Below are 72089 nucleotides of genomic sequence, written 5' to 3'. Positions count from 1 at the left end.
CAGAGGTCGTTGGCACTTACTCTCTTCGATTACTGTCTGGCATTAGATTAGATTTGAAAGATTATTATTATGTTCCTGTAGCTAGTCAAAATTTAATTTTTGTGTCTGTGCTAGCACAGGAAGATTTTAAAATTTATTTCAATAAAGATTTTTGTTCTATTTATTTACAAAATAAATTGGTTGCATGGGGTCTTTTAATTGATAGTCTTTATCACTTGCATTTGATGCAAATGTGGACCTAAACGAGCAAATAATGAGTGCCATAGGCCAAAAGAGACCCAGAGATGAAATTAACCAGAAGTACTTATGGCACAGACTAGGCCATATTAGAGAGGATAGGATAAACAAACTGGAGAAGGATGGAATCCTTGGTTCTCTTAACCCAAAGCCATATCCAGCTTGTGAATCCTGTCTTTGAGGAAAGATGGCCAAGTTGCCCTTTATAGGACATGGGGAAAAGGCCATAAAGCTACTTTTTCAAGTACACACCGATGTGTGTGGGCCATTTGATGTGCAGGCCAGAGGTGGTTACACCTACTTCATTATCTTTACCGATGATTTGTCTAGGTACGAGTATGTATATCTAATGAAATACAAGTCTGAGGCTTTTGAAAAGTTCAAAAAATTTAAGCATGAAGTAGAGAAGCAGACGGATAAACCCGTTAAGATTTTTTGATCTGATTGAGGAGGTGAATACCTTAGTCGAAAGTTTCTGAGATATCTTAAGAACAACGGCATAGTCTCTCAGTAGATCTCTCCTGGAACACCTCAGCTCAACAGGATATTCGAAAGGAGGAACAGGACCCTATTAGATATGGTCAAGTCCGTGATGAGCTTCACTGATCTATTCTTTTTTCTTTGGGGATATGCCTTGTTAACTGGCATTCACTTGTTGAATAGAGTTCCATCAAAGTCCGTTCCTACCACACCATATAAGATATGGTTCGGTAAGAAGTTGAGTCTGGATTATCTTAAAACTTGGAGATGTTCAACCTATGTCAGAAGACAAATGGTGAAAAAGTTGGAGGATAGATCTATTATAGCTCGCTTTATAGGATATCCAAAAAAATCCATGGGATACTACTTCTACTTTCCATAAGACCACAATGTGATTGTGAGTCAAAATACTGTGTTCCTGAAAAAATAGTTTATCTAGGATGGCAGTAGTGGAAGGTTAGTGAAACTCGAAGAGAAGGTCTCTGAAGAGTCTAGAGCTATAGATCCTCAGAAACCCATAATCCATGAGCCAGTAGTTGTGTTCTTCTGCTATCTCATAGATCTAGCAGGATCTTCCGACCTCCTGAAAGGTACATAGATATGCTTACAGAGGAAGTAAAGAAAATATTCTTTATGAAAGATAGGGGTCATGGTGATGATCCTAATACTTTTGACGAGGTGATGTCTGACATCGATTTTGAGAAATGGTTAGATGCTATGAAGTCAGAAATTGACTCGATGCACTCGAACCAAGTCTAAACTTTAGTGGATCCACCTGAAGGTGTTGTTCCTATTGGATGTAAATGGATCTACAAAAGGAAGATAGATACCGATGGTAAGATAGAGACCTATAAAGCTAGACTTATGGCCAAAGGTTATAGTTAGTGCGAGGGCATTGACTATCAAGAAATTTTTTTATCCGTAGCCATGCTGAAATCTATCTATAGTTTGCTTGCAATTGTAGCTTACTATGATTATGAAATATGACAGATAGATGTAAAAACTACCTTTCTGAATGGATATCTTGAGGAAGATATCTATATGGAGCAGCCTATGGGTTGCAAATTCGGTGATGGTGATCACAGAGTCTGCAAGCTGCAAAGATCCATATACAGATTAAAGCAGCCTTCTCAAAGTTGGAACCATCATTTTGATGAGACAATCAAATTATTTGATTTCATCAAAAATGATGAGAAACTTTGTGTATACAAGAGTCAGTGAGAGTGCAATCACCTTCCTCATACTGTACATGGATGATATTCTCCTTATTGAGAATGATATTTCCATGTTGACCACGGTCAAAAGATAGTTGTCCAAAGAATTCTTCATGAAAGACCTAGGAGAAGCATCCTATATTCTCAAAATAAAGATCTATAGGGATAGATCTACATGGATGTTTGGCCTATCACAAAAGCTATACATAGAGAAGGTGTTGAAGAGGTTCAGCATGAAAAACTCCAAGAGAGGTCTTTTACCTCTTAGGCATGGTATTCATCTCTCCAAGATGATATGTCTGACCACATCTAAGAAGATTCAGTGTATGAGTAGGATTCCTTATGCTTTGATAATAGGAAGCCTCATGTATGCCATGCTATGTACTCAACCTGATATTACTCTTGCTGTGAGTGTCACGAGTAGGTATCAGTTGAATCCAAACGAGGAGCACTGGATAGCTGTGAAGAACATCCTTAAGTACTTAAGAAGGACTAAGGATCTATTCTTAGTCTTTGGAGGTGATTCTGAGTTACGATTCAGGGGTCTATTCTTGTTCGATTTACTAGAAGGGTCCTGAGTAATTGATCAATGGAGGCTGAGTGTGCTATAGATGTGTAGGATGAATTTTGATTTTAATGTTAGTTGTAGAGCTGGATGTCATGCTATGACAGTACTACAAAGACAATGACACCATAGCCCTTGCTTTGGAGCCAAGATCTCATCAGAAGTCCAAACACATAGAGGATCGATATATGCAACTACCTCATATCGAGATGCGAAGAGTAGACTCCATAAAAAATATGGCAGACCCACTGACTAAGTAGTTGAGCCAACCCAAAAATAGAAGTCCACCTTGAAAAGATGGGATTTAGATTTGTGGCCAATTGACTTTAGTCCAAGTGGAACATTGTTAGATATATGTCCTAGAAGTCAATATGGTCGATAAATTGTAATACATCTAGGATATAATTTTATACTTAATATATTGATATGATTAATAAAAGGGAAAAGTTCTTTTTTATTCAAGTGTAATGTATCTTTGAATCATCCATGAAATTAGTTTCGATATATATTCTCAGTGTTGAGAATTAGAGACATGTATTTAATTCCTAAAAGCTCCCGATCATTGAATCATCATGAGGACAATGATAGATCTGGATAGACTGACGCACAAATTACTTCTTTCGAGATAGATGGATCTCTAATCTACTGTGTAGAGACACAGGACAATAAGTGCGGGTGGTTGTTAGAGAACAACTGGCACTGAGCGTGACCATACGAGAGATCACTTGAATTTCTATTCAATCATCAATTATTATCTCGATGCTGTAGTTGTGTGACTGATCTTTTTACTTGAGATGGTACTGCTACTAGCAGTGAGACTGCTAGAGTTTGATTGACACATAAACATGGGTCTCAATGAGCCCTTGTAGTGGATATTGGTGATAGTTGATCCACTGTAGAAGTGGGGTGTACATCAAGATAGGATCTATCAACCTTGATAGAGAGGAGTAGCCCTATGAGATTTGAGAGAATAAGTCTAAGAGTTTGTCGCCATAGCAGTGTAATTGATAAAAAAGAGTTTTCATAGAAGTCAGAATTGGATTTGAGCTAATCAATCTATCGTATGACTGATGTTGAGGTTTGACGATTTATCCATGACCTGTCATCTAGTCGGGACTCATGATAGAGGGACTAAATCACATGTTAACTATATCTAAAGATTCATTTCAGTTCTACTGGGTTGCCACTACATACTGCTAGGTGTCACTGATCGATTGTGAGAGCTCACTAGGATTGTTCTGAATCGATAATTTATGCTGAGTTAGAGTAGAATTATTCTGATCCATTGAAAAGAGTTTCAATGATATAATAATAGAGATCATTGTATATCTCACTATCAGATAAAATTGAACCTATAGGGTCACACAATAAAAAGATTAGGTCTAGAATAAAAAATTAAGCTTATAAAGTATCAATTAGGTTTAGAAAAATCCATTAGGTTAATAGTAACCTTGCTAGCACATGGTTGGACCCAATTCTTCTTTTTGTTGGGATTACTTATTTGATAAGATAATTTTAACTTAATTATCTGCTAATAATTTATATGAATAAGATTCATGAGACTCCAAATTGTTAGGTGTCTAAGGTTATGGATCATATAAATTAAGGGTCCAAGTCTCATATGAACCTCCTTGATAGTTATTATAGGGTGCCACTTTGATTTGATCAATTTGGATGTATCCATTAATTAGAGGACCTTTGATTTTCATATGGCATATCTCTTGGCTGTAAAAGAGGGTGTCTAATTATGGATGTAAGGGCTCTAATAGTTGGCACCTAATGGGCTTCTTAATGTAAGTTGGATAACTTAAGTTAATAGGAATTCTAATGCAAGTAGGACTTATATTATGAGATAGAATAGAATTCAATCCTTATGCCTATTTAAAAGGACCTCTCCTAAGATCCCTAGAGCATCAAAACCAATAGCTCCTCACATCCAAAGGCTCTCCCCATGCCCTCTCTTCCTCTTCCTTTCTATTCTCTTGGGTGTTCTATACACCCCTTCTTTGGGATGCGCGTCCTAAGGAGTTTCATGCCCAGAGGAGTTTGGATGCCTCTTTCTTGCTAGTTTCTAACATTTGGTAGCAGCACATAGCAAGAAGAAATTTTAGAGAAGAGGAGAAAAAGAAGATCAAAGAGAAAAATCAAGTGTTGATCGTGATCCAAGCTTCGTTCAAATTCAGCAGGCTAAATTTTGGAGAATCAAAATTCAAATTATAGACAGCTATTCCAGACTGATCTTGAGTAGATACTCATAGAGGTCGGATACTTGTATGACTAACAGAGAGCCTTATCCTTTTTAGATTCAGTTTTGAAGAAAGAGATTGCGAAACAAGTATGTGATTTTATCACAATATGAATTTCGACATATATCAATTTCAACATATGAAATAGATCCATATGATTTTATACTTTTATGTATGCAAAATTTAGATTAAAAGTATTTTAATCTTATTCTCCACTGTGATGTTTAAAAAATAAAAATTTTGAAACACATATCCTTGCACCAAACCCAGAATTCCAACAATCCACACTTCATCTCCCTCTTTTTTTTGATCTCTCATCATCTCCTACATCCAAAGGTGTTGGGTGGACCATCTGGTGGTATCGATGTGTCGAGTTCCATTTGATATACATGAAGAAACAAGAAGGCTACGATCAGGCCTTGATTAGAACCCTGCCGGAGATCTAATCTATGAGTAGATGAATTGAAGATAGAGAGAGCATCCTAGTCCAAGCCCCAGTAGATACCTATAGAGGCTAGGCATATGCATGGCTCAACAGTGAATCTTGAAAACCCACGGATCATCGAACTGTGGAGTTCATCTGCCCATGCAAGGTGATGATGCAATCATTAATTAATCTCATTTAAAATTACTTTAAATTTTTAATTTTTTAATCTAGATGCATGATCAATCTAGCTACAATTGAGATTGGATCTCAATTTGATCACACATCAGACTAAAAAAAAAATTTGAAGTTCATTGCACCCGATTCTGATCGATCGGGCATGCGGTCAATCCTTCAACTGATATCAGAGTCAGATTGTTGCGATCATGCATCTCAAATTAGGATCAGATGTAAAACAGATTAGATATAAAATAAGTATTTATATCTGAATTAAAATCAATTAGATCTGATTTATTCATGAATTTGAAATTAGATTAGATATAGATTTCAGCTTTTTCATATGATCATCATATTTTAAATTAGATCTGAATTTTATGCTCTTATTAGAACTGATTTTTATGTTTAATCTGAAAGCTATGATTAGATCTGAAACTTAAAATTAAAAGATTAAAAATGTATAAACTAATTAAGTGCATAGAATTTAATATAATTGTTATGTTGCATGAGATGCATAGTTCAACTTTTTGATATGATCAGTATGTTTTAAATTAGATCTATTTTTATACTTTAATTAAGATTGATTTTTATGTTTAACCTGAAAGTTATGATTAGATCTAAAACTTAAGATTAAAATATTAAAAATTAGTGGCCTAATTAAGTGCATAGAATTTAACATAATTGTTATGTTGCATGAGATGCATAGATCTATTGGCATAGTTTAGCTTTTTGATATGATCAGTATGTTTTAAATTAGATCTATTTTTATACTTTAATTAAGATTGTTTTTTATGTTTAATCTAAAAGCTATGATTAGATCTATAACTTAAGATTAAAAGATTAAAAATTAGTGGCCTGATTAAGTGCATAGAATTTAACATAATTGTTATGTTGCATGAGATGCATAGATCTGTTGGAAAATGTGTCCTAAAGTCAATCGTGTGATAATTGTGTTAATTATAAATATATATAAATTGATAAATAATAAAAGTTATTTGATATGTTTTATCACAAGATTATATTTTCTAACGAACTTCTATATTGTAATGAAGTCCTTAGGACTACTTTGATCGATAAAGGAAGATTTATCACGTAGTCCTTAAACAGGTTTATGACCAAACGATACGCTATTACTAGGATGATAGCGATATCAAGTGTAAATCGTTGTGTGCCATATACGCTGATTGTCCTCATAATCAAATGGTATAGCATGCAGGTGAGATGTAAGACTACATCATCACTAAATGTGACCAACTGCGGAGCACTCTACTATCAAGAGTAGCTCGCGAAGGGTATGGGTATAAGTGTCCCTCCGACCTGAGATCACCATGGTGATTTACAAGCAACTCACTGTACTTTGATGTCAGATTAACTGAGTTTTTAATTCAGTGATGAAAGTTTTTTAGATGCAGTCAAGTACTTGTCAAGTTGATGTGTGAGTTAAGATGGGATTGACTCCTCTGAATTAGTAGGAGATATGCATCAGTGTATATCAATTTAGCAAAATTTGGATCTGGATAATCCATGTTATAGATTTAAAAGAGATTAAAATATAATGTGGATGACTTATTTAAAATTGACAGTTAAATTTTAGGTCATTTTCGAGCATTAAGATCTAAGGGATGAATTATACGGTAACCATACGCCAATAGGTTCTTGAATGTTGCTTCACCTTCATTCGACCTATCTGGATGTCGGGTCACCATTGTTAGATGGTTACATCGATTGGTTCAGAAAAATATTTTTATACTACTAACTTAGGTTCGAACCTATGGGATCAACTCAAAAAAAATTTCTGACTGATCATGTGACTGATCAACGATTGAGAATCATTTAAGGGCTTAATCATCAATTCGATTGATAGTTAACCTTACGCAAAAATTATAATAAATTAATTCACCAAGTGTTAGTAAATTAATAAAAAATTAATTAAAAATTAAATTATTAATTAGCTTAATTTGATTGAGTAAAAAGAATTAAATAAAATCTAATTAAATTAGATTCAATTAGGTTTGACTCGATTAGATTATGAGATGATCGAATTGCTAAGGGAGAATTATCCCTAATTTGATCAGGATTTTGGTTCAGTCAATTTTTAATTTGATTAAGATTTGATTAAAAATTTATGAATCTAATTATATTAGATTTCATATATTTTATTTAGATTAAACTAGATGTGATTTGGTTTGAATTCAAATAAGGAAATTAAGAGTCCTTCTTGGAATAGGACTCTTCTCCCTACGCCAACCAAGATTGCATGTCTATATCTCAACACACAAAATTATTTTGTGTGAGATCTTTTGACACCAAAGAGTCCTTTCCCTTATCTATCTCACAGCAAAATTTAATTTATTTTTGATAAAAGAATGATTTTAAAATTAGATTTCAAAATATTCTTTATTAAGAGAATCTGTTCTCATCCAGATCAACCTCTCTATGCCAATAATTTTTTTTCTCCTTATATGTGTGACATTTTGAGGAGATTTTTTATGAGAGATTAGTGGAGAACTGATTTACTATGAAAAAAATATAGAAAGGGGTGTCTCATTTTTTTTGACATATTTTGGGATGTGAAATTGTAAAAAGAGGTGGAATCTTGTAAGAGTCTAGGATCATTAGGACTCTTCACCCCACCTCCTAACATGCCTATAAAAAGAGATTTTATGGTTTATTTTGTATGTGTAAGATACCAAAAGAGAGCTCTTCATGTGGTAGAAATTTGGGCATAGTTCATAGTGTGAAAAATAGAGAGGAGGATCCTCTCTCTTAGGGTGTGCGCAAAAACTTGAATTTCAAATTTTTGATTCTAAGACTTTGGGAAGAGAGAATAAATTAGAAAAAAATTATTTTCTTCTTCATCTTTTTTTCACCTCTTCATATCCTATAGAAGTCTATCTTCAATCTCTGAAAAAATTTTAGAGATTTGAAGAAAGGATCTAGATCAGCCAAGAAGAAGATTTTCGTACGAGCGAGCACTCCCGAGAAGATCGATTAGATTGGGGCTTCGAGTGGATTTTTCGTAGAGATTGGATACATGTGTAGCTATGAGCAACTAGCAAGGATTCTCTCCATTATGTCTCTCAACAACAGAGATTGTCGACCCATGATCAGGTATGGAGTTCTAAACTCAGATTAGAAGTAGACGTGATCTACTGCTCATATGCATGCATGCTGATTTTATCTTCGGATTATTTCAGATTTTATACGCAACATAACATATCATAGATCCTAGAGTAGGTTAATTTGATGATTAGATCATATATATGTTAGATTAATTTGATTAATCTAGTTATCTTTCGCTGTAATTTTTCGAAAAAATTTTGAAATATATCCATGAAATCACCTATGCATCCCAATAGTGGTATCAGAGCCTAGGTTCGTTATGATATGATTTATGTGCATATTAAATCTAAATTTTAATTTTATTTAGATCTGATATATAATATTTTGATCTAAATTTAATTAATGGTTGAACACAAACTGATATAAGGTTGTCCTACTGTAGGGTTTATCCCTTATAATGAAAAGGTTATCCTGATTTGTACTGTTTCTTGATAAAATCTGATTTTATATCATGCATGTGATATTTATGATCTAATTTAGATGTGATCTAAGATTATAATTAGATTTGATATAATTTAGATTTGATCTAAATTAATACATATATGATATGTGATTAGATTAGATGATCCGATTTGCAAGTACTTAGATTGGATTGATTATCAGGCCATCCAGTCATGAAGCAAGAAGGGTTTGAAGGCCTTCTCTTTCCATTCGATGAGGTACTCTTATGGTGTGTAGGGGTGCCATGTGATTAGATCCCATGAAGAAGAAAGCGAAGGGAGAAAACTTACTTTCTTACAAAACCTTAGATCTTAAAACCCTAAGTGTTGTTGTATGTGATGCAAGTTGCGAAGAAGTTAGTTATATCTAATCTTGTTTAATCAAAATTATTTTAATTTAAAATTATAAAAGATTTAGATTTAATCTAAAAGATTTTATGATTTACATGTGAAAATTATTTTCAAAATCTTAACCATGTTGATGCAAAACTTAATTGAGAATTAAGTATAGAATCGATTAGATCTAGAATTATGATTTAAGATCTAATAACATTCGCATAAAATATGGGGGCATGGATTAGCTTAGATCAGGTTCTTTTAATTAGATTAGATCTAAGGTTAGAATCAAAGAGTTAATAGACTAACTAGAGAAATTGATTAAATCTAACCAAATATTGAATTAGATTAAAATCAGAATTTCTCTAGAACCAATACAATAGTTGTAGATGGTCAAGTCCATGTCTTTGATTAGACCAAATAGACCTTGATTATGGCTCAGTGGTTGAACCTGAATCATTAGGTTAGTCAAATCAAAACTAATTAATCAATTGGTGTATAAGGTAAGTTCAGCATTCCGACCAGTAGTTTTTAATTAGGAGCGGCTTATCTAACCATTTCGATGGTATCTAAGGTAAGCTTAGTAGACCCTCCCACTGATCTCACTTATCTGATCAATTTGATGAATTATATCTTGATTAGATCATTAAGTGATTCGAATTGACCTATGCCATTAAGGTTGATCAGTGTGACTGATCAGGTGCCAGTTCAACTAGCATGACCTTAATCCAATTCAATGACTTGATGAAGTCAATGAGAGGATTGTGATTTACTGGTTGATCTCTTCTCATCTCTTCTCTAAATTGATTAAAATCTTCTAATTTATTAGGTTCTTAAAATGAGCTAGTTATGGGGATAACTAGATCATAGCCTCCCATTAAGTTGGGTGATAATGGATCCATTAGTATGATGATCATTGAAGACCCAAAGGCCTGGTGTTCATCTGCTATTGGAATTATCATTCAATAATATGATGACTTAGTCGAGTTTCTTTGTCAAGTGGTCAGGTTAGCAAGCCAAAGTTGGGTCTAATTATTTAATAGTTGGATTTGTAAGTATAATCATGTTAATGGTTGGACCTAATCAGGGCTTGCAGAGAAGATCAAAGTCAACTAAAAAGTTACCTGGGGCTAAATCAATTACTAAAAATTATTTAGTGAAATAAATGGTTAAGAACCTACCCATAGATGTATATGGGTGAGCTGACTAAAATCGGACTCATGTGCAGTCTGTGTGGATTCTAGTACCCACTAAGAAATTAGAGTAATTCTTTGGATTGGAGATAGAGGCTATCAAATAGAATAAAATAGTGGAAGAATTTTTAGACTAAAGTTTAAGTCTTTAGGCTTAATCAATTCATAAATATAGAGATCTTATGTTTTTCTTTCAATTATGGCTAGATGTCCATTGCTCCATTCATTATTTGACAGTAACTTATTTATAGGACCCAACTTCGATAGATAGTATCAGAAGTTGTAAATAGTTCTAAAGCATGAATGAATCCTACATATAATTATGGATCCAGCACCTGAAGTTTTCACATCCAACACATATGATATGATCAAAGACACTTATCAGAAGTGGTCAAATGATCATATCACCGTGTGTTGTTATTGAGAGTAGCAAAGAATATGAATTTAGTTGTAAATTCAATGATGCTCCATGAAAGAAAATTCTTTAAATATTGAAGGAGTTCTTTTCCATCTCCGAAGATGTATCTTCAGTGGGAGAACAATCTTTTGAGAAAGAAAAAGAAGATGCAAGAAAGTCATGCTTGGGCTGAGGAGCCTGAACTGACAAAAGAGTCTAAGGTTAACTTGGTTAGATAAATTTTTTTGATCCGAACAGGAAGAGAAATCAGCAAAGAGTTGCTAAACAAGGTACTTATATAATAACACCTTATGATTTCTTTTGTCTGTGACACTACTACCTAGATATTGGATGTCAAAAGTCCATGCAAATTGTTGCAACAACTTCAAGTTAGTAGAAAATTTAAAAATAGCAAGAAGTTTCTGAATATTGGAGTTGAAAGTTATGTTCTAATTTTGATTTTAGGAATCATCGAGCTTATTTTTAATTTCAATAATGATATTTTAGTGATTGTCACTATTATCTAATGATTTTGTGATATCATTACGAATGATGTCAAAATCATATGAAAAACTAAGAAATAACATTTATGAATAGTCACAGCCTATTAGTGTATTGTACACAATCAAACAAACTCTCTATAGTAGATAATGTCATGAAAGCCTACCTTTGATAATTTAGGCTCAGTCATATAAATAAGAATAGGATCAATAGGAGATAATTCTTGAAATCAATGATTGTGAATCATTGTCAACCTGTTAATTCTATCTCCTTAATAAGATGACCAAGTCATCTTTTACTAGAAATAGTGAACAAGCCAATGATGTTCTAAGTCTGATATATATTGATGTATTGGATCTACAAATATATTTATCATAAATTTAAATTATTTAAAATATTTAAATAATTTCATAATAAAATAGAGAAATAAATTGGAAAGAGTATTAAAATTTTTTGGTCAGACCAAAGAAGAGAATGCCCTTCCGATGAGTTTTTGACAAATCTAAAAGAGAATAAGGATTCTCTATTATTGGAATTGACTTTGTTAGACATGATTCGATCTATGATGGGATTTGCAAGTCTGTCAGTCTCTTTTTGAGGTTATACTCTTAAGACTATTTGTCATGTTCTGAGCTAGATTTCGAACTAATCAGTCGCAAGGACTCTATATGAGATATGGACTATGTTAGATATGTGCTTTAGATGCCAGATTGGCTGACACATTCTTGTACAAATATAAGGGCAAATTTATAATTTTGACTATAAATGAATAAAAGGGTTATTCTACTATCACATTATGTACATTATGTCTGTGATACATCCTTTGAGTTAGTAGGAATATTAATTCATATTTTTAAGAGTTGGAAATTTAAGGCATGAATTTACATAACTAACTCATAAACAGCTCCTGACCATAGGATCATCATGAGGATAGTGATCGATCCGAAAGGTTGGTGTACGATCACTTCCTTAGGATAGATGAGTCTTGAGTCTACGGTGTAGAGACACTAGAGTGAGAGTATAGATATTTATTGAGAACAAGAGTACTGAGCGTGACCACCTCGAGCAGTCATAAGGAAGTCTACCTTCTTATCAATGACTAGCTCGATGCTGCAGCTATGTGTCTAGTTTCTTTGATCTGAGGTACATCGATAGTTTACTTTGAGTGTGTTATAGTTTGACTACACTATAACTCGATCTCCTAGCCATTCAAAATTCTGAGGTGTATGTTGGCTGTAGCATATTCATTATAGGAACCAGATTGCACCAAGATAGGATCTATCAACCTCGATAGATAAGAGGAGTAGTCCTATGATGATCGAAAGATCGAGTCCTTAAGCCCATGGCCATAGTAGAGTGAAATAATAGAAAAGAGTTTTTCATTAAGGTTTCACATCGGACTTGGATTGATCGATTGATTCATATAACTGATGTTGGGTTTGATGAGTTCATCTTAACCCTAATTCAATCGGGACTTATGATAGAAGAACTTAATCACACAGGTAGCTGCACCGAGAGGTTCATCTTCATTTCTGATGGGTTGCCACTATATACTGCTAGATATCATTGGTAGATTTTGGGAGCAATTAGAATGATCTTGATGATCGATCATTCTAATTGTCTGAATCAGAAGGGTTCTGGTCCATCGAAAAGAGTTTCGATGATGTCGATGATGAGATCACGACATATCTCATTACCATATGAAAATGAACTTAACTGGATTACACAAATAAGAGTTAGGATCTGGATGTCATCAATTGAGCTAGCCCAATTCGATTGATTTGGTTAGATCCAATTAGGTTCAAGAAATCATGCTAGCACATGATTGAGCCTAACTTTCTCCTCGTGCAATCTTTTTCATCTCGACTGAGCCAATGTGATTTGACTCACCCAAAAAATATTGAAAAGATTTATCTCAGTCTGACTAGAGTTAGTCCAACTCAAAAAAATCTTCTCTTAATTCATGAGATGAATTTAAGATAACACCTGCCAATTTCTGTCACCTGCCATTTTCATTTTAGGACATCGGTCAAACGTTGACTTGTGGATCTTGAACTGAAGGCCACTTGGCAAGAGGTCATTGGAGAGTTTTTATGGAGTGTCCACCTACTAAATTAGTCCTCAAAGTGGGCACCAAGATCAGATTGGGCGTGCACCCCAAGTGGATAAGGATAGAGTCTCATGAGATGAGGACTCTATGCCTTGATCGACTCAAACTATTGGGTGCCAATCTCACTGTGTTTATCCAGTGTTGGCACCAACAGTAGGAGGATTTGGTGAAATTCTTATCTGATATGATCAGATGATATCACTCCACCAATCAAAATTTTTCCAAAATTAATTAGAACTTTTTGATTGGTCGAATGATGTGGCACTGCATGGCACAGCAGGGTCTATTTAAACCCTATCTGTGCCTAGGGCTTAAAGAATTTGCTCAATACCCAGCAAATGCCTAATATCCCTCCACTTCTCCAACCTCTCTCTGATCCACTCTCTCCCCTCTTCACGTCCAAGAAGTTGGGCATCCATCTGGTGCTTGTCCAAGGCATGGTGGCTCCCTGATCAGAAGGCTGTAGGGATTTGTCGAGAAGCTGCTGCTCCAGCTTTTGAAGATCTTTCAGATTAGATCCAGATCTAATTTTTAGAGCAGAGATTCACAAGGAGAAGATGATCTAGATCCTACTTGAGTGGATACCAATAGAGGCTAGGTGACTGCATGGCTATTTTTGAACCTCGGACATTGCTGCGATCATCTACAGGGTAATCTAGTTACCCTAGAGGTATTTCTCTAATCCTCAAGTTTTAGATTTAATTTTAGATTAAATATCAGATAATAAGAATTAGATGTAATAGATCTTAGATCTGAAATATCATAGGATAATTTTTTTTTAAAATATTCTATCCCAGATCTCATTAGATCTGGAAGATCCTACAAGGAAAAGGTGATTTTTTCTTCAACTGGTATCAGAGCCAGGTTGATGGTTCTATTTCAGATCTATTTTAGATCTGATTTTTATTTTTATTTATTTGATATTAATGGATTTCAAATGTCACATCAGATGTGATTGGATCTAAAATCAAAAAATTTAAAATTAAATCTTAGTAGATCTAACAAGTATGAAATGCATGACTAGACTAGGAATAGTTTAAACTATGAATAGTCTTGAAGTTTTATATTTTAATATGATTAAAATATAAATTAGATCTAATTTATTCTCTAATTTTTTGATATTATAAATATTATATTCAGATCAAAAAATAAAAAATAAAATTTAATTAATTCATAAGATTGATCTGCTGCATGCCTAGACTAGTTGTAGAATTATTCTAGTAACTATCTAGAATAGATTTTATATTGAATAGTTTAATTTAAATCTTATTTTTTAGATGTTACATGTGATGTATCAGATCTGAAAGTATAATAATTAGATCAGATTTTAATACATGAGATGTATGCAAAGTATGTATAAGTTAGATCTGAAATTATATATGTAATATGTAACTTAGATCTAACTAGTTTTGTAGTTAAATTAATATTTTTGATTAAGATATTCCTCATGGCCGTCCGGTCATAAGAACAAAGTAGGGTTTAAGACCCTCTCCTCCCATTCAATGGGGTATTTTTATGGTGTGTAGGGGTGCTGCGCGTTCATCCTTAATCAGAAATCAAACTTATTTTTCTACAAAACTCTAGATTCTGAAATCCTAGGATTTATTTTACATATTTTATTTATGAACCCAAGACTTAATTAATGAATTAAGCTTATGAAATTAAATTAGGTTTAAAATTAAAAATTTCAGATCTAAGTCATTTTCATAAAATTGGGTTCAGGCTTGGGTAGCTCAATTAGATCTAGCGGTTGATCAAACTGAATCAAAAGTTAGTTAGGTGGGATCATGAAAGCTAATAATTGACCAGCATAATAGGATTAAGTCTAGGTCAAGGTTGAATCACATTCACATGTGACTCGATCAAGTTAAGACCTAATTTAGCTCAGTAGTTAGAGCTTGGATTGCAGACTAACCCAATTGATTCTGATTTGACAATTTGGTGTCTTAGGTAAGTTGGGCAGATGCGATCGACTGGTTTTTAATTGGGAGCTACTCGACTCGAATACGTTCTTGTCAAGTTAATGGCTAATCCCTTCCATCAGTCTCACTTACCTGGCCATATGTGCCGATCTAATTCTGATTTGAGGTGGCTAACAATTCGAGCTAGCCCATGTCACTAGGTTAGTCATAATTTTTATGACTATGTCAAGTCAAGTTTAATGAGACCTAAATCAAATCTTCCTAAGAAAATATTAAGTCTAAGATCTTCCACCATTGTGGATGTGCGGGCCCTTCCCGGGGTTGATTGTTCTCGACTGGTTACAGTGGCTCAGTTGCATCGAAAAGATGCAACCATGTCCATTAGGCATTGGATCCTACAAATTAGAGGATGGGTTGTGCTCAATATTTCAGATACGGTGATGGACCAAATCAGGAATCTAATTCGTGCAAATGGTGGGTTTGACTTAACTAAAGATTGGAGCAATATTTCGGGCACGGTGAGCTTCATGAATTAGAGACTAAGTTTTGGGTGCACCATGATTAGAGAATCATTGGACAAGAGTTGTCCACTCATCAGTTGACCCATCACCAATAACTGTTAGGTGAGGTGGTGAGTCAGTCGGTGAGACCGCACCACCCACTAAAAATCACTAATCACGGAGATTTTCACATCTCTACCTAGGGAGTGTAGAGATCTGAGAAAATAGTCTGAGCCTAATTTATTTAAAAATAAAACTCCTAAATAAATTGATTAAGTCTGATTACAAAATCTAACTAGAAACTTTTGACTCTCTACAGAAAACATGTCTGCATCCAACCCCCTGACCAAAATACTAGACACCCACAGATTGACTGGACCTAATTTCAAAGACTGATTGAGGAACTACAGAATTATTCTGAATTTTGAGAAACTGACTCATGTCTTGGATCAGGACCCACCTACCATACCAGCACGTCTGACTACTGAACAGAGAGCATCTTTGAAAAAGTGGACGGATGACGATAACAAAGCCAGATACTACATGTTGGATGCCATGTCTGATGACTTGCAGCGCCAGCATGAGAATATTATGACTACCCGCCAAATGTTGGCTCACCTATAAGAGTTGTTTGGTGAACAAAGTCGCGCAGCCAAGTATCAAGTCTGCCAAAGGCTTTTTAAGGCTAAAATGCATGATGGGCAGTCAGTCCAAGATCATTGTTTGACAATGATCAAGAACCTTGAGGAGCTTGAGAAGCTCGGTGTCATCTTAGATAGGGATTTTTAGATTGATGTGATCCTTCAGTCCTTGTCTGATGCATATGGTCAGTTCATTATGAACTTTCATATGCATAAGATGTAGTATACCTTGACTGAGTTAATGAACATGTTGGTTACGGCTGAGCTTTCTTTGAAGGGTTCAAAAGGCTTAGTCCTTACTGTGAAGCGGACTTCTTTCAAGAGAAAGTCTTTTGAAAAGAAGAAAAAATCTGCGAAGAAGTAGAAGGTGGATGGGAAAAGGAAGAAGATGGAATCGAAGAGGAAGGCTGCTGAAAAGGAAAAATATTTTCACTGCAATTCAGACGGCCATTGGAAATGGAACTATCCTCAGTACCTGGCCACCCTGAAGAACAAGAAGGATGGTCCTTCTGGAGGTATGCTCATTATAGAATCTAATCTTATGGTTTCTTCTGCATCCAGTTGGGTACTTGACTCTGATTCTAGTGCTCATTTGTGCACTTCTATGTAGGGTCTTGAGGAGAGCAAGAGACTGAGGGATGGGAATATGATCCTACACGTTGGGAACGGAGCAAGAGTTGCTGCTGTAGCCGTGGGAACCTACCCTCTGCGATTACCGTTAGGATTAGATTTAGTTCTTAGAGACTGTTATTATGTGCCTGCAGCAAGCAGAAATTTGATTTCTGTTTTATGTTTAGCACCAGAAGGCTATGTGATTAGCTTTTATAAGAACCATTGTAACATATTTTATGAAAATATTAAAGTTGCAAATGGTTTTCTTATTAATGGTCTCTATCAGCTACATATTGATGTATCTGTATTTAATAACGAGCAAAATATGAATGCCATAGGAATAAAAAAGCATAGAGATAGTCTAAATGATAGATATTTGTGGCACCTAAGGCTAGGTCATATAGCGAAAGACAGGGTTAACAAATTGGAGAAATTCGGGCTATTGAGTTCGTTGACTTTTGAGTCATATCCAGTTTGTGAATCATGCCTTCAAGACAAAATAACCAAGCTCCCTTTTACAGGACATAGGGAAAGGGCCATAGACCTACTTGCCCTAGTACATACAGATGTATGCGGCCCATTTGATGTGCCGGCTAGAGGCAACTATGTCTACTTTATTACCTTCATCGATGATATATCTAGGTACGGATATGTGTTTCTAATGAAATACAAATTTAAAGTCTTTGAAAAGTTTAAAGAATTCAGACATGAAGTAGAAAAACAAATAGGAAAGCCCATTAAGGTTCTTCGATCATATCGAGGAGGTGAATACTTTAGTCGGGAGTTTTTAGACTATCTTAAGGATAATGCCATAGTCTCTCAATGGACTTCACCTGAAATGCCACAACTCAATGGGATTTCAGAACGGAGGAATCAGACCCTATTAGATATGGTCCGTTCCATGATAAGCTTCATGGACCTCCCTGAGTTTCTTTGGGAATATTATCTCATGACAGCAATATATGTATTGAATAGGGTTCCCTCTAAATCCATTCCTACCACACCGTATAAGATATGGCATGGTAAGAAGCCAAGTCTGAGTCATCTCAGAATTTGGGGTTATCCGACTCATGTCAAGAGACAGTAGGCAGACAAGTTAGAGTTCAGGTCTTTTAGAGCTCGGTTCATAGGATATCCTAAAGAGTCATTAGGATACTATTTCTATATTCCAGAAGATCACAATGTGATTGTGAATCGACATGCTATTTTTCTTGAAAAATAGTTTATTCAAGATGGTGGCATCAGAAGAATAATTAAGCTCAAGGAGAATGTCTCCCAAGAGCAACGAGCTAAAGAACCTGAGGAACCCAATCAATTAGAACTAGTCCTAACATAACTTCTTCTACCTCATAGATCGATTAGGATTTTTCATCCTCCTAAAAGGTACTTAGGTACTATACAAGAGGAAGTAGAGGAAATGTTCCTCACAGAAAATGGGGCTCATGGTGATGACCCCAAGACCTATGACGAGGCAATATCAGATATCGACTCCGAGAAATGGTTAGAGGCAATGAGATCAGAAATTGACTTGATGCACTCAAACCAAGTCTGGATCTTGGTAGATCCACCTGAAGGTATTGTACCTATTAGGTGTAAATGGATCTTCAAGAGAAAGATAGGTGCAGATGAGAATGTGGAGACATTCAAGGCTAGGCTCATAGCGAAAGGTTCTAGTCAGCGCGAAGGCATTGACTATCAGGATATCTTTTCGCCCGTAGCCATACTAAAATCTATCCATACATTGCTTGCTGTTACAGCCTATTTCGATTATGAAATATGGCAAATGGACGTGAAAACGACGTTCTTAAATGGATATCTTGAGGAAGATATCTATATGAAACAATCGCTTGGTTTCATATCCAGTGATGATGATCACAAGATCTGCAAGCTGCAAAGGTCCATTTATGGACTTAAGCAAACATCTTGGAGCTGGAATACTCGTTTCAATGATGTGATCAAAATATTTGATTTCATCAAGAACGAGGAGGAACCATGTGTGTTCAAGAAGGTTAGTGGGAGTACAGTTGTCTTCCTCGTACTGTACATAGATGACATCCTCCTAATTGGAAATGATATTTTCATGTTGACCTCAGTCAAAATATGGTTGTCTAAGGAGTTTTCTATGAAAAATCTAGGAGAGGCATCCTTTATACTGGGTATTAAGATCTATAGAGATAGACCAAATAGGATGCTGGGATTTTCACAAAAGATGTACATAGAGGAGGTGCTAAAAAGATTTAGCATAGAAAATTCCAAAAGAAGTTTAGTACCTTTTAGACATGGCATTCATCTCTCCAAGAAGATGCCCTAGCACACCTGAGGAGATTGAATGCATGAGCAAGATCCCTTATGCTTCCACAATAGGGAGCCTCATGTATGCCATACTATGTACACGACCTGATATAGCCCATGCTGTGAGTGTCACAAGCAGATATCAGTCGAATCCAGACGAAGAGCACTAGACTTCTATGAAATGTATCCTTAAGTACATGAGAAGGACTAAGGATATGTTTCTAATCTTTGAGAATGGAGAACTCCAGGTTCAAGAATTTACAGACTCAGACTTTATGTCTGATATAGATGATCGAAAGTCGACATCTGGGAGTCTGTTCATTTGCAATGGTGGTGTAGTTAGCTGGAAGAGTTTCAAGCAGACGGTGATTGCTGATTCCACCATGGAGGCAGAGTATATTGCTGCATCGAAAGGTGCGAAGGAGGAATTCTGGTATAAGAAGTTTGCTGCAGAGCTTAGAGTGATGTCATCGGATGCCATCCCTCTTTACTGCGACAATAATGGTGTCATAGCCCAAGCTAAGGAGCCAAAGTCTCACCAGAAGTCCAAGTATATCGAGCAGCGATTCCATCTGATCCGTGATTACCTCAAAAAAGGTTATGTCGAGGTTAAGAGAGTCGACTCCACAGACAATATGGCAGATCCACTGACAAAGCCATTAGGCCAGTAGAAGATCGAAGCCCATCTTGAGAAGATGGGACTTAGATATGTAGCCAATTGGCATTAGGTCAAGTGGGAGTTTGTTAGATGTGTGCCCTAGATGCCAGATTGGCTGACACATTCTTGTACAAATGTAAGGGCAAATTTATAATTTTGACTATAAATGAATAAAATGATTATTCTACTATCACATTATGTACATTATGTCTATGATATATCATTTGAGTTAGTAGGAATGTTAATTCATATTTTCAAGAGTTGAAAATTTAAGGCATGAATTTACATAACTAACTCATAAACAGCTCCTGACCATAGGATCATCATGAGGATGGTGATCGATCTGGAAGGTTGGTGTACGATCACTTTCTTAGGGTAGATGAGTCTTGAGTCTATGGTGTAGAGATACCAAAATGAGAGTACAGATATTTATTGAGAACGAGAGTACTGAGTATGACCACCTCGAGCAGTCATAAGAAAGTCTACCTTCTCGTCGATGACTAGCTCGATGCTGCAGTTGTGTGTCTAGTTCTTTGACCTGAGGTACATCGATAGTTCATCTTGAGTGTGTTATAGTTTGACTACACCATAACTCGGTCTCCTAGCCATTCAGAATCCTGAGGTGTATGTTGGCTGTAGCATATTCATTGTAGGAACCAGATTGCACCAAGATGGAATCTATCAACCTCGATAGATAAGAGGAGTAGTCCTATGATCATAGAAAGATCGAGTCCTTAAGCCCATGGCCATGGCAGAGTGAAATAATGGAAAAGAGTTTTCCATTAAGGTTTCAGATCGGACTTGGATTGATCGATTGATTCATATGACTGATGTTGGGTTTGACGAGTTCACCTTAACTCTAATTCAGTCGGAACTCATGATAGAAGAACTCAATCACACAGGTAGCTGCACCGAGAGGTTCATCTTCATTTCTGATGGGTTGTCATCATATACTGCTAGATGTCACTGGTAGATTTTGGGAGCAATTAGAATGATCTTGATGATCGATCATTCTAATTTTCTGAATCAGAAGAGTTTTGATCCATCGAAAAGAGTTTCGATGATGTCGATGATGAGATCATGACATGTCTCATTACCATACAGAAATGAACCTAACTGGATCACACAAATAAGAGTTAGGGTCTGGATGTCATCAATTGAGCTAGTCCAGTTCGATTGATTTGGATTAGATCCAATTAGGTTCAAGAAAATCGTGCTAGCACACGATTGAGCCTAACTTTTTCCTCATGCAATCTTTTTCATCTCGATTAAGCTAAATATGATTTGACTCACCCAGAGAATCTTGAGAAGATTTTTCTCAATCTGACTGGAGCCAGTCTAGCTCAAAAAAGTCTTGTCTTAATTCATGAGATGAATTTAAGACAACACCTGCCAATTCCTGTTACCTGCCATTTTCGTTTTAGGACATTGGTCAAACGTTGACTTATGGATCTTGAACTGAAGGCCACTTGGCAAGAGGTCATTGAAGAGTTTTTGTGAAGTGTCCACCTACTAAATTAGGCCTCAAAGTGGGTGCCAAGATCAGATTGGGCGTGCGCCCCAAGTGGATAAGGATAGAGTCCCATGAGATGAGGACTCTATGTCTTGATCGACTCAAACTGTTCGACGCCAATCTCACTATGTTTATCCAGTGTTGGCACCAACAGTAGGAAGGTTTGGTGGGGTTCTTATCTGATATAATCAGATGACATCACTCCACCAATCAAAATTTTTTCAGAATTAATTGAAATTTTTTGATTGGTCGAATGATGTGGCACTGCATGGCGTAGTAGGGTTTATTTAAACCTTATCTGCGCCTAGGGCTTAGAGAATTTGCTCAATACCAAGTAAAAGCCTGATATCCCTCCACTTCTCTACACCCCCTCTTGTCCTCTCTCTCCCCTCTTCATGTTCAAGAAGTTGGGCATCCGTCTGGTGCTTGTCCAAGGCGTGGTGGCTCCCTGATCAGAAGGCTGCAGGGATTTGTCGAGAAGCTGCTGCTCCAGCTTCAGAAGATCTTTTGAAGATCTTTCAGATCAAATTCAGATCTAATTTTTGGAGCAGAGATTTACAAGGAGAAGATGATCCAGATCCTCTTGAGTGGATACCGATAGAGGCCAGACATCTGTGTGACTATTTTTGAACCTCGGGCATTGCTGCGATCATCTACAGGGTAATCTAGTTACCCTAGAGGTATTTCTCTAATCGTCAAGTTTTAGATTTAATTTTAGATTAAATATCAGATAATAAGAATCAGATCTAATAGATCATAGATCTAAAATATCATAGGATATATATTTTTTTTTAAATATTTCATCCCAGATCTCATTAGATATGGAAGATCCTATAAGGAAAAAGGCGATTTTTCCTTCAAACTAGGCATAAGTCGATATTCTCTTACCTTAAGATTTGAGAGTGTTCATTTTATGTCAAGCAATTGTAGACTGATTAGCTTGGATCTCGATTCTATATATATTATTCTATAGGGTGACTCCAAATAATCTAGGGGATATAACTTCTACCATGCTAAAGAACAAGAGTTGTTCGGTATTTCTTTCAGAAAAGAAGTACCTTGGTTAAGGTACTGATATCTTTAATATGAAACTTATGATGTTCGACAGATAGAAGAACTGACACAATTTAGTGAACCCATAGAACTGGATTTGATTAGATCAAATCCAGAAACCATTGTAAAAGCACCATCAAGGAAATCTAGTAGAGTACTGCATCCGTCGGATAGGTACTCTGGTATCTAGTTTCGAAACATCATCTTGTTGAACTCGATGAGAACAATAAGAATTTGATCACCGATATGGATGCCATGTAGAGATCTGACTCTGATTAATAGCTTGAAGCCATAGAGTTTGGAATGAAGTCCATAAAGATCAATAGTGTATGGACAGTCGTTGATTCACTCGAATGATAAAGCCTTAGAGTGTAAGTGAATCTTCAATAGGATCAGAGTAGTGCAGACGAGAAGGTGGAGACCTACAAAGCTCATTTGGTTGCCTAAGGATATTGTCAACATTATGGTATTGACCATAATGAGATATTTTTTCTTATGGCAATGCTAAATATTTTAGAGTTGGAACATGTATTTTGATAAGTGATCAAAATGTATGACTTCATTGAGAATGAAGAACCCTGCAAATACAAATGGGTTAATAGTTCTACGAGTGTATTTCTTATTTTGTATATGAATAAAATTTTTTTAATCGAGAATGATATTTCTTATATTATAGAGAATAAAGGTTTCACTATTATTATTATTCTCCATAAAGGATTTGGAAAAAGCATCTCTCATTCTAGAGATGAAGATATATAGAGATAGATCTAAGAGGCTGTTTAAGTTTTTTCAGTCCAACATACATAGAGTGTTTGTGAGTAGAATTTATTCTATCATGTACACCATGTATAAGACTGAATATGGTATACTCATTAGGGTAGTGAGTGGATATCTGCATGATTTGAATGAGAATCACTGGAAGGTCATCCTTAAGTATTTGAGAAATACTAAGGACTAGTGACTTAGTTATGAAAATTTTAACTTAAAACTTATGAAGTATGACTCTAATTTTTAGTTGGATATAATAATAGCAAAAATGTGTTGGAATACATCTTTATCCTAAATAATGGAGCAAATCTACTGGAAAGGTTCCAAGCAGAAAAATATAGCCAAATTCAAATTGTGAGGTAGAATGCATTACAACATTCGATGCTCGCAAAGAAGCTATGCGATTGTATAGGTTTACTGGCAAGTTAGGAGTGGCACCTTTTGATGATGATCCTGGTGTATTGTACAGCACCAGAGTCATAACTCATGCCAAGGAGCTGAAGTCCCATTAGCTTACTAAGCATTTTGCATCGCTACCATCTTATTCAAAAAATCTGTTAAGGCGACGTCAATCTTTAGAAGATCGACAGAATGAAAAACTTGACCAACCCATTTACTAAAGTCTCAATATCTAAGAGTTCTGAGATGATAAATCAAAGATGGGTATATGATACTATACTGATTGACTTTAGTTCAAGTGGGAGTTGTTGGGAAATATGTCCTAAAATCAATCGTCTGACGATTGTGTGTTGGGATGCGTAAGCGATTTCATGCATATATTTTGAAACTTTTTTAAATAATTATCATGGAAGATAACTATATTAGTCAAATTAATCTAACATGTATATGATCTAATCATCAAATCAATCTACTCTAGGATCTATGACATATTATGTTGCATATAAAATCTGAAATAATCTGAAGATAAAATCAGCATGCATGCATATGAGCAGTGGATCACATCTACTTCTAATCTAAGTTCAGAACTCCATACCTGATCATGGGTCGATGATCTCCACTATTGAGAGACATGATAGAGAGGATCTTTGCTTGTTGCTCACAGCTGCACTTGCATCCGACCTCTAAAGAAAATCCACTCGAAGCTCTGATCTGATCAGTCTTCTCGAGAGTGCTAGCTCGCGCGAAGACCTTCTTCTTGGCTGATATAGATCTTTTCTTCAAATCTCTAGAATTTTTTCAAAGGTTGAAGATAGACTTCTAGAGAATATGAAGAGGTAAAGGAAAGATAGAGAAAAAAATAATTTTTTTTAATTTATTTCCTCCTTCCAAACCCTTAAAATCAAAAATCTGAAATTCAAATTTTTGCGCACACCAAAAGAAAGAGGACTCTCCTCTCTATTTCTTATATGATGAACCACATCCAAACATCTAACATGTGAAGAGATCTCTTCTAGTATCTCACACATACAAAAAAAACTATAAAAGTCTCTTTTATAGGCATGTAAGGAGGTAGGGTGAAGAGTCCTAATGATCCTGGACTCTTATAGGATTCTGCTTTCCTTTACAATTCCATATCTCAACACATGCCAAAAGAATATGGGACACCCCTTCCCATATTTTTTTATAGTAAATTAGCTCTCTAGCTAATCTCCCATGAAAACTCTTCTTAAAATATCACATATATAATGAAAAAAAAATTATTGGCATGGAGAGGTTGATCTGGATGAGAACAGATTCTCCTGATAAGAAATATTTTAAAATCTAATTTTAGAATCTTTTTTTTTATCAAAATTAAATTAGATTTGGATGTAACATAAATAAGAGAAACAAGTCTTTGGTGTGAAAAAATTTTATACAAAATAATTTTATGTGTGGAGATATATGGCATACAATCTGGGATGGTACAGGAAGAAGAGTCCTATTCCAATAAGGACTGTGAGTTTCCTTATTTGAATCCAATCTAAATCACATCTGGTTTAACCCAAATAAAATATATAAAATCTAATCTAGTTAGATTTATAAATTTTTAATTAGATCTTAATTAAATAAAAAATTGATTGAACTAAAATCCTGATCAAATCAGAGATAATTCTCCCTTAGTAATTAGATCATCTCATAACCTAATCGGGTCAAATCTAATTGAATCCAATTCAATTAGATTTTATTTAATCCTCTTTTTTTAATTAAATTAAGCTAATTAGTAATTTAATTATTAATTAATTTTTTATTAATTTACTAATATTTGGTGAATTAATTTATTATAACTTTTGCATAAGGTTAACCATCAATCAAATTGATGATTAAGCCCTTGAACGATTCTTAATCGTTGATCAGCCACATGATCAGTCAGAAACTTTTTTTGAGTGTGATCCCATAGGTTTGAACCTAAGCTAATAACACAAAATTACCTTCCTGAATCAATCAATGTAACTATCTAGCAATGATGACCCGACGTCCGGATAGTTTGAATGAAGGCGAAGCAACATTCAAGAACCTACTGGTGTATGGTTACTGTATAATTTATCCCTTTGAACCTAATGCTCAAGGATGACCTAAGATTTAACTATCAATCCTAGATAAGTCATCCACATTATATTTTAATCTTTTTCAGATCCATCACATAGATTATCCGAGCCCAAGTTCTGCTAAATTAAAATATACTGATGCTTATCTCCTACTAATTTAGAGGGGTCTATCCCATCTTGACTCATGCACTGACTTGACAATACTTGACTATATCAAAAAATCTTCCATCACTAAATTAAATACTCAGTTAGTCTAACATGAAAGTATAGTGAGTTGCTTGCAAGTCACTGTGATGATCTTAGGTCGAAGGGACACTTATACCCATACCCTTCGCGAGCTACCCTTGATAGTAGAGTGCTCCATAGTTGGTCACGTTCAGTGATGATTTACATCTCACATATATGCCATACCAGTATTTCAATACCATTTGGTTATGAGAACAACCAACGCATATGACACACAACGACCTACACTTGATTTCGCTATTATCCTAGTAATAGCGTATCGTTTGGTCGCGAACCAATTTAAGAACTACGTGATAAATTTTTTTTTATCGATCAAAGTAGTCTTAAGGACTTCATCACAATATAGAAGTTTATTAGAAGATGTATCCTTGTAATAAAAAATATCAAATAATTTTTATTATTTATCAATTCATATACATTTATAATTAGCACAATCGTCGAACGATTGACTTTAGGACAAAATTCCCAACAACTCCCACTTGGACTAAAGTCAATCAGTATAGTATCATATATCCATCTTCGATTTATCATCTCAGAACTCCTATATACCGAGGCTTTAATAAATAGATTGATCACATTCTCCTTTCTATCGATCTTCTAAGGATTGACGTCACCTTAACAGATTTTTCTGAATAAAGTGGTAGCGATGCAGAATGTCTAGTAAGCTAATGGGATTTTGGCTCTTTGGCATGAGCTATGGCTCCAATGCTATATAATACATTAGGACCATTATCGGAGGGTGCGACTCCTAGCTTGTTAGTGAACCTGTACAATCACATAACTTTCTTGTAAGCATCGAATGCTACAATACATTCTACCTCGCAATTTGAATTTAGCTATATTGCTCTGTTTGGAACCATTCCAGCAAATTGTTCTATTATTTAGGATAAGGATGTATTCTGATATGTTCTTGCTATTATTATGTCCAACTAAAAATTAAAGTCATACTCTATATGTTTTAAGTCAAATTCTTCATAATCGAGTTACCGATCCTTAGTATTTCTCAAATACTTAAGATGACCTTTCAGTGATTCTCACCCGGATCTTGCAAGTATCCACTCACTACCTTAATGAGTATACCATATCCGATCTCATACATGGTGTAATGATAGAACAAATTCTACTTATAAACATCCTATGTATGTTGGAATGGAAAAACCCAAGCAGCCTCTTAGATCTATCTTTATAAATCTTCATCACTAGGATGAGAGATATTTTTCTCAAAATCCTTTATGGAGAGCAATAATAATAGTGAAACCTTTATTTTCTATAATGTAAAAAATATCATTTCTGATTAAAAAAATTTCATTCACATATAGGATAAAAAATATGCTCATAGAACTATTAACCCATTTGTATTTGTAGGGTTCTTCTTCATTCTCAATAAAGCCATACATTTTGATCACTTATCAAAATGCATGTTTCAACTTCAAAATATTTAACATTGCCATAAAAGAAAATATCTTGTTATGGTCAATACCATAATGTTGACAATATCATTAGGTAATCAGGTGAGCTTTTTAGGTCTCCACCTTCTCATCTACGCTACTCTGATCCTATTGAAGATCCATTTTACACTCTATGGGCTTTACCCTTCGAGTGAATCAACGAATGTCCATACACCATTGACCTTCATGGACTCAATTACGGACTCTATGGCTCCAAGCCATTAATCAGAGTTAGACCTCTGTATGGCATCCATGTAGGTGATCAGATCTTTGTTGTTCTCATCGAGTTCAACAAGTTCATATCCTGAATCTAGAAACTCAAGTCTTTATTTGTCGGACGTGGTATTCTATCGGATCTTCTTAATGGTGCCTCTACAATGGATTCTAGGTTTGATCTAATCAACTCTGATTCTATGGGTTCATCAGATTATGTCGGTTCTTCTACCTGTCGAACTTCATAAGTTCTACATTAAAGGCATCAGTACCTTCATCAAGGTATAATTTTTTTAAAAGAAATGCCAAACAACTCTTATTCTTTAGCATGGTAGAAGTTATATCCTCTAGATTCTTTGGGATACCCTACAAAATAATATATATAGGACCAGGATCCAAGCTAATCGGTCTGCAAATGCTCGATATAAAGCAAACACTCTCAAATCCTAATATAAGAAAGTATTGGCTTATACCTAATCCATATCTCATATCGAATCTTTGCAACTGATTAATTTAGAATCCAGTTCAGAATATAACAAGCAGTCTTAAGAGCATAACCTTAAATAGAGACTGACAGACTTTTAAACCCATTATGGATCGAACTATGTCTAACAAAATTGATTTCAATAAAAGAGAATCCTATTCTCTTCTAAGTATATCAAAAAACACATTGAAAATATATTCTTCTCTTTGATCTGATCGAAGAGTTTCAATGCTCTTTCCAGTTCATTTTTTTACCTCATTATAGAATTATTTTAATATTTCAAATAATCCAAATTTATGGCAAATATATTCGTAGATCCAATACATCAATATATATCAGATTCAGAACATCATTGGCTCGTTCACCTTTTTCAACAAAAGATGACTTGTTCATCTTACTAAAGAGATAGGATTGACAGATTGACAATGATTCACAATCATTGACCCCAAAAATTTTTGCCTATTGATCCTATTCTTATTTATATGATTGAGCCTAAATTGCCAAAGATAGGCTTCCATGACATTATCTACTTTAGGGGGTTTGTTTGATTGTGTACAATACACTAACAAATTATGACTATTCATAAATGTCATTTCTTTAGTTGTCTATATGATTTTGACATCATTCATAATGATATCACCAAATCATTAGACAACAATGATAGTTACTGAAACGACAATCTTAGAATTGAAAATAGGCTCGATGATTCTTAAAATCAGGATTTGAACATAACTTCCATCTTTAACATTCAGAAACCTCTTATTGTTTTCAATTTTTCTACTAATCTGAAGTCATTGTAATAATTTGCATAGACTTCTGATATCCAATACCCAAATAGTAGTATCACAGATAGAGAAATCATAAGATGTTACCATATAAGTATCTTGTCCAGTAACTCTTTGCTGATTTCTCTTCCTTTACCTGTTCGGATTAAGAGACTTTACCAGACTAAGTTAATCTTAGACTCTTTTGTCAGTTCGGACTCATTAACCCAAGCATTACTCTTTGCACCTTCTTTTTCTTTTTCTTTCTCAAAAAACTATTGCCCCACTAAAGACAAATCTTCAGATGTGTGAAAGAACTCCTTCAACATTTGAAGAATTTTCTCTCACTGAGCAACATCAAATTTATAACTAAATTCATGTTCTTTACTGCTCTCAAAAACACCACATAGTGATTTGATCATGTGGCCACTTCTGATAAGTGCCCTTGATCACATCACATATTTTAGATGTGAGAATATTAAGTGCTGGATCCATAATCATATTTAGGATCTATTCATGCTTTAGAACTATTTACAACTTTCAATACCATCTATCGAAGTTGGATCCTATAAATAAGTCATTGTCAAACAGTGAATGGAGCAACAGACATCTCGCCATAACTAAAGGAAAAATATATGACCTCTATGTTTATGAATTGATTAAGCCTAAAGACTTGAACTTTAGTCTAAAAGTTCTCCCACTATTTTATATGAATTGGTAGCCTCTACCTCCAATTCAAAAAATTACCTTAATTTTTTAGCGAGTACTAGAATGCACACAGACTGCATACAAGTCTGAAGATGGCTCGATCAACCTATATGCATCTATAGGTATGTTCTCAACCAATTATTTTTTTAAATAATTTTTAGTAATTAATTCTATCTCAAATTTTATTTTAATAGGCGATGGGCCTCCACTAAAAGTTTCGATTAGGTCAAACCATAAACATGAACCTACTCAATATTACTAACTAATGAATGATCAGGTCTGAAAATTATTTGATCAACCCAACCATCATCAGATAGTATAACAGAGTCATCATATTATGAATGATAATTTTATTATTCAGAAAGAACACCAGACGAATGGTGCCTGCAATGTCAATCAAAAATAATGGACCCATTATCATTTATGTTAATGGGAGGCTATGATCTAGTTATCCTCATAACTAGCTCATTTTAAGGATCTAATAATTTAAAAAATTTGATAATTAGTTTCAAGAAGAGATGAAAAAAGATTAATTAGTAAACCACAATCCTCCCACTGACTTCACCAAGTCATTGAATTGGATTAAGGTAATGCTGGTTGAACTGGCACCTAGATCAGTCACACTAATCAACCTTAATGATATGGGTCAACTCGAATCACTTAGTGATCTAATTAAGACATAATCCATCAAATTGATCAGGTAAATCATATCGATGAGAGGGTCTGCTAAGCTTACCTTAGACACCATCAAAATAGTCAGGTAAGCCACTCCCAATTAAAAACCATCAATCGAAATGCTGAACTTATCTTAGACATCAATTGGTTAATTAGTTTTGATTTGACCAATCTAATGATTTGGGTTCAACCACTGAGCCATAATCAATATACATTTGGTCTAATTAAAGACATAGACTTGACCATCTACAACTATTGTATTGGTTCTAGAGAAACTCTGGTTTTAATCTAATTCAATATTTGATTAGATTTAATCAATTTCTTTAGTTAGTCCATTAACTCTTTGATTCTAACCTTGGATCTAACCCAATTAAAAGGATCTGATTTGAGCTAACCCATGCCCCCATATATAATGGGGATGATATTAGATCTTTAATTCATAATTCTAGATCTAATTGATTCTATACTTAATTCTCAATTAAGTTTTGCATCAACAAGGTTAAGATTTTGAAAATAATTTTCATATGTAAATCATAAAATCTTTTAGATCAAATCTAAATTTTTTATGATTTTAAATCAAAATATTTTTGATTAAACAAGATTAGATGTAACTAACTTCTTCACAACTTGCATCACATTCAACAACACCTAAGGTTTCAAGATCTTGAATTTTGTAAGAAAGTAAGTTTTCTCCTTTCACTTTCTTCTTCATGGGATCTAATCACATGGCACCCCAACACGCTATAAGAGCACCCCATCGAATGAAAAGAAAGGGTTTTTAAATCTTTCTTGCTCTTATGATCAGATGGTCTAGTGATCAATCCAATCCAAGTACTTGCTAATCGAATCATCTCAAGGAAACAAGAAGTTCGAGCCCTCAAGTTCGAGCACCGGGAGAAAGCGTCAAACTCAAATGGCCTCGAAAAGATCTACGGTCACAAACAAAAAGGGCAAATCAACACGGTGATGACCCAGAACCTTCAAACAACGTCGACATCGAACAAGACAAAAGATGAAAGAAGCTCGGTAAACAACAACTCAAAGCAAGAATAGACAAGGTAATAAGAAAAATTTCTTTTCATTTCATTAGTAAAGTGTGCATTACAAAGCCTTTGAAGGTCAAGACTCAAGAGACCTCATCTCAACGAGGAAGAAAACCCTTGTCGAAAATCTCCAGTTTCTAAGGACGAATCAACACGGCAACGACCAAGAACCTTCAAACAACGTCAACATTGAATAAGACAAAAGATAAAAGAAGTTCGGTAAACGATAACTTAATGCCAGAATGGACAAGGTAATGAAATTTTTTTTTTCATTTCATTAGTGAAGTATACATTACAAAGCCTTTGAAGGCTAAAAAAGAAAAATGATAAGAAAAGGAAAGAATACATAGAATAAAAGGTAAAGAAGCTCTAAGGAAGCTCGACTTCTTTAGACTTCGAACTCTCAGTTCTAGCCATCATCAAGGATTGCTTTAAGTTTTTGGCTTCTTCTTCTAGTTCTTTCTTTCTTAACAGCATCTCCTGATACATCTGGTGGAACCACCGACTCTCACCCTCCGACTCCCGAAGCCTCTTCCTCAGAACTTCGGACTCCGCCTCGGCATCCTTGACCAACTGCTGCTCGTAGGCCAGTTGAATCTTCAGCCACTGCAGTTCGGCCTTCTCCTGCCCAAGGGCCACAGATAGTTCTTCCATGGTCTCCCTCAAGGAGCGGAGCTCGTTAGAGCCTTGTGTAGAGGTGGACTGGACTCTCTCAGACAACTACCTCTGAAGGCAGACAACTTTGTCGGTTGCCATCTTGAGCTTCCTTCGGTAGTTCTCTACTTGCCCGTACCAGCCGACTCGGTAGGCGTTGTAGTTGGCCTCGGCATCCTGCAGCTGCTTCTGAAGGTCGGAGAACTTCTTTGACCAGTCTCGATCGCGGTCGGCTTGACTTCGATCACTGGCATATTTTCGGAGTTCCTCAATCTTCATCACGAAGTCAGCCTTCCTCCGGGTGTAGTCCATGAGACCCTTTTTGTGGAGGTCCTGAAAGTGAATAGCCTCCGCAGTGACTTTCGAATGGCTCTTCCTCAGTCGGTGAAGTTCGTCATCCAGCTTCTTTGATTTCTTCGTCAAGTGACAAACTTTCCTTTCGAGATCCCGAATCATGGACTTCAAAGGGATCCCCTGCGGTAGGGGAAGAGCTTCGGCAGAGCACTGTTGTTGGGAAACAAGAGTGTCACAACACAAATCAGTGCAAGAAAATAAAAGAGAAGAAAGAAAAGGAGCTCTCTGTAAAGAAGAATCTGATTTCATTGATTAAATAGTTTTTAAGTACAAGAAAATGAAAAAAAGTTGCCACAAAGAAAAAATACAAAATTAGAGGTTTCGGACCTGTAGGACAGAAGTGGAGGGGCTCGGTGCCCCCGAAAGGTCGATCGCGGTAGCCATGGCAGTCGAAGAGGTTCCGACTGGAGGAGGACCGGCAGCGACTTCGGTAGGTCTGGCTTCATCGTTGGATGCCTCATCTAGAAAGCCGAGGTCCAGTTTGGAAAACTTCCCGGCCACCTTCTCTTGGCAGAGCTCGAAGCCCTTGATGAAGGCATCCTGGCCAAACTGGACCTGCAGATCCTCCATCTTGGAGGAGGTCTTGAACTCCACTGCTCGGGCCCTTGCCTCCGAGACTAGAGATGGGATCTGCACCTTCAGCTCGGAGACCTCGACCTCTGGCTTCTTTCTTTCCTCCTTCAAAGCGGCCCTCAGGTCGGATGAGGTTTGCCCCTCCTCCTGCAACGCCTCCTGGAGACTTGCGACCTTGACGATCTTCTCTTTTAGGTGGACAGCCTCGGCCAGGCGACCTTCCTCCACCTGGGTTGCCTCCTTCATGGCATTCTTCATCACCTCGACGTTGGCGAAGAGCTGGTGTTCAATCTGCAAGAGCGGCCAGGGAGTCAATATAAAAGCTAAGGAATAAACTAAGTAAAGAAGCAAGAAGAAGAAAAAAGTGAATTGACCTATCTCGAGAAAGGATCCCAGAGAGTCCCAGACCCACTGCTCAGGATCAGCATAGATGATCCTGTGGATGACCTCGGGCAGAATGCACCTTTCGACTAGCCTCTTCATTAAATCTCTATTGTTGAAGAAATTTTCCCCCAGATCTTCCTCGGAGCCGTCGACCCCCTCGATGGCAGCCTTGTGGCTGCGACTCTTGCGGGCCAGGGTCTTCTTCCTCCTCCTCCTTTCGGCCCCTGGTGCCCCCTCGGGATGAGCCTCTGAAGCAAAAATCTTGGTCGGGGGGCTCCTTGAAGAGGCTCGGGGGACTTCGGGCTCAACGTTAGAGGGGGCATCGACGGCAACGGCCACCTGGGCAGGTGCGGTCGAGCTCGTCTCTTCTGTCCTAGCTCTCTTCGCCGACCGCGAAGTCACGATGCCTTTTCTCTTGTAGGTCTTGAGACCCTGGGCTAACCTCCGAGCCACACCTATGTCTATGTCTGCAATAAAAGAAGATCAACACGACGTAGAAATAGAATAAGAGAAAGGGGAAGCAGCAAAAAAAAAATAAAAATAATAAAAATAAAAATAAAGTATAATAATAATAGTACCGACAGGATTAAGAGGGCTCAGGCCAACATTGAATATGAGTTGTTCCTTCAAAAGGTCAGAAAGGAGGGGAGCTGGATAGGCCTCGAGCTTATTAGAGGCTTCGAGGTCATCCCTTCCCAGGCTAGAAACCTGACAGATGGAATCCCTCAGAGAGCCCCAGGGGGGTAATCCCAGCTCTAAGGTCAGGCATCGGATGTAGAAGTACCTCTACTTCCAGTTATGGATAGAAGAAGGGGTGCCTTTCAACAACCCCTTTCTACCGAACTGAGGGGAGAAGTACCATCAATCCTTTGTCGAAGGGTGATGCTTGAAGGTATAGAAATTTCTAAACAAAGAAAGGGTTGGCTGGATTCGGCTAGGCGATAGAGGGAAAGAAACCCTATCAAAAATTTAAAGGAGTTCGATGCTACAGAAACTAAAGAAATGTTTAAAAAGTGAAAGAGAGCGATGACAAAAGGCGAAAGCGAAAGTCGAAACCCGACGCGGAAAGCTTCTTGGTATAAACAGAAGCAGCCGGGGGGAGGAGCGCTAGCCCGACCAATTGGCCCGGGAAGCTCCAGCTCGTACTCCGGAGGAACTCCATACTGAATCCTAATCAGTGAGAGTTCCTCCGGAGTCAGAGAGTTGGGGATGGTGTCTGGTACAAAGATCAGGCGAGGTTCTTCTACAGAGCTAGGATTTTGTGGGACTAAAATGGATGAACTCCTAGAACTGCTAGAGGAGAAAGAATTGGAGGACATTTTGAATCAAGTGAAAACCCTAAAAATCTCGAAAAAATTGGGAAAAATAAGAGATGGGGCACTCACGGAAAACTGAATAGGCGGAACATAAAGGAGGAAAAATGAAAGAAGAACAACAGGGAAGAGAAAAAAATAAGAGGGGAGTTCTGGAACTAACCTAGGCTGGTCCGAGAGGTGCAGAGTTGCAGAGATGGAGATCGACTCGAAGAACGCCTAAGGTCGAGAGGGATGGAACTCTCGAGAAAGAAGAAGGGCACCAGCAGGACTCTCAGGCAAAGTGAAATCCCTGGAGGAGGGGAGCGGGTTTAAATAGGCAACAGGGCCTGACGCAGTAATGATTGCGGATCTCCTCCGATCGATCTACACTCATCGTGTGTCCCACTCACCATAGCAGGTGGCTAAAAGTGGCTGACAACTGGCAGAACCATTATTGCACCGTACCTAGAGCAACACTCTAGCGAAAATTTCGAAAAAATCTTTTCAGATCACCTCGATTTGAAAAGGCTCCAACACCAGTGCACCAAACACTAAAATATTTGGAAACAATCGAGTATGAAAATCGAGGGAGGCAACTTCGACTGTGAAAATTTCTCTGTACTTTCTTCATTCAGAGTTCGAACTTGAAAGTAGAGGGACTGGTGTTGGGTATAAATAACCCTCAGCCAAAGTTTGTAAAAGGCCGACCCTTCAAGGGCTCTTCCAATCCCCGACCTTGTGTGACGTCTTTTCGAACTCTCCTGACCATCCGAGCTTCCATAATACCATCCAGACTTCTCCAATAATGGGCTCCTCCATTCATGTACCGGACTGCTCCAAATGCTCTCTGAGCTTCACTTTCACTCGATTCTCTACAGTGATTGACTATTCTCTGAATCTCTTCCAGACTTCTCCCAGCCATGATCGACTTTACTCCGAACTTCCTCCGGACTTTGTCAATGATCGAGCTTCTTCGGTAGCAGAACTTCTACAGTGGATGGATCACAGACGAACTTCTACAACGGGACAGGCTCCACCAGATGGGTCTCTACTTCAAACTTCTACTGCAAGCGAACCTCTACTGCGGACTTCAGCCAAGCTACTTTGATAAGCGGTCTCCATTCAGACTTCTACAAGAACTGGACTCCATCTAAACTTCCATAGCAGATGGATTCTGGACAAACTTCTACAGTAGATGGGCTCCAGCAGTTGGATTTCTACAACAACCGATCGCCTCCAGTGTCTGTCATACCTCTCCAGCCATCAACCTTCAATAGCATCAGTCAGACTTCAACAATGCCAATCGAACTTTCACAGGATCTTCCAGACTCCTCCAGCAAACGAACTTCCATAACGCCTTCCGGACTCTTCTATCGGCCGACCTTCAGTCAGATTCCTTGTGCAATCGGACCTCTCCAGCAGACAAATCTTTAGACAAGCTTCTATATCATACAGATTCCAGATGAACTTCTACGATGGATAGGCTCCACCAGATCTTTACTCCAAACTTCTTTCGGACCTCATCGATGACTGAGCTTCTCCAATAGCGGGACTTCTACAATAAGAAGTCTCTATCCGAGCTTCCACCACAACTGATCTTCGACCGAGCTCCTACAATAAGCAACCTCCTTTTTGACTCCTACGAGAGCTGGACTCCATCCAAACTTCTACAGCAGAATCGTATCCTGGACTCCTCCAACGTTCGACCTTCCACAGTGTCCTCAAAACTCCTCCAGCGGACGAACCTCCACAACGTCATCCGAAGTCCACTATCGATCGACCTCTATCGGATTCCTCATGAAACTGGACTTTCTCAACAGAAAGTCTCCGTCTGAGCTTCTACAGTAGATGACTTCCACCTACAGCATCAGTGCCCAATCAGTGCCCAAGGCACTCAACAACAGTGGATTCATCAGCAACCTCAAAAACATCCGAGCTTCTCTTAGATTGCAGAGACAGAGAGCCGTTCCACTCCATCAGACATCCCAGCTGAGCTTCAGCCGTTAGGCCTGAACTCTCTGGCAAGTCACGACAATGGCCACTATCCCACTCCACTCTCGGCAGGTCGCGACAACGGACACCACTCCACTCTCCGTAACAAACTTCACGTGGCCCTGAACGGCCCCCTGATACCACTACTCTCCATAACAAACTCCATGTGGCCCTGAACAGCCCCCTGACGATACTACTCTCTGTAACAAACTTCACGTGGTCCTGAAAAGCCCATTATGAGGCGGTTACAGATGTCACTGTCAATCCGTTATGCTCTTCGTCTATAAAAAGGGACCCCCAGATACATTCTTCTCTAAGCTTTAAACTCTATCTCAAAACTCTGCTAAAATTTTATTCGAGTACTCCATTTCTGTTGAGGCAGAGTACTGACTTGAGTATCAGAGGATCTTGCTGGAGCACCCCCAGCTCCGGTTTAGACTTCTCTTGCAGGTCCCGACGGCGGACGTGATCCCCTCGACTCCAGCTTCTCCGGCATCGGTGAAATTCTGCACCAATAATTATCTACTAATAATCTAAATGAATTAGATTCATTGAGATCTAATTATTGGGTGCCTAAGGTTTTGGATCAAATGAATTAAGGGTGCAAACATTTATTTATTTTCTTGATAGTTTTGATGGGGCGCCACTTGATTTGATCAAGTTGGACATGTCCCACCTTTAGAGGGCTTGTGGATCCTTGATGGGGCATCCCTTGGGTGCAAAAGGGGGTGTAATTTTATGGATGCAAGGGCTCCAAGAGTTGGCACCTAAAATATTTTCTAAAAGAAGTTGAATAACTTAAGTTATTAGGAAATCTAATGCAAGTAGGACTTGTATTAAGAGCTTGTTTGGTTTTGAATAGGATTCAAACCTTATGCCTATTTAAAGAGACCTCTCTTAAGGTCCCTAGGAACTAAAACTAGCAGCCCCACACCTACCAAGGAGAGCCCCACGCCCTCTCTTCCTCTCTTCCTCTCTTCTCCTTTGGACATCCAACGTCCTCCTCTTTGGGTGTCCATCTTCTTCACACCCATAAGGGCTTTGAGCATCCACCTCTTGTGCTAGTTTCTAGTCCCTGGTAGCAGCATAATCAAGGAAAGAAAAATAAGAAAAAAAGAGAAGAAGAAGATCAAGAAAAGAAATAAAGAGTTGATCACGATCCAGGCTTTGTTCAGATTCGCAGGCTAATTTTTCTTGAAGAAGAAAAATTAATTTTAAGAGAGCTATCTCAGGCTGATCCTGAGTGGATATCCATAGTGATCAAGCACTTGCATGGCTAAGAGAGAGTCTCTTCTCTTTCAGATCTACATTTGAGGAAAGAAATTGCGATACAAGTATATGATTTGATCACATGTGAAATTTCAGCATATATTTAATTTTAGCATATGAAGTAGATCCTTGTGATTTATGTTTTATACATGCATGATATAAATTAACAATAATTTTAATCTTCTATTCTACTATGATGTTTAGAAAATAAAATTTTTGAAACATACATACATGCCCCGATATAGAAATTTCAATAGTGGTATCAGAGCCACAGATTTCATATGTATGAAATTGACATATAAATTTTGATGAGTTTCAAAATCTGATTTTTTCTTGATACATGAGATATATAGATGAATATTTTGAATCTAAAATTTTGTTTTAGATTTAATTTTAGAACATATAGTTGATATATTAAATCATGCATAGATCTAAATTTTGATCTAGAATGGTTTCTAGTTCATGTTCATGTCATATGTACATGCATGTATAAATTTGAAATTTTATTTGATCAAATTTATGATTCATATATGAGATATATGATTATATATTTAGGTCACAAAATTATTTTTAATATAATTCATGATTTGTATATGAGATATATGATATCATGTATTGATTCAAATTTTTGTTTAGATCTGAATTTTATATAGACATATGAGATATATGTTTGTATCTTAAATCTGAAAATTATTTTTATAATTTAAAATATACCTTTTATGCAAAGAATTTAGATCTAAAATTTAGTTTTGAAATCTAAAATTTGTGTTTATGCATGAGGGCTTTGGTTATGAGAAAATCAAAAATTAAGTCATGTAATTAGATTGCATCTAAGGTTTTTGATTTGAATAATATGACTCTAATTTGATTAAGTAATTGATCAAATCAAGTTAAGTGTTGATTATGGTTAGATCAATTAAGTTATATGATTATGTAATTATTGTTGATCAAATCGATTAAATCCCATATGTAGAATCGATCAACCTAAGGACCTAATTTGGCTCGATGGCTTGAGCCTGATTCACCTAAGTTAACCTATTTGGACCAATCAACTTATTAGTATCTAAGGTAAGTAACTAAGAGATGGTTATTTAATTGGTTCTGTTAGCTGACCTGGCCAATTTATTGGTATCTAAAAAAAGCAACAGGGGGACCCCTATCGATCTTCACTTACCTGACCAATTAGAAAGGTTGAGTCTTTAATTGGGTTGCTTGGCATTTTTGATTTAGCCCTTGCCAATTAGAATGATTATATGATGACTGATTAGATGAGACCTAAACCTAAACCTCCCCACAAGTATTAAATCCATAGGCATCATTTTAGATGTGCGGGTATGCTACTGGTGTTGATTGTTCTCGGCTAGCTATAGTGGTTCAGTTGCACTGAGAACACACAACCACTCTATTAGCAAAGAGTTGCTCCAGAGTAAAGATGAGGTTGGACTCAATAACTGTTAGGTGAGGAACCCAATGTATGCCTTGCATCTGCTTGTGAACGGTGGGTTAGACTTAACTAAGGAGTGTGGTCAATAACTGTTAGGTGAGCCTATATGACTTAGAGACCAAGTCGTTGCAACATGCTTAGAGAAGTATCTGGGCAAAGAGTTATCCACTCATCGGTGTGCATATTACCAATAACTATTAGGTGAGGTGCATGACATTGGTAGGACCGCAGCACCCACTAGAAATCCTTTTGTCGTGTTAGAGTTTTTATTTTCTATTCGGGGAGTGGAGGGATCTGAAAAATTAATGAAAGTCCTTGTTTGCATCTTAAAGTCTCTAGAAGTAAATATAATATTAAAGTATAAAAGTCTAACTTGAATCTTTACTCTCGCAGTTAAATAATGTCAGCCTCAAATCTTTTAGCTCGCATCTTTGAAACCAATCGTTTGACAGAAACTAATTACAAAGACTAGCTTAGAAATCTCAGGATTATCCTGACCTTAGAGAAACTAGATCATATACTTGACCAAGAATCCATAGTATTACCAAACCATCCTACTGTTGAGCAAAGAGCTGCTTTTGAAAAGTGGACGGATAAAGATAGTCGAGTCAAGTGCTATGTGCTGGCATCTATATCAAATGAGTTGCAAAGCTAGCATGAGCATATGCCCACTACCAGGGCTATGGTAAGTCATCTGCAAGAGTTATATAGTGAGCAGAGCCATACTGCACACTTCGAAGTATCCAAGAGATCCTTCAATTTGAAGATGCGTGAAAGACAGTCAATCCATGAGCACTGTATGACAGTGATCAAGAATATTGAGGAGCTTGGAAAGCTCAGACCTGATATACAAAAGAAATTATCGATGGATTTGATCATTCAATCCCTTACAAGTTTATATAGTCAATTTATTATAAATTTTTATATGAACAAACTTGATTATACTATATCCGAACTGGTCAATATGTTGGTCACTACAGAAGGAACCTTGAAGAGATCAAGGGGCACTGTTCTCGCTGTGGAACAGACTTCTTTCAAGAGAAAGTCTACTGAAAAGAAGAAGACTAAATCTATTAAGAAGCAAAAGAAAGAGAGCAAGTCAAAGAAGGACATTTCTGTTGGATTTTGATGGCATAGTGGAAGGGCTAGGTGTTTAAAAATTTCATTTGAAACACCTGATGCATCGAAAACCCTAATACCTAGAAACCCTTGACTATATTAATCAAAGTACAATAAATTAAACTTAGATAAGAGGAATATCTATAGTACTAATCTCAATTTTTACAAAGCATCCAAGTATTCATCCTTCAATGATGATTCACACAAAAATTGAACCAAATACAGTGCTCCTTCACCTAGATTCAAGAGTTCTAGCCCCTAGAATTTGACTAGCCTTGTACCAGTCAGGTTTCTCCAAGAACCTGACTCAACCTTTTAAGATCCTCCTTTGGACTTTTGATTCTACTTCTTTAAGATCCTCACAACCCTTGTTAGGACCAGATAAGGCTTTGTCTTAAATCCCAAAGCCTTGTCCTAAAATTAAGACAGGTTGTAAGAAAGAAAGGAGAGCTTACGGAGAGAAATTGGAAACCTTTTTTGAATGCATCGGACACTCTACACCCAGACCCTTTTATAATCATCAGAGGGGTGCCAAAAAAGAAGAGACACACCTTATCCAAGATGCTTATCTGATCAGATTATCAGAGATAAGAGTTCCTTCAAGCAAAAGGACTCTTATCACTGATATGCTGAACTGCACCTACACCTACGCGTGCAACCAGAGAAGGGATATTTTTGCATCCCTTCTCAAATTAGAAAAATCCAAAAAAATCTACATGGATAGGAGACTCATTTTTAATTCTAAAAAATTTAATAAGGTGATAAAATTCTCATAGAAGGATGCTATTCTCGCACCTCTTCATGTGAGTTCTGATCACCGCATGCGCGCGCATGCGAGAAAGATTCTAGAATCCATTTGGCCATCTGGTAAGTCTAAAAAAATTATAAAATCATCAAAAATATCTTATCAAATATGGAATATTAATAAAAAAATCATTCTAATTTGAAAGCATTTGATTAGAAGAACGACACTCCAAACCATAGAGAGATGTGACGCTTCATCCCGCACGTGTGAGACATCCTTCTCATTTTTAATTTTTCTCTATCCCAAAATTTCTAGAAAAAATCTATCTCATACTTTAAGATGTGCATCAGAGGATGAAAGGTGATGTGAGCTCCCACATGTATCTTAATCCCATGCCAGAAGAATTTTTCTTTTGCCCACACCAACACTTGAACACAAAACTTATTTTATGCCAAGAGTCCTTCACAACTTGGACTCTTCATAATTGATGTTAATTTAGGATTTGATGCCCTAATTTAGATTTTTTCTAGGTGGTACAACCTAACCCAAATGCTCACCAAATTGGGCAAGCTAATTAGCAAGGGATGAGACCAAATTGATCTCCAAAGGAGCTAGGATTTTCATACGTGCTAGCATGCTTACCGAAATCCTGATTGAATCCAAAATTTCTGTCAACCTTTTTCAAAAGGATCCTTAGTCAATTTTTATATATATGTGATCCATTGGGTTCTACATCTAGCTAGTAGTAGATCCAGATGCAAGTTGATTAAATTTGATTAGACTTCAATCTAACCGATGTAGATCCAATCGAGCTAACCCGAGCTCAACAATTAGAATCTTTTCTAATTAGCAATCGAATTAAACTCTTTAATTCAATTAAACCTACAAGTCAAGATTGACATCTAGCAACATATCATGACTACTCAAAAAATATAAAATTTGATAAAAATATCAAATATATCCTTCATTGGCAAGTCACCATGCAATTCAATCCTTCAATCATCTCTGCACCCTGAATATGTTCATGAGTATGGAATCATGTCAAAATCAAACACATATTTATATCAATTCTCAATTAACCAATGATGACTCTGATAAAAAAGTTTTAGAAACTCTTTCTAATCTTCTTTCTACTTTTAGCCAAAAGTCTTTTTTTAAGTCATCTAGGATTGAGAATACACAAGATGCAATTTTCTTTTACTAAGAGTGATCGATTCCATGTTGATCTACTCATAACCTCCATACCCACTTCACCATATCCAGAACACTATGAATATGTCTTAATGCTATACCTAGGTATGAACCAAAATATATGGGTTCATGTGCATAATATTCTATGATGGTCTCAGATCTAAGGATCACTTGCATAACTCTTACTTAGAAAATCATCTTTGACATGCAAGTAAGGCTTCCATAAGATATTCTCTTTCATCGAGTCAATTCAGTGGACTCATTTTTCAAATGAGCATCCACATCCTTGATTAGTATCCCATACACAAGTGGCTAGTGAAATCTGCCATCCTCTCCATTGAGCATACATAAGAAATGCCAGTCTATCCAAAATATTGATTTCCTACTCAATGCTCCTACGATCAGAAATATTTAAGATTAAAATTTTAAGATTTTAGGTCTCACTAGCATGACCCATTCATGTCTCCTAAAACTATTATTCTAATTTTTGACATTCATCATAATCTTAGATATAATAAGATGTAGCTAGAATAATGAATCAATGCCTCATTTTATTATCAAATAATAAATATCATTGCATGAGTTGAAAAATTATAAAAAAAAGTTTCATTGCAACATACTTGTGATTGGCTTATAGGGCACTCTCCTTTCAATCTCCCACTTACACTAAAGTCAATTGTCTTTATATCTTATACAATTAAGATGGCGATCAAATAGTTGTTGTGGTATGACCTTAGTGAATGGATCTGCTATATTGTTCTTTGTACTACTCATTCAAAGACAGCATCTTGTCTCTCTATAATTTTTTGAATGAGGTGGAAGCATCTGAGGATATGTTGGATCTATAATGAGACCTAGGTTCCTTAGTTTGAATAACGGCCCTAGTGTTATCACAATAGAGTGATACCAATTTTTCAATCTTAGGAATGATTCTTAAATTCATGATGAACTTTTTTATCTAGACAGTTTCTTTAATGGCTTCACTAGCAGTGATGTACTCTACCTCAGTAGCTGAGTCAGATACTATCTGCTACTTGAAACTCTTCCAACTCAGTGCCCCACCATTTAGAGTAAACACATACCCTGATATTGACTTACTATCATCTGGATCAGATTGAAAACTAGAATCTGTATATCTCTCTAATTTTAACTCTAATCCTCCTCTATATATGAGAAAAATATCCTTAGTCTTTCTTAGGTACTTTAGAATATTTTTCATAGTATTTTAATGATCTTTTTCTCGATCGACCTAAAATCTACTAGCTATACCCAAAGTATAAGCTACATCAGGTCTGATATATAGCATGGCATATATAATTGATCCCACAGTCAAAGCATAAGAGATTTCATTCATACTCTTTCTCTTTTTTGGCGTTTTAGGATTTTTTTTAGAGAGACGTATACCATGACTTGTAGGCAGGTAACCTCTCTTACTTACCTTTATATTAAACCTCTTTAATATGAGATCTATATACGGTGACTGAGATAAGCCTAACATCCTTTTAGATCTATCTCTACAGATCTTTATACCTAGCATATAGGATGCTTCACCCAAATTTTTTATAAAAAACTTATTTGATAGTCAAGTCTTGATCAATTGCATCATTGGGATATCATTCTCAATGAGCAGTATGTCATCAACATACAGAACCAAGAAAATAACAGCACTCTCACTTATCTTTTTATACACACATGGTTCATCCTTATTTTTGATAAAGCCAAACTCTTTGACCGTCATATCAAATCAGATGTTCCAACTCCTCGAAGCTTGCTTCAATCTATAGATGGATCTCTTTAGCTTGCATACTTGATTTGCCCTCCTACTTGAAATAAATCTCTCTGGCTGAGTCATATAGATCTCTTCCTCAAAATTATCATTGAGAAAAGCGATCTTGATATCCATCTACCAGATCTCATAATCGTAGTATGCCGCTATAGCAAGCAAAATCTTGATGGACTTTAGCATAGCCACTAGTGAGAAAGTTTCATCATAGTCAATTTCTTGTCATTGTCTAAAACCCTTCACTACCAACCTAGCTTTATAGGTTGCTACTTGGCCATCTGCACCAATTTTCTTCTTGAAGATCCACTTGCACGCTATTGGGGTCACACCCTCAAGCGCATCAACCAATATCCACACTTGGTTGGTGTACATTAAGTCCATCTTAGATTTCATGACTTCCAACCATCTGTCTGACTCTCTACTCATAACAGCTTCTGAATAGATCAGTGGATTATCATCCTGAATGATGTTGATCAAATTATCATTCTCAATGATAAAACTATCTCTCAGAGATGCTTGACACACTCTATCTGACCTTTAGAGAGGAGGTGTGTATTGTGGATGTATCTTATCTTTGGGTACTTCTAATTGAGGATCTTCTTGTGGTTCAACCACAGGTATTTCTAGATCGATTTGTAGATTCTAAACTTTTGTTAGTTCAATATTCCTCCCACTGCCTTCTTCTTGGATGAATTTATTTTCTAAGAAAGTAGCATACCTAATAACAAACACCTTTTGTTCAATAGGATGATAGAAATAGTATCTATTAGTTTCTTTAGGATACCCTACAAACCTACACTTGTCTGATCTAGCACTAAGCTTATGTCCAAAAATATTTTTGACATAAGCAGGATAGCCTCAAATCTTAAGATGTTTAAGATTAAGCTTCCTTCGCTTCCATATCTCATATGGTGTGCTTGCAACAGACTTTGAAGACACCCTATTTAAAATATATGTGGCAGTCTCTAGGGTATATCCACAGAAAGATATTGGAAGATCAGTAAAGCACATCATGGACCACACTATATCCATCAAAATGTGGTTCCTCCTTTTCTGCTACACCATTTAACTGGACTATATAAGGAGGGGTCCATTCAGAGAGAATACCTTTACTTTTAAGATGATCAAAAAATTTACTAGATAAGTATTCTTCTCCTTGATCAGATTGAAGAACCTTGATACTTTTCAGTTTGTTTCTCAACCATACTTTGATACTCCTTGAACTTATCAAAGGCTTCAAATTTATATTACATAAGATACACATATCTGAACCTTGATAGATCATCTATAAAGATGATAAAATAGGAGTATCCTCCTCTAGCCTAAGTTGTCATTGATCCACATACACCTGTATGTACTAGGGCTAACAACTTATTTGCCCGCTCTTCATATCTAGAAAATGGAATCTTGGTCATCTTACCTATGAGATAAGATTCACAAATTCTCAATAATTCATAATTATATGGGTCAAAGAATTCATCTTTATATAACTTGTTTATCCTTGACTCACTAATATGACTAAGGGGCTAATGCCAAAGATATGTGATATTCATATCTTCTCTCTTTTTTTTCATATTTTTTTTAATATAAAAAATATTTTTATTGAGTATAAAAATTAAAAGATTGTTATTAATATAACCACTGCCACAAAATTTACTAAAAAAGAAAATGGAGCATCCATTTCCCATTAGCCTTATTTCATAACCTTGTTTTAACAACAAAGGTATAGAAATAATGTATCTAATGACCTTTGACATGTAATAATAGTTTTTTAATTCTAAAGTTTTGCCCAAAGAAAAATCAAACATAGAGATTTCCACAGCCTCTACGCTAATGGACTTTCCACTTGCACTATAAAGCTTGAAATCACCTCTTTTCAGACCTTTGATATTATGTAGTCACTATAATGAATTACAAATATGCAATCTACAGACAGTATCCAATACCTAAGTATCAGAGTCTGAGCTACTCAATAAAAAATAAGTCTGTATCATATACATACCTTTTAGTGCTGTACTTGCATCCTGCTTCAAACTTGCAAGATAATTCTTGCAATTATTCTCTCAATATCCAAATTTATCACAAATAATATCAATATAGATATTTTTTTACCCTCTCATTATTACTGACCAATTTAGGATCCAAAATATCTAGAATATCGGAGTTCATCTTCGATACGAACCTAATTTGCAAGTTCCTCAATCAATCCACATAGTTGGGATCGGTCAATATATTTTTATTCATGATTTCATGCAATGAAAATAAAGAAGTCATAATATAGACTTAAATCTATATAAATAAATAATAATAGTATAAGCAGACCACTTATGTTTGACATACATAACTAGATAAGATCTTTTTTAAACTAGTTATGTGTCCTACTATTTTATCGGATACCATAGCCCTCTCCTATGGTAAACGAGAAATCCTAATCTGATTTCTTAATGGGGTTGAGACCCTAATCCCTCAATGAAGCGTTGCGGATATCACAAACAAACCTCAATGAGTTCAAAGGTAGAAAAATCTATCCAATTGCATCTCATGCAATTCTCAACATAAATTTTATCTCTAAAAACACTCATAGCCTTATGGATATCACAATAAACTATAGTATTTTTTGTTAAGTCAGATCCTTCATTTTCATACAGTCATATCTAAAAAATACTGCTCTTGTGGATATCACAATAAAGCAACATATCCAAAATATACTGTAAAGCATCTAATATGCATCAAGACAAATCTACATCAATCCCCATAGCAAATCTTGTGAATATCATAACAAACCTACTACGATTTTTGATAGGATATTGACTAGGTATGAAAGAAGGCATATGTAGTATTCAAAATACTGAGCTACCTTCATTTCAAATTCAAACTAATTTAATGAGCCAGAAAAGTATTAAGATTGGTGGGGGTCCCCTATTGCTTTTCTTAGACATCAATAAAAATTGGCTAGGCCAGCAATAGAACCAATTAAATAACCACCACACTTGAAACACTCCTTAGACACCAATTGATTAATCGATTCAAAAAGTAGGTCAGCTACTAGTTCACAGCTCTATGACTTTATATGATTTTTATGAGGGCTTTAATGGTCTCAAACACATCCTAATTCAATCAATCACAATGATGAACTATTATAGTTGTATCTTAACAATCATAACAACTAATCACAGTATCCAATCATATCTCTAAGAGATGAAAATATAATCATATATCATCATTATAACTAAGTATTTTAAGCATATCACATATGCATGAAGTTCTAATAACATGCATGAATACAAAATACTCTTTTCATTATTTTTCTTCTTGGGACATCACAGTGGCACCCCTACATGCCATAAGAATACCCTATGGAATAAAAAGAGAGGGTCTGTAAACCTTACTTGTTCTTATGACTGGATGGTGTGATGATGAATCTCAATTAGAGTACTATAAAATATTCTATACATACATCATGCATTTTATATTCAAACATATCTTTAAGACATGCTAGGGTTTGGATGTTCAATCGGGTTCAACCCTTGACCCAACTTGAACCAAACCAAAAACCTATGCTTGATCACAATCAAGACAATAATTTAACCTTGGATTATATAGATCAAGGTAGGCTTTGATATCACTGTTGGATTTTGGTGGTGCAGTAGAAGGGCCAGGTGTTTAAAAATTTTATTTGAAACACCTGATGCATCGAAAACCCTAATGCTCAGAAAATCTTGACTATATTAATCAAAGTAAAATAAATTAAACTTAGATAAGAAGAATATCTATAGCATTAATCCTAATTTCTATAAGGCATCCAATTGTCCACCTTTCAATGGTGATCCATATGAAAATTGAACCAAAGACAGCACTCCTTCTTCACCTTGCTTCAAGAGTTATAGCCCCTAAAACTTGAATAGCCCCGTACCGGTCAGGTTTCTCTAAGAACCTGACTCAACCTACTAAGATCCTCCTCTGAACTTCTGATTCTCTTTCTTTAGGACCCTCACAACTCTTGTTAGGATCAGATAAGATTTTGTCTTAAATCCCAAAGCCTTGTCCTAAAATTAAGATAGGTTGTAAGAAAAAAAGGAGAGCTTACGGAGAGAAATTGGAAACCTTTTCTGAATGCATCGAACACTCTACACCCAGACCCTTTTACAGCCATTAGAAGGGTGCCAAAAAGGGAAGGACACACCTCATCCAAGAGGCTTATCTAATCAGATTATCAGAGATAAGAGTTCCTTCAAGTAGAAGGACTCTTATAAGGACTCATTCTTGATTTCAGAAAATCTAATAAGGTGATAAAATTCTCATAGAAGGATGCTATCCTCGCACCTCTTCATGCGAGTTCTAATCACCGCATGGGCACGTATGTGAGGAAGCTTCTAGCATCCGTTTGGCCATCTGATAGGTCTGAAAAAATTTTAAAAAAATTATCAAAAATATCATATCAAATATAAAATATTATCAAAAAGAATTGTTCCAATTTGAAAGTATTTGATTAGGAGAAGAACTCTCCAAACCACAAAGAGATGCAATGCTTCATCCCGCATGTGCGAGACATCCTTCTCATGTCAAATTTTTCTCCATCCTAAAATTTCTAAAAAAAATCCATCTCATGCTTTGAGATGTGTATCAAAGAATGGAGGGTGTTAGCAACTACCACACACATCTTAATCCCATGCCAGAAGAATTTTTTCTTCTGCCCATGCCAACACTTGAACGCAAAACCTGTTTTGCACCAAGAGTCCTTCACAACTTGGACTCTTCATAATTGATGTTAATTTAGAATTTGATGCCCTAGCTTTGACTGCTTTTAGGTGGCATGACCTGACCCAAATACCCACCAAATTGGGCTAGCTAATTAGTAAGGGATAAAACCAAATTAATCTCCAAAGGAGCTAGGGTTTCCACACGTGCTAGCATGCTTATCGAAACCCTGATTGAATCTAAAATTTCAGTCAATCTTTTTCAAAAGGATCCTTAGCCAATTTATAAATGTGTATGACCCATTGGCTTCTATATTTAGATAGTAGTAGGTATGGGTGCAAGTTGATCAAATTTGATTAGACTTCAATCTAACCGATTTAAGTCCAATCGAGCTAACCTGAGCTCAACAATTAGAATCCTTTCTAATTGGCGATTGAATTAAACTCTTTAATTCAATCAAATCTATAAATCAAGATTGATGTCTAGCAATGTATTATGACTATCTAGAAGATATAAAATTTTATAAAAATATCAAATATATCCTTCAGTGGTAAGTTACCATGTAATTCAATCCTTCGATTATCTCTGCACCCTGAATATGTTTGTGAGTATGGAATCATGTCAAACTCAAACACATATTCATATCAATTCTCAATTAACCAATGATGACTTCAATAAAAAAATATTAAAAATTCTTTCTAATCTCTTTTCTACTTTTGACTAAAAGATTTTTTTTGAGTCATCTAGGATTGAGAATACACAAGATGCAATCTCCTCTTACTAGGAGTGATCGATTTCATGTTAACCTACTCATAACCTCCATACATACTTTACCATATCCAAAACATCCCGTGTATGTCTTAATGCCATGCCTGGGTATGAACCAAAATATAGGTTCATGTGCACAAGATTCAATAGTGGTCTCAAGTCTAAAGATCACTTGCACAACTCTCATTTAGAGAACTATCTTTGACATGCAAGTAAGGCTTCCATAAGATATTTTCTTTCATCGAGTCAATTCAGTAAATTTATTTTTCAAATGAGCACCCACATCCTTGTATTAGTGTCCCATACATAAGTGGTTAGTGAGATCTGCTATCCTCTTCATCGAGCATACATAGGATGTGCCAGTCTATCTGAAATATTAATCCCCTACTCAGTGCTCTTACGATCAAGAATATTTAAGATTAAAATTTTAAAATTTTAAGTCTCACTAGTATGACCCATTCATGTCTCCTAAAGTTATTGTCCTAATCATTGGGATTCATCATAATCTTAGACATAATAAGATGCAGCTAGAATGGTGAATCAATACCTCATTTTATTATCAAATAATAAATACCATTACATGAGTTAAAAAATTACAAAGAAAAGTTCCATCGCAACACACTTACAATTGGCTTATAGGGCATTCTTCTTTCAGTTCCAAACAAGACCAAAGCAAAGAGAAAGTATTTTCATTATGATGCTGAAGGCCACTGGAGAAGGAACTATTCACTCTACTTGGAGAGCCTAAAGATCAAAAAGAGTGATAAACCTTCAGAAGGTATACTCGTAATTGAATCTAACCTTAAGATTTCTTCTACTTCTAATTAGGTATTGGACTCTGATTTAAGTGCTCATATATGTACTTCAATACAGGATCTAATAGAAAGTAAAAGATTAAGAAAAGGTGACATGATCCTTCGGGTAGGCAATGGAGCAAAAGTTGATGCAAAAGCTATTGAAACTTATCCTCTTCGATTACCATCTAGTTTTAGATTAGATTTAAAGGACTGTTATTTTATTTCGATAGCTAATTAGAATTTGATTTCTGTGTTTATGCTAGCACAAGAAGATTTTCAAATTAATTTCAATAAAAATTTTTGTTCTATATATTTATGAAATAAATTAATTGCACGAGATCTTTTAATTGACAGTGTATATCACTTGCATGTTGATGCGAATGTAAGTTTAAACGAGTAAATAGTGAGTGCCATAGGTCAAAAAAAATTCAGAGATGAAGTAAACCAGAAGTGTTGTGCAAGATTTCAGTACACATTTGGTGAGACCTAGGGAGAGGTTGGTAGTAGAAGAAGACTCGATGAGACTCTAAGAGAGGATGGTAGCCGAGGGGATTCAATGAGGTAGTCAAAGAGGATTCAGTGAGACTCTAGAAGAGGATGGTAGCCAAAGGGGTTTGATGAGACTCAAGTTGGGGTTGGTAGCCGAAGATGGCTGATGTATTGACAACAGTTATGGGAGTCGATAAGGAGGGTCGACTGGTGCCTGGTTGGTAAGATTAAATGGGTCTAACCATCCAGCCTGCTGATTGAGGGTGATCTAGCTTGATGCGGGTCAACTCAGGTGTGAAGCCCTTGTGTCTAGTAGATAAAGGCTAATAAACCCCACCTCCTAATAGGCATTTGCCTTTTAGAAAGTTGGTTAGGGGCTACGGTACTAACATGTGATATCAAAGTGAGGTTGCAGATTCAAAACCTGGCAGGCTCTCAGGTTGTTAAAAAAAATATATATCATTGGGGAGAGGAATTGTTGTGCAAGATTTCAGTGCACATTTGATGAGATTCAGGGAGAGGTTGGTAGCTGAAGAGGACTCGATGAGACTCTGAGAAAGGATGGTAGCTATGGAGGTTGGATGACGTAGCCGAAGAGGACTCGATGAGACTCTAGAAGAGGATGGTAGTCGAGAAAGTTCAGTGAGACTCAGGTTGGGATTGGTAGCCGAAGGTGGCTGATATATTGGCAATAATTATAGGAGTTGACAAGGAGGGTCGACTGGTGCCTGGTTGGTAAGATTAAATGAATCTAACCATCCAGCCTACTGATTGAGGATGATCTAGCTTGATGCGGATCAACTCAAGTGTGAAGCCCCTGTGCCTAGTAGATAAAGGCTAATAAATCCTACTTCCTAATGGGTATTTGCCTTTTGAGAAGTTGGTTAGGGGCTACGGTCCTAACAAAAAGTACTTATGGCATCATAGACTAGGCCATATTGAAGAGGGTAGGATAAACAAACTAAAAAGGGATGGGATCCTTAGCTCTCTTAATCCAGAGTCATATCTAACTTGTAAATCTTATCTTCGAGAAAAAATAGTCAAGTTACACTTTGTAGGACATGGGGAAAGGGTCACTGAGTTATTTATCCTGATAAACATCGATATGTGTGGGCCATTTGATGTGCATATCAGGGATGGTTATAGCTACTTCATTATCTTTACCGATGATTTATCTAAGTATGGATTTGTGTATCTGATGAAACATAAGTCTAAAGCCTTTGAAATGTTTAAAGAATTTAAAAATGAAGTAGAAAAACAAACAGATAAGCCCATTAAGGTTCTTCGATTTGATCGAGGAGATGAATACCTTAGTCAAAAATTTTTGTAATATCTTAAAGATAATGGTACAGTCTCTTAATGGACTCCTCCTGAAACACTCTAGCTCAACATGGTATCCAAAAGGAGGAATAGGATCCTAATTACATATGGTCAGATCCATGATGAGCTTTACTAATCTACCCTTATATCTTTGGGGACATGCCTTATTAACCACCATTCACCTGTTGAATAGGGTTCTATCAAAGTTTGTTCCTACCACACCTTATGAGATATGGTATGGTAAGAAGCCGAGTCTAGATTATCTTAAGATTTGGAGATGTTCGGTCTATGTCAAGAGATAGATGGCTGATAAACTAAAGGATAGATCTGTAATAGCTCATTTTATAGGATATCCAAAAGAATAAATGGGATACTACTTCTACTTTCCATAAGATTACAATGTGATTATGAGTCAGAATGCTAGATTCTTAGAAAAGTAGTTTATTTAGGAGGTAGCAATGGGAGGTTAGTTGAGCTCAAAAAGAATATCTCTGCTGAGTAAAGAGCTATAGATCCTCAGGAATCTATTATTCATGAGCCAGTAGTTGACGTTTCTCTATCACTTTGTAGATATAGCAGGGTCTTCCGACCTCTTAAAAAGTACATGCATATGCTTACGAAGAAGTAAAGAAAATATTTCTTATGGAAGATAAGAGTCATGGTGATGATCCTAATATCTTTGATGAGGCGATGTCTAACATCGATTTCGAGAAATGGTTAGATGTAATGAAGTCAGAAATTGACTCGATGTACTTGAACTAAGTATGGACCTTAGTGGATCCACCTGAGGGTATTGTACCCATTGGATGTAAATGGATCTACAAAAAAAATAGGTACCGATGGTAAGGTAGAGACCTATAAAGCTAGGCTTGTGGCAAAAGATTATAGTCAGTGCGAGGGTATTGACTATCAAGAAACTTTCTCACTCGTAGTCATGCTGAAATCCATTCATACTTTACTTGCTATTGCAGCTTATTATGATTATGAAATCTAGCAGATGGATGTGAAAACTGCCTTCCTGAATGGATATCTTGAGGAAGATATCTATATGGAGTAGCTTTTGGGTTTTACATCTGGTGATGGTGATCACAGAGTCCGCAAGTTGTAAAGATCCATATACGGATTAAAGCAAGCTTCTCGAAGTTGAAATCATCATTTTGATGATGCGATCAAATCATTTGATTTCATCAAGAATGATGAGAAATCTTGTATTTACAAAAAGATCAGTAGGAGCTCAATAACATTCTTCATATTGTACGTGGATGATATTCTCCTTATTAAAAATGATATTCCTATGTTGATCATGGTCAAAAGATGGTTGTCTAAGAAATTCTCTATGAAAGACCTAGGAGAAGCATCCTATATTCTTGAAATAAAGGTCTATAGGGATAGATCGAAAAGGATACTAGGCTTGTCATAAAAGCTGTACATAGAGAAGGTGCTGAAGAGATTCAGCATGAAAAACTCTAAAAAAAGACTTTTACCTCTTAGGCATGGTATTAATCTTTCCAAGATGATGTGTCCGACCACATCTGAAGAAGTTCTACGCATGAATCGGATTTCTTATGCCTCAAACATAGGGAGCCTCATGTATGCCATACTATATACTCGATCTGATACTGCTCATGCAATGAGTATCATGTTGGAAATTATATCTCAAAATCAATCATTAACCTGTTGATGGTTGTGCTTATCATTATAATTATATATAAATTATTAAATTAATAAATATTATTTAATTTTTTCATCACTGTGTATATTTCATTTTGTACTTCTATTTTATAATGAAGTCCTTAGGACTATTTGATTCGATATAGGAGGATATATCATTTAGTCTTTAAACCTTAAGTTTATGATCAAATGATATACTATTATTAAGATGATAGCTATATCAAGTATAGGTCGTTGTATGCCATGACGTTGGTTGTCCTCTTAATCAAGGAGTGTGGAGACACTGGCATAGCATGCAAGTGAGACGTAGGAGTACATCTCACTGAACATGACCAATTACTGAGCACTTTGCTGTCAAGAGTAGCTCATGAAGGATATGGGTATAAGTGTCCCTCCGATCTAAGATCACCACGGTGATTTACAAGCAACTCACTATGCTTTGGTATTGGACTATCTAAATTTTTAATTCAGTGATGAAAGATTTTTGGGCATAGTCAAGTACTTGCAAAGCAGTGTGTGAGTCAAGATGAAATTGACCCCTTCGAATAAGTAGGAGTTAATGTATCAGTGTGTTTCAATTCAATAAAATCTTGATGGGATAATCGATGTGATGGATTTTGAAAATTGAAATACAATGTGGATGACCATATCAGGGTTGGCAATTAAACCCTAGGTTACCTTGAGCATTTGGGTCAAAGAGATGAATTATATGGTAACCATATGTCAATAGGTTCTTGAATGATGCTTTCGAATCTTTCGACCTATCCGAACATCGGGTATCATTGCTAGATGGTTACTTTGATTGGTATAGGAAGATTGTTTTCATACTACTAACTTAGGTTCAAACCTATGGGGTCACACTCAAAAAAAAATTTCTGACTGATCATATGACTGATCAATGATTAAGAATCATTCTAGGATAAAACAGTCAATTTGATTAATGATTAACCTTATGTAAAAATTATAATAAATCAATTTGCTAATTATTGATGAATTTTGAGAGGATTGATTAGTAATTAGATTGTTAATTAATTTAATTTTATTGAACATTGAGCTTTGGATCGAATCTAATTGAATTGAATTCAATTTGATTTGACTCGATTAGGTTATGAGATGACCTAATCGCTAAAGGTGTTCGATTCCTGATATAATCAGAAATTGAGCTTGATTAATTTTTAATTTGATTAGAATTTAATCAAAATTATTTACTATCTAATTAGATTATGTTTAATGGTCCAATAGGGTTTAACCTAATTTGGTTGGATTAAAAATCTAATTGGATGAGAAAAATAATTCGAATTCGAATTTTTTGCACCTCCTTTATCTATGCCCCCTTATTCTTCACATGAAAAATATTTTATGTGATTTTTTCTTATACTCAGAAGCTTTTTCCATATTCTCATCTATGTTCTTTTGAATTAGAAATTAATTGATTTAAATTTGAGTTCAAATTGGTTTGAATTCGAATGAAAATCTAGAGTTCAAATTGAGTCGGACTCTCCTCTTCACGCCATCACACTTCTCCATGCATAAAGTATTTTTGCATAAGATTTTTTATATCATTCTGATGTTAGCCAACCTCTCTCTGAGTTCATAGGATAAAAAAAAAGTTTGATTCAAAATTTAATTCAAATTTGATTTTAATTGGTGATAAGAATCAACCAACATTTAAATTTGAATCAAAACTACCTTATTCTTATCTTTATCTTCTATGGGACTCCAACCTAAAAAGAGGATCAATTTTGTGTGAGATTAGAAGTGATTTTTAGAATGAGAAACTTAAGAGAGGGGACATAGATAGTTGAGAGTGGGTTGGGCTTCCGTGCATGAGAAATAGAGGAAGTGTTCTTCCTCTCGGGGGTGAGTTGTGGGTTCTAGGGTTTCATCTCTAGGTTTTGTGAGAAGAAAAATATAAAAGTGAGTCTTGTCTAATCTTTCACACCACCACCTCCTCATAAAGCTTCATCTTTTGATCTAGAAGAGTTCAGGAGATTCGAAGAAAGGAGCTTGGATCAACCATCCAGAGCCTTCGATGCGAGCTAGCCTCTCACGAAGGAAGATCCGATCAGAGCTTCGAGTGGATGATCTATAGAGGTTGGATGATTTACATGGCTGCTCGATATCAACGAGAGCTTTGTACTATGCTTACCACCAGTGGAGATCATCGATCCATAAAAAGATGATGAGTTCTAAACTCTACCGACATAATCTAAAAGTTAGATCAGATTCAAGGCATCGATGTGATCAATGCAGTTTTCTATTTTATATCAGATTTTATATATAAATTTTTTATATTATAGATCCTTAATGGTAGTTTAGATCTAATCAAAAGTATATTTAGAAGATTAAAATATTTAATCTTTTATTATTCTGTTGTAAAATTTTAAAAATACATGCTTTGAACTATCTATTTTTTCTTCAGATGGTATCAGAGCCAGGTTTCTTATAACATAATTTTTTTATATATAATCTGATTTTAATTATTTAGATCAGATCTAAATAGTTAATTTTAAATCTGAGTAGTATAATAATCTGATTGGATAGATCCCTATAGCCATTCGATCATAGGAGAAATTAGGATTTCACTATCTTATTTATCCATTCGATGGGATCTTCTGTGGCATGTAGGGATGCTGCACGATCTTTTCCATGATGATGAATAATGAAAAAAATTTTAAAATTTTATTTTAGATCTAAAATAATATATATTAGATCCAAAATTAGAGTCTTGATCACTAGATGATTGATTATAAAATTATTTTATAAAATTAAAAACTATTTTTAAATACCGAATCTGAACTCATGTCAGTCCAAAACTTAATTAAGAATTAAGCAATCTAGATTTGAGAATAAAAAATCTAAGGTATTAATTTCATAACTCATGAGTTAATGGGTTAGCTCAAGTCAAGTCTATTTAACTGGATTAGACCTAGGGTTAGAAATCATTGATAATGGACCACATTAGTAATTGATCAAATCTAATTAAAAGTTAATTTTGATTGGGTCAATTTTTTCTCTTGATCAATTTCAATAGATGTAGTTGGTCAAGTTCATATCTTTGATTAGAGCAATATGGACTTCGATCGTAGCTCTGTGGTCGAATCCAAATCTATAAGTTGATCAAATTGAAAATGACTAACCAGTTGGTGTCTAAGATAAATATGACAGCTTTGATTGGTGGTCATTATGAAGTTAATTTTAGTGCAGGGGTAAAATGGTAATTTTAAAACTTTTTCAAAATTATAATTTTACAGTAAAAATTATTAATTAATCTAATTAATTAACATGTATTAACCCTACACAAGGATCTAAATATGATATATATAGCATGTATTTAAATTTAAAATTTAAACTTCTACAGTAAATATTTTACTGTTATGTGTTCGGAACACATTACCTTCGTGCAGGTTGTCGATCGGTGCAGTCTGATCATCGTTGGAAAGGTTTAATCATTGCAATGTAGTCACACAGTATGTCTGGCCTCTGTGGATCATCCACATGAAGCTCTCAGTCTGATCGGCTCCTCACGAATGCTAGTTCATTGCAGAACCCTTTTGACGATCGATGTTGATCGAACTCCTTTGATCCCAATTTGCCGACTCCTCAAATGCTTTGGATCATTAGCAGATGTACTTGAGAGGTTGATGAAGTTTTCTCTAAAATCTGGTGGGCTCACAACACTCGTAGCTCACCTTCTCACTTCCCAAACCATAGGTAGAAACCTTAGGATACTTTCAGAAAACCCTGCGCCCACTTTCTTTCTTTTTCTTTCTCTCGAAAGTTTTTGAACTTTGATCTCACGCACAAGGCCTTCTCATGCCACTCTTTCTTTCTCAGATCAGATCTTTTGCACGCCCCAACATCTCTTCCTTTTTAAAACAGTGCAAGATGCATTTTTTTAGCATTTTCACCGCGTGAGAGGATAAAGATAGGTGGTTGCTCACTTGAATTCAAATACTTGAATTCAAATCAAATTTGAATTCAAATGCCAACCAACCTATCCTTTGTTGGGAAATGTATCCCAAAAAGCCAATCGTCAAGCTATTGACGGTTGAGCAACCAAGTATTGTAATTGATTTGTTAATAAATAAAATATATTTGGCATTTTCATCATAAGCTTTCATCTTCAAATGAACTCTGTTGTTATGATGAAGTCCTTAGGACTATTTAGATTCGATAAAGAGAGAATTTATCGATTAGTCCTTAAAATAGTTCATGACCAAATGATAGGCTGTTAATAAGGAGGACAGCTTCTATCGAGCATAGGTCGCTGTAGGCCTTATGGGTTGGTTGTCCTCTTAACCAAAGAGTATGGAGATACTGGTATGGCATATAGGTGAGATGTACTGGTACATCATCATTAAATATGACCAACTCCAGAGTATTCTGCTGTCGAGAATGTCTCTAATGGGATATAGGTATAAGTGTCCCTTAGACCTAAGATCGCCTCAGTGACTTGCAAGCAACTCACTGTGCTTTGGTACTGGACTAACTGAATTTCTAATTCAAGGACGGAAGGCTTCTGGGCACAATCAAGTATTTGTGAAGTCAGAGTGTAATCGAGATGGGATTGACCACTCTAAGAGTTGGAGAAGAATGAGTCGCTGTATTTCAATTTAGCAAAACCTTGGCCAGGGTAATCCATCAGATGGATTTGATATTTTGAAATACAATGTGGACAACCTGATCAGAGTTGACAGTTGAACTCTGGGGTATTCTATGATCATTTTGGTCAAGGGGATGAATTATATAAAAACTATATCCGCATTGGTTCTAAGGATGTTGTTTTACACATTCGACCTATCCGATCGTCGGATACCATTGCTAGATGGTCACTTTGATTAGTACAAGAATTTATTCTTGTGCTACCGACTTAGGTTCGGACCTATGAGGTCACACACATTAGAGTTTATGATCCGATTGGATGGTTGATCAACGATTAAGATATAGGAACCAGATCTAGGGTTTCAGGGTTAGATCTTGAAAAAGAGGGTTAGATCTTGAAACTTTTTCAAGATCATACAGCGGAAGACTAAAATAAATCAAAATTTATTTTTAAGATCAGAAAATCCCTAGATCTAAGATCCTATTATATGATTATTACATGGTATTAAATCAAAAATTAAAATATATAAATATAGCATGAACTACATGTTGATCATATCAACATGTTTCTATACTACATCTAATGTATGTATTAAATAATAGATCAGATCTATTACCTTACAAGTTAGATGCTCTAACCTCGCTGATTTGGGCTTAAGGATGATGTTGCAAGCCGCACACGTGTCCGGCCTCTTGGAGTCATCCACACGAGCCCACGAATCTCGATCAGAAGTCCTGCTTCAGGAAATCAGCACAGTATGCTAGTACTGCGCTGATCCTTCTTTGATGGTTGATCAGGTGCCTCCTTCTTCTTGATTTGGACTCTTCCAAAGATAGAAAATAGAAGGAGGAGTTTCAGATCTGAGACGCTCTCAGGAAACTCAAGATGGAAGGAGGAAAGATATGAAAATAAAAACCCTAGAAGAAGACCCTCTTCTTCTTCACGTTTTTCTCTCTAGACACCCAAACTTGCGACTTTTATATCTCCACGACCCAAAGGAATTTCTCTCTGATTTTTGGATGGCAGAAAGGTCTCTCAAAAATCTACCTCTTCTTTTAATTTCATGAAGAAACTCATCTTATATAGAGAGATATGATAGAGTCCTTGTCTAGGTCAAACACCTAGTCAAGGCTTATCCAAACATGGCAAGTAAAGGGACGCCCAACTCTTGAGCACCTCCTTCATATTTTCATGGATGGATCAACAGAAAAGGGTGAACAATGTAAACCCTAAAAGCTACAAAAATTCCAAAATAAATTTGGATAAATTCGGTGCAAAATTGAAAGAGTTTTGGATTTCTAAAACTCTATCTCATAGAATTCAAAATCCAAACTTATTCCTTTTAGATTTGATCCAAATCACCTTCCATGTAAGAAAGAAGAGAGAAGAGAGGAGACCTTTTGTGAACGTGGGAGAGATCTGAGAGAGGGCTTTTGTCGCACAAAATAAGTGGAGATTGGCGTTGAATAAGAGAGAGGGCGTGGAGAAGGTTTATTTGGCGCAAGGTGGAATCCTAGTCCTACTAGGATTCTGTCTCATAACTTGTTTTAATTTGGTTTCCCAAACCAAATCAAATCAAAATTAGATCAACCCAATTAAAATAGGTCTTAACCCAATTAAGAACCTAATTTAATCAGATTAAATTATATTTAAATCTGATTTAATTTTCTAATCAAATTAGAAATTAGATTGACCCAAGTCCTAGTTGAACTAGGACTAGTTTTTCCTTGCACTTGGCTTATCCAATAAACCAATTGGACTTGATCCAATCAAGCCCAAACCAAATCTAATTAAATCATATTTAATTAGACTTAATCTCAGCCCATTGGCTTAATCAAATTAAGCCAATTAGCAATCGAATTGCTAATCGATCCTCCTGCAACACTTGCACTGGGTTAAATGTCAATCGTATTGATCATTTAACCCTAGAACGATTCTTAATCGTTGATCAACCATCCGATCGGATCATGAACTCTAATGTGTGTGACCTCATAGGTCCAAACCTAAGTCGGTAGCATAGGAACAAATTTCTATACCAATCGAAGTGACCATCTAGCAATGATACCCGACGACCGGATAGGTCGAATGTGTAGAACAACATCCTTAGAACCCATGCGGATATAGTTTTCATATAATTCATCCCCTTGACCAAAATGATCATAGGACACCCCAGAGTTTAACTGTCAACTCTGATCAGGTTGTCCACATTGTATTTCAAAATATCAAATCCATCTGATGGATTACCCTGGCCAAGGTTTTGCTAAATTGAAATACAGCAATTCATTCTTCTCCAACTCTTGGAGTGGTCAATCCCATCTCGATCACACTCTGACTTCGCAAGTACTTGACTGTGCCTAGAAGCCTTCCGTTCCTGAATTAGAAATTCAGTTAGTCCAGTACCAAAGCACAGTGAGTTGCTTGCAAGTCACTGAGGTGATCTCAAGTCTAAGGGACACTTATACCTATATCCCATCAGAGACATTCTCGACAGTAGAATGCTCTGGAGTTGGTCACGTTCAATGATGATGTACCCTTACATGTCACCTGTATGCCATACCAGTGTCTCCACACTCCTTGGTTAAGAGGACAACCAACCCATATGGCCTACAGCGACCTATGCTCGATAGAAGCTGTCGTCCTTGTTAACAGCCTATCATTTGGTCGTGAACAGTTTTAAGGACTAATCGATAAATCCTCTCTTTATCGAACCTAAATAGTCCTAAGGACTTCATCATAACAACAGAGTTCATTAGAAGATGAAAGCTTATGATGAAGATGCCAAATATATTTTATTTATTAACAAATCAATTACAATACTTGGTTGCTCAACCGTCAACAGCTTGACGATTGGCTTTTTGGGACACATTTCCCAACAACTCCCACTTGTCCTAAAGCCACTCGGCACAGTATCTAATACCCATCTTCGACTTGTGGTTGTCGAACTCCTTTATTGCCAGGGCTTTAGTGAAGGGGTCGGCTAGGTTCTCTTTTCTGTCGATCTTCTGAAGGTCGACGTCACCTCGATCCATGATCTCTCAGATCGAGTGGAAGTGGTGTAAAATGTGCTTCATCCGCTGGTGTGCTTTGGATTCCTTCACCTGAGCTATGGCACCAGTGCTGTCGCAGTAGAGCAGGACTGGACCATCGAGGGAGGGTGCTACTCCGAGCTCGTTGATGAATTTCCTCAGCCACACAGCTTCCTTCGCGGCATCTGATGCTGCGATATACTCCGCTTCACAAACAGAGTCTGCCACAGTATGCTGCTTGGAACTCTTCCAGCAGATGGCTCCAGCATTCAGAGTAAAGATATAACCTGACACACTCCTGCTGTCATCATGGTCAGATTGGAAGCTAGAGTCTGTGAACCCCACAAGTTTCAGATCTGACTCACCATAAACCAACCATTGGTCCTTAGTATTTCTCAAATACTTAAGGATGGCTTTAACCACTTTCCAGTGGTTTTCTTCAGGATCAGATTGGTATATCTACTCACTACTCCTAGTGAGTATGCCACATCTGGTCTTGTACATGTCATGGCGTACATGATAGATCCCACGGCTGAAGTATATGAAACTCTACTCATACGCTCTCTCTCTTCAGGAGTTGTCGGACAATCCTTCTTAGAGAGAGAAATTTCTTGGCCTATCGGTAGATAGCCCTTCTTGAAATTCTCCATGCTGAACCTCTTCAGCACAGTGTCTATGTACATGGACTGGGATAACCCAAGCATCCTTTTAGATCTATCCCTATAGATCTTCATCCCTAGGATGTAGGATGCTTCACCCAAGTCCTTCATGGAGAACTGTGATGACAACCAAACTTTTATTCCCTATAGTGCGGGGATGTCATTTTCGATTAAGAGAATGTCATCCACGTACAAGATAAGGAATACCACAACTGGACCATTTGCCCATTTATAGATGCAGGGCTCTTCTCCATTCTTAATGAAGCCATACGTTTTGATCACCTTATCAAAACGCATGTTCCAACTCCGAGAAGCTTGCTTCAATCCATAAATGGATCTCTGAAGCTTGCACACCTTGGACTCATCTGTGGATGTAAACCCCTCAGGTTGTATCATATACACCTCTTCGGTCAGCTCTCCATTCAGGAAAGCTGTCTTTACATCCATCTGCCAGATCTCATAATCTAGATGGGTAGCTATTGCAAGCATTATCCGAATAGATTTGAGCATTGCCATAGGGGAAAATGTCTCGTCATAGTCAATACCATAACGTTGACGATACCCCTTGGCAACCAGACGGGCTTTATAGGTCTCCACCTTTCCGTCTGCGCCCCTCTTCCTTTTGAAGACCCATTTACACCCAATGGGTTTAACCCCTTTAGGTGGGTCAACCAATGTCCATACATCGTTGACCTTCATGGACTCCATTTCGGATTTCATGGCTTCAAGCCATTTCTCAGAATCAGGTCTCTGCATAGCATCCATATAGGTGATCGGATCCTCATTATTCTCATCAAGTTCAATGGGATCACCATTCCGGATCAAGAAACCGTAGTATCTGTCCGGCTGACGCGGTACTCTACCGGATCACCTTAATGGTGCAGGTATATTGGGCTCCGGATCTGATCTAATCATATCCGACTCAGGTTCAGCTATTGGTGTCGGTCCTTCTACCTGTTGAACTTCATCAAGTTCAACCTTAGAGGCAACGGTTCCTTCACCAAGGAACTCCTTTTCTAAAAAGATTGCCTTAAGGCTGACGAACACCTTTTGAACATCAGCATGGTAGAAAAAATATCCTTTTATCTCTTTGGGGTACCCTATGAATGAGCATTTGTCAGACCTAGGTCCAAGTTTGTCTGTGACTAATCGTTTGACATAGGCCGGGCACCCCCAGACCCTAAGGTGTGAAAGTGCTGGCTTACGTCCCGTCCATATCTCATATGGAGTCTTAATTACAGACTTACTTAGAACCCTATTTAATAGATAACAGGCCGATTCGAGTGCATATCCCCAGAAGGATATCGACAAGCTAGCAAAACCCATCATGGATCGGACCATGTCTAACAAAGTCCGATTCCTCCTTTCAGACACACCATTATGCTGTGGTATTCCTGGAGGAGTCCATTGAGAGAGAATCCCATTCTCTCCTAGATATGTGAGAAACTCACTAGAAAGGTATTCTCCTCCTCGATCAGATCGAAGAGTTTTAATACTCTTCCCAGTTGATTTTTCTACTTCACTTCAGAATCGTTTGAACATTTCAAATGAATCCGACTTATGTTTCATCAGATAGACATATCCATATAGATATAGGTCATCCGTGAAAGCTATGAAGTAGAAATATCCACCTCTAGCACTGGTGCTCATGGGCCCACATACATCAGTATGTACTAGGCCCAAGAGCTCAGTAGCTCTCTCACCTTTTCCAGTAAAAGGTGACTTGGTCATTTTACCAAGAAGACAGAACTCACAGGTTGGAAGTGATTCACAATCACTGACTTTGAGGATTCCCTCTTGAGTCAACCTGTTTATTCTGTTCTTATTTATATGACCTAGCCTCCAATGCCATAAGTAGATATTTGACACACTATCTAATCTAGGGTGCTTGCCAGTAGAATAGACTCTTATCAGGCTTGATCTTTTTGGTCTGGCTCTGCACAGATGTCACAGCCTGAACTTGCACCTTCTTGACTTTCTTCTTCTTGTTCTTCTTTCCTTTCTCAAAGGGTCGAGAACCAGAAGATGAACCTCCCACTGAGTTCACCGACTCCTTGAGGAGTTGGTGATCCTTCTCAAAGTTCTGAAGCAACCCCATTAACCCATGGTAGTTTACTTCAGGCTTTGTCATTCTATAATGAGTGAGGAATGGGAGACAAGACTTGGGCAGCGAGTTCAGTATTGCATCTTTCCCAAGCTGCTCATGCAAGGGAAAGCCGAGCTTGCTCAATCATTCCATCAGCTCGATCATGTACAATACATGATCAGTGACAGAAGCACCATCCCATATTTTGGCGTTGAAGATGGCACAACTAGTCTTGTGCCTCTCCACGTCATCGGGTGTGCTAAAGGCATCCTCCAACACTTGAAGCATGTCTTTTGGCTGAGCCGTCTCAAATCTGCGACTGAACTCGTCGCTCATAGCAGCCAGCATGATACAGCACACCGTGGTCCGGTCACTGAGCCACTTCTGGTAAGTGTCTCTGACTGTTCCATGTGCATTGACAGCTGGCTCCTTAGGTGCAGGATCCATTATCACATATAGGATCCATTCATGCTCCAGGACTATCTTCAACTTTCGATACCAGCTACCGAAGTTGGGTCCCACCAACTTATCATTATCCAACAATGATCGGAGCGATAGGGAAGTGGCCATATTTGCACAAAGGAGAACCATAACCTAATTAGTAATTGATTCATTAAACCTAAAGATTTGGACTTTAATCAAAAGGTTTCTCCCACTATTTTATTCGAATTGGTAGCCTCTACCTCCAATTCGAGGAATTACCCTAATTCCTTAGCGGGTACTAGAATCCACTTAGACTGCACACAAGCCCAACTTTGGTTGGCCAACCCATGTACATCTAAGGGTAGGTTCATAACCAATTGTTTCTCTAAACAATTTCTAGTAATTTTAATTTTGCCCCAGAAACCTAATCAGTAGGCTTTGGCCTCCACTGTAAGGATCCGGTTAGGTCCAACCATTAACATGATCATACTTGGTGTATCTAACCAACGAATGATTAAGCCCAACTTTGGTTGGCTCACCTAACCACCATTAGAGAGACACTTCCAAGTCATCATATGATGAGTGATAATTCCATTAGTCAACAAGCACCAGGCCTTTGGGTCTGCAATGATTATTGAGTTCATGGACTCATTATCAAACACCTTAATGGGAGGCTATGACTCAGTTATCTCCATAACTTTATCATTTTAAGGACCTAATAATTTTAGAGGATTTAAATAATATAGAGGATAAGGTCAGATGAACCAGCTTATCATGATCCTCCCACTGGCTTCACCAAGTCAGCTTAAGGGAGACCATTAAAAGGGCTGGTCTAGGAGCACCTAAATCAGTCACACTGATTTACCTAGCTGACATGGGTCAGCTCGAATAGTCAAGTGATCCGATCAAAACATAATTTCACCAAGAGGCCAGGTAAGTTCGATCAGTGGGAGGGTCTGCCAAAGCTTGCCTTAGACACCATAAGAAATGGCCAGGTAAGCAGGCTCCCAATTAAAAACCACTGGTCTGGTTTACCTTAGACACCAACTGGTTTAATTAGTTTCGATTAGATCAACCTAACAGTTCGTGCTAGATTGCTTAGCCAAGAATCAAGTCCATTTGGTTCTCGTTAAAGACATGGACTTGACCAACTACAACTATTGTAATTGATCTAGAGAATCCTTGACCTAATCTAAGACAACAATTGATTAGATTTAGTCAATTTTCTAATTAAGTCCATCTTTAATCTAACCATAGGTCTAACCCAATTAATGGACCTAATTCCCACTAACCCATTAACCCAATGTGTTATGATTTGTGTCTTAGGTTCTTCAATTCACAATCCTAGAACCTAATCAAACAACTTCTTAATTTTTAATTAAGTTTTGGGCTGAGGGTTGGGTTTGGCTTTTCAAAAAATAATTTTTATATCTGTAAAATAATTTTATAATATGATTCTACCAACCATATTGCATATTTGATTCATAATCAAGATACAAGTGAAATAAACATGAAACTACTTCAGATCTAATCTAAACAGGATCATGTAATTGAAACAATTTCAACTTTAAATAATTTCTTTGCATAAAAATTATTAACAAAGAGATTTTATTTCAGATTTAAACATCTTTTAAATCTAATAAATCATAAATTTAATCTAGATCATATCTAACAAATTTATGATTAAAGATAGATCTACACAAACTAGGACAACCTTTGCACTGTAAGGGGTAAACCTTACAGCAGGACAACCTTGCAGTTTGTGATTGATCTAAAATTTTAATTTCAGATTTAATAATCAGATTATAAATTAGATCTAATCTAAGAAAGAATCTAAGCATGTATAAATAATCATGTAATAAAGAACATAGGCTCTGATACCAATTGTAGGAACCAGATCTAGGGTTTCAGGGTTAGATCTTGAAAAAGAGGGTTAGATCTTGAAACTTTTTCAAGATCATACAGCGGAAGACTAAAATAAATCAAAATTTATTTTTAAGATCAGAAAATCCCTAGATCTAAGATCCTATTATATGATTATTACATGGTATTAAATCAGAAATTAAAATATATAAATATAGCATGAACTACATGTTGATCATATCAACATGTTTCTATACTACATCTAATGTATGTATTAAACAATAGATCAGATCTATTATCTTCCAAGTTAGACGCTCTAACCTCGCTGATTCGGGCTTAAGGATGATGTTGCAAGCCGCACACGTGTCCGGCCTCTAGGAGTCGTCCACACGAGCCCACGAATCTCGATCAGAAGTCCTGCTTCAGGAAATCAGCACAGTATGCTAGTACTGCGCTGATCCTTCTTTGATGGTTGATCAGGTGCCTCCTTCTTCTTGATTTGGACTCTTCCAAAGATAGAAAATAGAAGGAGGAGTTTCAGATCTGAGACGCTCTCAGGAAACTCAAGATGGAAGGAGGAAAGATATGAAAATAAAAACCCTAGAAGAAGACCCTCTTCTTCTTCACGTTTTTCTCTCTAGACACCCAAACTTGCAACTTTTATATCTCCACGACCCAAAGGAATTTCTCTCTGATTTTTGGATGGCAGAAAGGTCTCTCAAAAATCTACCTCTCCTTTTAATTTCACGAAGAAAATCATCTTATATAGAGAGATATGATAGAGTCCTTGTCTAGGTCAAACACCTAGTCAAGGCTTATCCAAACATGGCAAGTAAAGGGACGCCCAACTCTTGAGCACCTCCTTCATATTTTCGTAGATGGATCAACATAAAAGGGTGCACAATGTAAACCCTAAAAGCCATGAAAATTCCAAAATAAATTTGGATAAATTCGGTGCAAAATTGAAAGAGTTTTGGATTTCTAAAACTCTATCTCATAGAATTCAAAATCCAAACTTATTCCTTTTAGATTTGATCCAAATCACCTTCCATGTAAGAAAGAAGAGAGGAGACCTTTTGTGAACGTGGGAGAGATCTGAGAGAGGGCTTTTGTCACACAAAATAAGTGGAGATTGGCATTGAATAAGAGAGAGGGCGTGGAGAAGGTTTATTTGGCGCAAGGTGGAATCCTAGTCCTACTAGGATTCTGTCTCATAACTTGTTTTAATTTGGTTTCCCAAACCAAATCAAATCAAAATTTGATCAACCCAATTAAAATAGGTCTTAACCCAATTAAAAACCTAATTTAATCAGATTAAATTATATTTAAATCTGATTTAATTTTCTAATCAAATTAGAAATTAGATTGACCCAAGTCCTAGTTGAACTAGGACTAGTTTTTCCTTGCACTTGGCTTATCCAATAAACCAATTGGACTTGATCCAATCAAGCCCAAACCAAATCTAATTAAATCATATTTAATTAGACTTAATCTCAGCCCATTGGCTTAATCAAATTAAGCCAATTAGCAATCGAATTGCTAATCGATCCTCCTGCAACACTTGCACTGGGTTAAATGTCAATCGTATTGATCATTTAACCCTAGAACGATTCTTAATCGTTGATCAACCATCCGATCGGATCATGAACTCTAATGTGTGTGACCTCATAGGTCCAAACCTAAGCCGGTAGCATAGGAACAAATTTCTATACCAATCGAAGTGACCATCTAGCAATGATACCCGACGACCGGATAGGTCGAATGTGTAGAACAACATCCTTAGAACCCATGCGGATATAGTTTTCATATAATTCATCCCCTTGACCAAAATGATCATAGGACACCCCAGAGTTTAACTGTCAACTCTGATCAGGTTGTCCACATTGTATTTCAAAATATCAAATCCATCTGATGGATTACCCTGGCCAAGGTTTTGCTAAATTGAAATACAGCAATTCATTCTTCTCCAACTCTTGGAGTGGTCAATCCCATCTCGATCACACTCTGACTTCGCAAGTACTTGACTGTGCCCAGAAGCCTTCCGTTCCTGAATTAGAAATTCAATTAGTCCAGTACCAAAGCACAGTGAGTTGCTTGCAAGTCACTGAGGTGATCTCAAGTCTAAGGGACACTTATACCTATATCCCATCAGAGACATTCTCGACAGCAGAATGCTCTGGAGTTGGTCATGTTCAATGATGATGTACCCTTACATCTCACCTGTATGCCATACCAGTGTCTCCACACTCCTTGGTTAAGAGGACAACCAACCCATATGGCCTACAGCGACCTATGCTCGATAGAAGCTGTCGTCCTTATTAACAGTCTATCATTTGGTCGTGAACAGTTTTAAGGACTAATCGATAAATCCTCTCTTTATCGAACCTAAATAGTCCTAAGGACTTCATCATAACAACGGAGTTCATTAGAAGATGAAAGCTTATGATGAAGATGCCAAATATATTTTATTTATTAACAAATCAATTACAATACTTGGTTGCTCAACCGTCAACAGCTTGACGATTGGATTTTTGGGACACATTTCCCAACATAAGAATCATTCTAGGGTTAAATGATCAATACGATTGACATTTAACCCAGTGCAAGTGTTGCAGGAGGATCGATTAGCAATTTAATTTTTAATTGGCTTAATTTGATTAAGCCAATGGGCTGAAATTAAGTCTAATTAAATATAATTTAAGTAGATTTGGTTTGGGCTTGATTGGATCAAGTCTAATTAGTTTATTGTATAAGTCAAGTGCAAGGAAAAACTAGTCCTAGTTCAACTAGGACTTGGGTCAATCTAATTTCTAATTTGATTAAAAAATTAAATCAGATTTAAATCTAATTTAATTTGATTAAATTAAATTTTTAATTAGGTTAATACCTATTTTAATTGGGTTGATCTAATTTTGGTTTGATTTGGTTTGAGAAACCAAATTAAAACAAGTCATAAGATAGAATCCTAGTAAGACTAGGATTCCACCTTGCGCCACATAAGCCTTCCCCACGCCCTCTCTCTCATTCAACGCCAATCTCCTCTTATTTTGTGTGAAAAAAGCCCTCTCCCAGGTCTCTCCCATGTTCACAAAAGATTTTCTCTCTTCTTTCTTACATGGAAGGTGGTTTGGATCAAATCAAAGAGGAATAAGTTTGGATTTCGAATTCTATGAGATAGAGTTTTAGAAATCCAAAACTCTTTCAATTTTGCACCAAATTTATCCAATTTTTTTTGGAATTTTCATGACTTTTAGGGTACATATTATGTACCCTTTTTTGGTAATCCATGCACGAAAATAAGGTGGTGCTCAGGAGTTGGGCGCCCCTTATCTTGCCATGTTTGGATAAGCCTTGACTAGGTATTTGACCTAGACAAGGACTCTATCATATCTCTCTGTATAAAATGAGTTACTTTATAAAATTTTTGGAGTAGATAAAGATTTGAGAGAAATTTGGGCCATCCAAAAATCAAAGAGAAAGACCTTTGGGTCATGGAGATATAATGGACACAAGATAGAGTGTCTAGAGAGAGAAACGAGAAGAAGAAGAGGGTCTTCTTCTAGGGTTGTTTGTTTTCATATCTTTCCTCCCTCCATCTTGAGTTTTCTAAGAGTGTCTCAGATCTAAAACTCCTCCTCCTACTTTTCATCTTTGGAAGAGTCCAAATCAAGAAGAAGGAGGCACCTGATCAACCATCAAAGAAGGATCAGCACAGTACTAGCATACTGTGCTGATTTCCTGAAGCAGGACTTCTGATCGAGATTCGTGGGCTCGTGTGGATGACTCCTAGAGGCCGGATCCATGTGTGGCTTGCAACATCATTCTCAAACCCGGATCAGTGAGGTTAGAACGTCTAACTTGCAAGGTAATAGATCTGATCTATTGTTTAATACATACATTAGATATAGTATAGAAACATGTTGATATGATCATCATGTAGTTCATACTGTATATATATATATATATATTTTAATTTCTAATTTAATACTATGTAATAATCATGTAAAAATATCTTATATCTAGAGATTTTCTAATTTTAAAAAATAAATTTTAATTTATTTTAGTCTTCCGCTGTATGATCTTAAAAAAGTTTTAAGATCTAACCCTGAAACCCTAGATCTGGTTTCTTCAATTGGTATCAGAGCGTAGGTTCTTTATTACATGATTATTTATACATGCTTAGATTATTTTTTAGATTAGATCTAATTTATAATCTAATTATTAAATCTAAAATTAAAATTTTAAATCAATCATGAACTGCAAGGTTGTCCTGCTGTAAGGTTTACCCCTTACAGTACAAAGGTTGTCATAGTTTGTGTAGATCTATCTTTAATCATAAATTTATTAGATATGATCTAGATTAAATTTATAATTTATTAGATTTAAAAAGTATTTAAATCTGAAATAAAATTTCTTTGTTAATAATTTTTGTGCAAAGAAATTATTTAAAGTTGAAATTGTTTCAATTACATAAACCTGTTTAGATTAGATGTAGTAGTTTCATGTTTATTTCACTTGTATCTTGATTATGAATCAAACATGCAATATGGTTGGTAGAATCATATTGTAAAATTATTTTACAAATCTGAAAATTATTTTTTGAAAAGTCGAACCCAACCCTCAGCCCAAAACTTAATTAAGAATTAAGAAGTTGTTTGATTAGGTTCTAGGATTGTGAATTGAAGAACCTAAGACACAAACCATAACACATTGGGTTAATGGGTTAGTGAGAATTAGGTCCATTAATTGGGTTAGACCTATGGTTAGATTAAAGATGGACTTAATTAGAGAATTGACTAAATCTAATCAATTGTTGTCTTAGATTAGATCAAGGATTCTCTAGATCAATTACAATAGTTGTAGTTGGTCAAGTCCATGTCTTTAACGAGAACCAAATGGACTTGATTCTTGGCTAAGCGGTCTAGCACGAACTGTTAGGTTGATCTAATCGAAACTAATTAAACCAGTTGGTGCCTAAGGTAAATCAGACCGGTGGTTTTTAATTGGGAGCCCACTTATCTGGCCATTTCTGATGGTGTCTAAGGCAATCTTTGGCGGACCCTCCCACTGATCGAACTTACCTGGCCTCTTGATGAAATTATGTTTTGATCAGATCACTTGACTATTCAAGCTGACCCATGTCAGCTAGGTAAATCAGTGTGACTGATTTAGGTGCTCCTAGACCAGCCCTTTTAATGGTCTCCCTTAAGCTGACTTGGTGAAGCCAGTGGGAGGATCATGATAAGCTGGTTCATCTGACCTCATCTTCTAAATTATTTAAATCCTCTAAAATCATTAGATCCTTAAAATGATAAAGTTATGGAGATAACTGAGTCATAGCCTCCCATTAAGGTATTTGATAATGAGTCCATTAACTCAATAATCATTGTAGACCCAAAGGCCTGGTGCTT

The sequence above is a fragment of the Elaeis guineensis genome, chromosome 10 (assembly GCF_000442705.2).
Source record: "Elaeis guineensis isolate ETL-2024a chromosome 10, EG11, whole genome shotgun sequence".
NCBI classification, from domain to species: domain Eukaryota; kingdom Viridiplantae; phylum Streptophyta; class Magnoliopsida; order Arecales; family Arecaceae; genus Elaeis; species Elaeis guineensis.
This window is presented reverse-complemented; position numbering follows the sequence as displayed.